Below are 67,337 nucleotides of genomic sequence, written 5' to 3' on the forward strand. Positions count from 1 at the left end.
ACCATCTCTAGGGCATTTCTCCATTCCTACGTGCAGTCACTTGTGATATGAAAGGAATACGGTAGGTATATGCTATACCATGTGACCCTTTGCTCTCTATCCCTCTTCTCGTGACACATATTTTTCCGAGGCATAAGCAAAAGCCACAGAACCAACCACTTTGCCATGGAGCCTCTGGTTGGATCTGCCCCAGCCTGTTGGAGCAGGACGTTTGAAGAAGGGGTGGCGGAAGAAGATTTGTCCTTATGAAGATCTGAGCTCAGTGTGGTGAGGCAAACAGAGGAATTAAACCTGAAAGCGACAGGTCTGCTCAAGGTGTATGTTTTGATGACACAATAATTAAAATCTGGTTTTCTCATTCTCAGCCCAGTGGGCCAGAAAACATTTTTTTTCTCTTAAAACTTGGGGATTTTAAGACAAACTTTAGTTTTTAGATTTAAATTATCGAAATTAAGGGAGGTTTTCAAGCTACTTCATCGATCAGGACTAAAGATCCTGATACCCTTTTCTTATTTATTCCTGCCAAAAAATAAAAATAAAAACCTTCTGTAGGAATATTTAGGATAGTAGTGTTATTTTTCATGAGAAACTATGAAGGATATTATTCAAAAAAAGTCAAACGGCATATTATAAATAATAAATAGTTCTGTCCATGGACCACCAGTCTCCTGAAATAGGACTTCTAAGGCTCTCCATGCACAGCCCACCTATTAAATCTAGTAACTTTCCTTGTCCCGCTCACTACTCACCCATTTGCTCTTGAAACTGCCTCCCAGCATGAACCTTCAGTCCTGATCTAAATCAGTCTCCTCATTTTCTCTGCCTACATTGTCCTTGCTTCTGTCCCCACCTCTCTGCTGATCGAACGGTCTTCTCTCAATCCCCTGAAGTCTGATCCTGCCCCTCAGATGCCAGCTTAAATCATTTTTCCTTGAAGCCTCCTGCCACCATGAGAGCCCTTCTGGATCTCTCCCTTCTGTGGATTTCTCTTGTAGATAAAATTGTCAGTGCTTAATTTGTTTCTTCACCAAATACTCTCATTTTAGTTTTCACATAAGCTTTTCATGAGTGAGCGTCCATCACAAAGCTGTCACCTCATGATATTTGCTTTGCAGTTTTAGACCTCTGGAGATTAATAGGTTGTGAAGTGCGAGTTAGTCCTGCAGATGCTGTCCAGTGCTACCAAGTGGTGGTAAACGGTGCTGCGTATTCTCGAGATTGAAGGGGACAGGAGCAGAAGAATGTGTTGTTCCTAAATTAAATGGTGAGTTTCTGCCTGATCTTATATCAAACTTAGACTTCCAAATCACAGTCCAGAAATAAACTAAAACAACTTGAAATTGAATAGCCACCTCAAGCTGATAGATCTTTAGAGCATCTTCCTAAAAATATTATATGTGTGCGTGTGCATGCCTGTGTGTGTGTGTATTCTTTGATGCATTTGGATTTCTTTCCTTGCTCATGATTTTTAAGTTATTTCTAAAACTCTATAATTTTCAAGTTTTCCTGAATTTTTACTTAAACTAAGTCCTTTTGTGGGCAGTTTGTCAAGTTTACTACCTTTTCTGGCAAGAGTTTTATGTGACTACTCCTGAGGCTCAGAAATGAAACATCTACGTGCTTCTAAACTAAACTGCAGTAACAGTGACAGGTTTTTTTCACCCTCCCTTGGGCGGCTTCTCGCATAATTTCCAACCTCTCTCTTACTGTGCTCTCCAGTCATTTCTTCATATAAAACATCCAAGACACTGTTTTAATTTATAGTCAGCAGCCAAAACTTCTTGTATATTTTCCACCAGACAGAAGATAGTATTCAGTCACTTAAGAAGATTCATCTTAATTTTATTCTCTCTCATGGCCATCCCAGGGCAGGCAGACAGTTTGGCAATTTTTATTGACTGACCTAACTTACCAATTTAACAACTGTTTTGCCAGTTTCCCTTGGCAAATTATAGTGTGTGTGTGTTATTTCAGTGGTTTGCATCATATTAAATTTAAAGTGACAGTATCTTCCAGAGGAACAGAAAAATAGCTGGTTTCATCACACTCCATTACTAAATTGTAGGTTTCTCCTTAATTTTCTCTTTCCTGCACCTCTCCCAGCTTAGCTTAGTGTTTGAGTAGTATAGTAGGAGTGAATTCAAATTCTGTTTATAATACAAAAATTAGAATATGTCAGGGTACTGACTGTTACAAAATGTTCTAGGAGTCCTCCCCTTCCATTCATTGCCATTAAATATTAACCGTAACTTTATAAATTTCCTTTGTTGGAAATGAAATTTTAAATTCCAAGACTAAGGCATAATTAGCAGTTTAACAAATTACATTTAATATCTGTTGATGAGGGTTGAAGACAATGAAACTACTTAATTTCTCCACACATTGCTCTTATACACACACGAAAAGAAAAGTGGTGCCTGTGAGAGACCGCATGTTCTTGCTGTGATCAGCGTCCTGGTTCTCTCTTTAGAATTAAGGAAGTGCCTAAAATCCAACATTCTCTTGGAGAAGAAGTGATAACACATTGATCCAACAAACTCCCAAAAATGAAAACTCTGTAACAACTCCCTGGGCTGGTCTTCCTCTCTCGTTACCCAGCCCTCTGGACCCAGAGGGAATGGAGAGGAAATGTCATAATAGAGTTGCTATATTAGTTATCTTTTGCTACAAAAGAAATTATCCCAAAACTTAGCAGCTTAAAACAACAAACATTAATTATCTAATATAGTTTCTGAGGTTCAGGAATCCAGGAGTAGTTTACTTGGTGGTTCTGGCTCAGTGTTTAAAAAACAAATGATTCTTTCTATGGCATATAAAAATATATACACAAAATTTCAAACAAGTGAGCACATTTTGTTTTACATGAATGTTACATTTAATCGGAATATATCATGTGTTTTGCTATCATTTCAGTTTATTTCTGATTTTTTTTTAAGTAGTTTCTTGGAATGTAGTACTGGCCTACATAATTCTGGGAAAGGAATTCTAGTACAATGATCTGCAGTGTCCCTACAAAAGCAGAATGTGATTTAACTATAACATACTAACTATCCTTTATGTTTTACTTTAAAATTCAACATTAATGAATTAATCAAAAATACTAGTTAACTGATAATCGTGATGTTGATAACATATTTTATTTACCCAGTATTTTTTTTAGTTAACAAATTATGTTCCTGTACTTTTTCTCATCTGATGTCACATCAGTTTTGTTTACTGTGCCTGGCAAGAAGCATTCGTCCTACCAGGAAAGCACACGAGCTCAGAGAGATGGTTCACTCCCTCAGGCAGACTAGAGTCGCCGTTCCAGTTTTTGCTCATGATTACTTACATGATAGTTTGTAGAATGTATTTGAAATTCTATATTTTCCCAAGTTTTACAAGCGGGAGGGGTCTGTAAAGAAGATGAAATGAACAGGAGCGTTTTGAGAAAACCCACTAAAGAAACACTAGAAGTGTAGAAAACAAACAAAATGAACTTAAAGATTTCAATTAAAAGGTAGGCCTCAGTTATAATCAGCAAAGTGGGGTGGGGGGAAAAGTTCTTTATCCGCAAGAGCCCAAAGAAAAGAAACAGAATGAAAAAAAATCATACCAACAATAAATATGAGACTGAGGCAACTTAATCAATATAAGGGGGAAAAAAAGCAAAAGCTAAATAAGACCTGAGTCTATAAATTAGGAAAAGATGATGTTATCAAAAGAGATGTCATGGGGGCCAGCCTGGTGGTTAAGTTCACGCTCTCCTGCTTTGGTGGCCCAAGTTCACAGGTTTGAAGCCAGGGCATGGACCTACATACCACTCATCAAGCCATTCTGTGATGCCATCCCACATACAAAGTAGAGGAAGACTGGCAACAGATGTTAGCTCAGGGCCAATCTTCCTCACAAAAAACAAAACCCCAGACGTCATGGTCATAGAGTAGCAGGATGAGAGAAAAGATTATTAAAAGCTTTTTCAGACAACACAGGTTTGCTCCTCCCAGAGAAATGCAGCAACATAGCAAATAATTAATAAAGGGAAAAAAAACAAATAAAAGCATTAGTCACAGATCATGGGGAGATCAAGCAGAGATCCATTAAAGAGAAATCAACGGTCCACAGTAGAAAGGTGAAGAAGATGATGTAATTTAAAAGGCAAGGACAGGGAATCAAAAGCTGGGGGTCCAGCCCAGTTCTCCTTGTTGTTGGGCTTTGGGTAAGACATTTACTTCTCTGTGACTTTGCTTCCTCAGCTACAAATCAAGGAGGTTGGAAGATCATGGTATCTGAGATCTCTTCCTAAAATGATGTGGCTCTAAGCATCCAAGCTCTAATTGGCAAGACGTAGAGGTATTCAAGAAAGTAAAGTCAAGAAAAAATGCACAGTTTAAGGAAATAATTTTTTTAAAAAATCCTGAAGCAAGAAAAAAACAAACCAAAATGAAACTTAGAGGTAAAGAAAGTTCAAGTTGCCTCCAACAATAATCCTCAAGAAAGACTCAGTCCCACCACTCTCCATGTCTAGTCAAGCATATATGAAAAAATACAGTCATGTGCCACATAATAATGTTTCAGTCAATGACAGACTGCGTATACAACGATGGTCCCATAAGATTAGTACCGTTCAGCTTAGGTGTGTAGTGTGCTATACCATCTAGGTTTGTGTAAGTACTGTAGGGGAGGAAGAAATTTTCCTCCACCCTTCTAGGTTTTTCTGACTGGTCTAAGAATTAAATTGACATGAGACAAATTAACAGGAGAAAAACAAACAAAAGTTTAATAACATGTATATACATGGAGAAACCCAGAAAAACTGAATAACTTGCCAAGATGGCTGAAGCTCTCACCTTAAATACCATCCTCAGCTAAAGACGAAAGAAGATGTTGCGGGTGGGAAAAGTCAGGGACTTCAAAGGGGAAGGAATGCAATTCACAAGCAGGTGAACAGGAGCAAATGTTTGGAAAACAGATGTCTGTTGGCCACACAGAAACGGAAAAACACAGAAGGGAGCCCAACAAATAGGCTTTTCTAGGTTCCTCCCTGTCTAGCATCCGGTTCATGTTAGGCTAAGGTGATGGCTCGCTTCCTGAGACAGGTTTTTTAATCTGACTTCTTTTAGGCAGTTAAGGGGGTGGTAACAAGAAAAATTTTCTGAGTCTTTTGTTTCTTAAAAATAATCAGGGGCCAGCCCTTTGGCCTAGTGGTTAAGTTCAGCATGCCCAGCTCCTGCAGCCCAGGATGGGTTCCTGGGTGTGGACTTACAGCACTCATTGGCAGTGACCCACATACAAAATAGAGGAAGATTAGCACAGATGTTGGCTCAGGGCAAATCTTCCTCAGAAAAAAAAAAGCTTAAAATAAATCCTCATGTTAAAGAGACACATTTTAGGGCGGCAAATTTTGTTCCCTTTCAGTACACTCTATGATGTTCACACAAAGATGAAATTGCCTAATGACACATTTCTCAGAACATATCCCCATCATTAAGCAATGCATGACTGTAATCTACCATAAATGAGACAATAAACAAAAATGTTATTATAATTATATATATGAAATTTGCATTTTCAAAAGATTATGATAATCAAAAAATTTAATAGCGATACACTAGATTTGAACAATACAATGAATAAAATCTAACTGCTACAAAGTCTATAAATGTTCTTCCTTTCAAATGAAAAGATTCAAATAAATCTTTTATAAGAACTACACAATAAGCACAAAGAGCATCAATTCTATGATGACTTTATATAATTTCAAATAATTTTTTAAATTACTTAACCATAAGAGAAAAAGTTAAAACATTATTTTTGAAAAAGATTCTCTTCAGAGAGGAAATACAGAATATAATAATGGAATTTTTAATTAGGTTTATTGAAGTATAGTTATACAATTAACTGCACGTATTTAAAGTGTGTAATTTGACAAGTTTTGACATATGTATACATGCATGAAACCATTGCCACAGTCCACACAATGAGCTCCCAAAGCTTCCTTGTGCCCCTTGGTAACCTCTATCTCCTGCACTGCCCTGCCTCATGCCCATCCACATGATCTACTTTCTGTCATTATAAAAATACTTCACATTTTCTAAGTTTTTTATAGGTAGAATTATGTGGTATGTATGTACTCTTTTTTGCCTGGCCTCTTACTCAGCATAACTATGATGAGATTCATCCACGTTGTAGCATGTATGAATAGTTCATTTGTTTTTATTATTCAGTAGTATTCCACTATATGGATATACCATAATTTGTTTATTTCATTCACCTGTTGATGGACATTGGGGTTGTTTCTAGTTTGAGGCTATTACAAATAAAGCTGGTATGATTATTTGTGCACAAGTCATTGTATGGACATATACTTTAATTTCTCTTGAGGAAATGCTGAGGAATAGAATGACTGGGTTATATGGTAAGTGTATGCTTAAATTTTAAGAAACTGCCAAACTGCTTTTCAAAGTGTTTGAACTATTTTTCATTCTTACCAGCAGTGTGTAAGAGTTACCATTCCTCTGCATCCTTCCCAACAGCTGGTATGGACTAAGACATCCTAATTGGGGTATAGCAGCATCTTGTTGTGGTTTTTGTATGTGTGTATGTGAGGAAGATAGGCCCTGAGCTAACGTCTGTTGCCAATCTTCCCCTTTTTGCTTGAGGAAGATGGTCTCTGAGCTAACATCTGTGCCAATCTTCCTCTTCTCTGTGTCTGGGTCACCATCACAGCATGGCTTGATGAGCTGTGTGTAGGTCCGTGCCTGGGGTCTGAACCTGCAAACCCCAGGCTGCCGAAGTGGAGCGCACAAACTTAGCCACTACACCACTGGATCAGTCCTGTCATTGTGGTTTTTAATTTGCGTTTCCCTAAATGGCTAATGATTTTTGACCATCTTTTCATATGAATATTTCACATCTGTGTATCTTCTTTGGTGAAGTGTCTTCTTTTGCCCATTTTTGTATTGGATTGTCAGTTTTTTTAAATTTTTAATAGTTTTGACAGTAGTATTTATATATCCTGGACACAAGTCCTTTATCTGATACATAACTTACAAATATTTCTCCAAGACTTTTCATTCTCTTCTAGTGTTTCTCAAAGAGCAGAAGTTCTTGATTTTGATAAAGTCAACTTTTTTCTTATGTGTATTGTACTTTTCATGTTGTTTCCAAGAAATCTTTACCCAACTCAAAGTCACAAGATTTTCTTCTATATTTTCTTCTAGAATATTTATACTTTTAGGTTTTACATTTAGGTCTATGATCTGGCTTGAATTAATTAGCGTGAGGTATGGAGCAAAGTTCATTTTCTCTTTTTTTGCATATGGATACCCAGCAGAATTTGTTGAAAAGAAGTGGAATTTCCTTTGATGTTTGTAAAAAATCAGTTGTGTATATGTGAGTGGGTCTATTTTTGGATTCTCAATTCTTTCCATTTATCTAATTGCCTATCTTGATGCCAATTCCATACTGTCTTGATTACTATAGTTTTACAATGTCTTGACGTCAGGTAGCGAAAGTTCTTCAACTTATCTCTTCTTTCTCAGAGTTATTTTTACTATTGTAGTTAATTTGTATTCCCATATTAATTTTATAATCAACCTGTGAGTTTTTATTAAAAAGCGTACTAGAATTTTGGGTGGGATTACACTGAATATATAAATCAGTTTGGAGACAGCTGGCATCTTAACAACATTGAGTTTTCCAACCCATGAATGAGATAGTTCTCTCTCTTCATTTAGTTCTTCTTTAATTTCTCTCAGAAATATTTTGTAATTTTCAGAGTATAGCTCTTGAACATATTATTTTCACATTTATCACTAAGTATTTTATATTTTTGATGCAATTATAAGTGGTCTTTAAATAATGTTTTTTAGTTTCCAATTGTTCTTTGAGAGTGTATGAAAATACAACTGAATTTTGTATATTGACCTTATATCCTACAACCTTGCTAAAGTCACTTTTAATCAGTTATCACTTCTAATATCTCTTTTGCAAATTCCATTGGATTTCCTAGATGACCATGTTATCTGCAAATAACAACAGTTTTACTCTTTCCTTTTCAATCTGGGTACATTTGTTTTTCTTGCCTGATTACACTGGCTGTACTCTCCAGTACCATGTTAAATAGCAGTGGTGAGAGTGCACATCCCTGTCTGTTCCTGGTCTTAGGAAGAAAGCATTTATGCTTTCACATTAAGTATGATTGTAACTATAAATTTTTTAGATGCCCTTTATCAGGTTGAGGAAATTCCCTCTAATCCTAATTCCAGAGAGTTTTTATCAGGAAAGGATTTTGGGTTTTGATAAAGGCTTTTTCTTCATCTATTGAGATGATCATGTGGATTTTCTTTTTTGCTTGTTTAATATGGTGAATTACAATAATTGATTTTTGAATGTTAAACCAAGCTTGCATTGCTAGAATAAACCTCACTTCAGTCATGATATATTATCCTTTTTATATGTTGTTGGATTCAATTGCTAACATTTTGTTTAGAATTTTTGGATATATGCTCATGAGTAATACTGGTATGTAGTTTTCTTTTCTTGTCTATGTCTTTGTCTGCATTTGCTATCAGGATAATGCTAGAATCATAGAATTAGTTGGGAATCCTACTCTTCAATTTTCAGAAGTAGTTTTTGTAGAATTGATATTATTTCATTTTTATGAGTTTGTAGATTTCACCAGTGAAGCAAACCATCTGGTCCTGGAATCTTTTGTGGGAAGGTTTTTGACTACAAATTGAAATTCTTTCATAAGTATAGGGTATTCGAGTTATCTATTTCTTCTTGAGTGAGCTTTCGTACTTTGTATCTTTCAAGGAATTTGTTCTAAGTTGTTGAATTTATTGGTATAGAGTTTTTCACAATATTCCATTATTATCCTTTAATATCTGTGCAATTTGTAATGATGGCATGTCTATCATTACTGATATTGCATTTTGTGTCTTCTCTCTTTTTTCTGATCCTCTAACTAGAGGCTTATCTATTTTTTATTATCTAAAAGAAGCAGCTTTTGATTTTGCAGATTTTCTCTATTGTTTTTCTAATTTTTGCTCTGATCTTTATTATTTTCTTTCTTCTGTGTACTTTGGGTTTAATTTGTTCTTCTTTTCCTACTATCCTAAAATGGAAGCTCAGCTCATTGACTTGATACCTCTTTTTCTATTCCAATATAGGCTTTTAGTGTTATAAATGTTTCATTAAGTACTGCATCTCAGACATTTTGATATGTTGTGTTTTCATTTTCATTCAGTTCAAAATACTTTCCAGTTTCCTTTTTGATTTTTTCTTTGACTGATTGGTTATTTAGAAGTCTATTATTTAGTTTCCAAATATTTAGTGTCTTTCCAGTGAATTTTTAGCAATCATTCATTTCTAGTTTAATTCAATTTTGGTCAGAGAACATACTTTGTATGATCTGAATTCTCTTTAGTTTATTGACACTTACTTTATAGCCCAGAATATAGTATATTTTGATAAATGTTCCCATGGGCACTTGAAAGAATATATATTCTACTTTTGTTGGGTGGAGTGGTCAATAAATGTCAATCAAGTGATGTTGGTTGATAGTGTTAAGTTCTTTTATATCCTTATTGATTTTCTATCTAATTTGTTCTGTCAATTATTGAGAGAGAGTTATTGAAATCCCCAACTATAATTGTGAATTTGTCTATTTATCCTTGAAATTCTATCAGTTTGCTTCATGTTTTTTAAAGTCTTGGGATTTGATGCACAGACGTTTAGGTTGGTTCTGCTTTGTTTTGTTTTGTTTTAATGAATTGACTCTGTTATCATTGTGAAATAAGCTTCTTTATTTCTGGTAATACTTTTTGCTCTTACATATACTGTCTTAGATTGATATAGCCACTCAAGCTTTCTTTGATTACTGCTAGCATGGTATATTTTTTCTATTTTTTTACTTTTCACAAATTTGTCTTTATAAAGTGTCTTTCTTATAAGCTTCATGCAGTTAGATCTTGTTTTCTCATCCAATCTGACAATCTCAGACTTTCAATTGAGGCGTTTAGACCATTTATGCTTGTGTAATTATTGTTATACTTAGGTTTAAGTCTATCATTTTGATACATGCTTTCTAATTGCCCCATATGTACTTTGTTCTCCTTTTCTTCATTTTCTTTGGATTGAGTATTTATTATGATTCCTTTTTATATCTTGTGTTGGGTATCAACTATTACTTTTCTTCTTTGTTCAGTAGTTGCTTTCCTGTTTATGGTATATTATCTGTAACTTATCACAGTCTGGCTTGAAGTGATATCATGCCTCTTCATGAGTAGCATGCAAACCTTATAATATACTTCTATTTCTTCCCTCCTGGCTTTTTTGCTATTGTTGTCATATATTTCAGTTATACATGTGTTAGAAACCCCATATTAATTGTTCTTATTTTTTCTGAAATAGTCAGTTATCTCTTAAAGATACTTAAATAAGAAAAAGGGACAAATGTTTACTCATATAGTTACCATTTCCAGTGTTTTTCATTCCTTTACTTAGATCTGTATTTCCATCTGATATACTTTCCCTTCTGTCTGAAGACTTCCTTTTGTATTTCTTTTAATCCAGGACTGCTGGTGATGAATCTCTTCATTTTTTATATGTTTGAAAAAAATCTTTATATCACCTTCATTTTTGAAAGATATATATTTGGTGGGTACAAAATTCTAGAGTGACAGAGTTTTTTCTTTCAACATTTTAAACATGCTGCTCTCTGTCATCTAACTTGCAGTGTTTCCATAGAGAAATCTGCTGCCATCTTCATCTTTGTTTCTCTGTATACAACTTGTATCTTTTCTCTGATTGCTTTTAAAATTTTTCTCTTTGTCACTTTCTTTCTGAAGGCTGATAATGATGCATCTTGGTATAGTTTTTGTACTATTTCTTGTGCTTGGGATTTGTCAAGCTTCTTGAATCTTTGAACTTATAATTTTCGTCAAATATGAAAAAAATTTGGCCATTGCTTCTTTGAATATTTTGCAGATCCCCACCCCACCCCTGCCTCTACTGGGGAGTCTGATTACATTTATATCAGGCTACTTGAAGTTGCTCCACAGATCACTGATTTTATGTTCCTTTTTTCTTAAATTATTGTTTTAATCTAAGTTTCACTTTGGATAGTTTCTGTGGCTGTGCTTGAAGTTCACTAACCTTGTCTTTGTCAATTTACAATCTTCCATTAATCACATCCAATATATTTTTCACCTCAGCTACTGTAGTATTCATCTCTATAAATTCAATTAGGTGTTTTATTTTTTTTTACATCTTTCGTATCTCTATTTAATTTTTAAACATATGAAATACAGTTATAATAAGTCTTTTAGTGTCATTGACTGCTAATTCTAACAGCTGTGTAAGTTCGGGTTCAGTTTTGATTTGTTGATTCAGTCCTCATCATGGGTCGTATTTTCCTGCTTCTTTGCATGTCTGATAATCCTTGATTGGATGCCAGACATTGTGAATTGTGCCTTGTTGGGAGGTGGCTATTTTTTATTTCTATGAATATTCTTAAGCTTTATTCTGGGATGCAGTTAAGTTACTTGGAAACACTTTGATCCTCTCAGGTCTCTCTTTTTAAATTTGTTAGGTGAATCCAGGGCCATGTTTAGTCAAAGTTTAATTATTTTTCATGACTGAGGCAAGATCTTTCTGAGTGCTCTACCCAAAGCCCCGTGAATTATGAGGCCATTCAATTTGGCTGGTAAGAACAGGCCCTCTTCCTGGCCCTGCATAAATTCCTGTAATCCTTTCAGATACCCAAATTACCCAAGCCTTGGGTAATTTCCTTAGACATATGCACTGATTGGTACTCTGCTCAATACTCAAGGGGGACCCTCTGCAGATCTTCAGTGTTCTTTCTTCTATCTCTCAGGTACTCTGTCTTCTGATGTGGAGCCATCTTGGGCTCCCCAGACTCTCAGTTGTGTCCCCTCCATTCAGGAAGTCCAGTGATTCCACCTGAGGTCCCCTCTGCCTATGCCATTGATTGGAAACTCTCTACAGACAGAAAACTGAGGAAATTACAGGGCCTACCTCATTTTTTTTTTCTCTCTCAGGGATCACCTTCCATCACTACCCAATGTACAATGTTGAAAGCTATTGTTTCAAATATTTTATCTGGTACTGTTCTTGTTGTTTCAGGTGGGAGGGTAAATCCACTTCTCATTACTCCATGTCAGCCAAAAGCTCAAGTCTACTAATCTTTTCTAAAAACTACACAATAGGGGCTGGCCCCATGGCATAGTGGTTAAGTTCAGCGCACTCCACTTTGGCAGCCCAGGTTCATGGGTTTGGATCCCGGGCACAGACCTACACCACTTGTCAGCCATGATGTGGCAGTGACCCACATGAACAAAAATAGAGATTAGCTCAGGGAGAATCTTGCTCAGCAAAAGAAACCCAAAAAACAAAAAGAAACCCTACACAATAATCTTAAATAAGTTTAAATTCTACAGAGAATTCTATATAATTTTTAAATAATTAGCATATTGTCATAGAGTACCCAATTATGTGAAGAAATAATAAAAATTATGTTAAAAATATTCTCTTCAGGGAGAAAGTCTAGAAATAATAATAGAATATTTTTAAACAATAAAAATCCTAGACAAAACATTTTTAAATCTTTGGGATAGAGCCAAAAGCAATATAAGTATTACTTGAAATGCTTACATTGATGAAAAGAGAGAAAACAGAAACCCAATTAATCAAATTTATGCTTTAGAAAAATAGGAAAGAAAACTAGGAAGGGTATAATAATAGAATTCAAGTAGTAGTATTAGAAAATGATAATTTAGTATGAATAAAAACTAAAATTTAGTTCTTTGAAGATTAAAATGCAGGTAAATGATCAGCCCAATTAATTTTTAAAAGACACAGAAAAATACGTAAATTAGGAAGGCCCAAAATGAGGAAGAAGATATTGCAATCAATAAATATATAGAGGGAAATGATGTAAGCCAAAATATTACTTACTGGTTATCATTGGAGGATGGGATTATAGGTAACTTTTATTTATCTCTTTCTCTGTGGTGTGTGTGTGTGTTTTACATTTCTGCAAAGAACATATGTTACTTTGTAATAAAAAAGTACTTGGAAAAAAATTTATGTAATAAGATTTAGAAAACTTAAAGGAAGTAAGAAGGAAAGAAAGTAAAAATTCATCCAGTTGATTCACAGAAGAAAAATTTGGAGTGGCCAATAAAGCATTGAAGAGATGCTCAACCTCACTAGTAATCAATGAAGCACAGAATAAAACAATGCAAGCCCATTTCGCATCTTTGGGTTTGCGTAAGTTAGTAAGTCTGCTAATGCCGTATGTTGGCAAGGATGTGAGGACCCAGGAATTCTCATAGTCTGCTAGCAATAGTATAAAACTGATAATTTTGTACCTTGGTTCTCTGGGAACCAGGCTGTGAGACAGAGATCTGTGTACAGAGGTTATTGGGGAGTGTGCTTGGGAACAACACCTGCAAGGAGGGAGAGGAGTAGCATTCAGCAAAGGGAGAAATTGAGTCACTATACAATTGCAGCAGAGGCCTCAACTAATCCCATGGGGGACTCTGGAGCTAGGATGGCCCCAAGGCAAGGGGGCCAGGACTTTGTATCCCTGTATGGACCAGTTGTTAGACCTGGGCCATCCCTGGGGAGGGGACATAATCCTGGGTGAGGTGGCTCCTTTCAGTCAAGGATAATTTCTGGAGAGAGCCTCAGCCATGAGCCTCAATATGAAACCCCTCCAGCAGCTGAGGGAATGAATGCCCTGGTCCTCTAGGGGTTCTGGGCAGAGCCCCACAGCACCCACACTAGGTACTGTGTTATTCTTGATAATAGCCTCCCAAATATGTCCACACCCTAATCCCTGGAACCTGTGAATATATGGCTTTATGTGTGAAAGAGAATTTGCAGGTGTGATTAAGTTAAGCATGTTGAGATGGGGAAATTATCCTGGAATTATCTGGATGAGCCCAGTGTAATCATGAGAATCCTTATAAGAGGAGGCCGGAGAATCAGGATGAGTAGTCAGAGAGGTGACGATGGAAGCAAGAGGTTGCTGTGGTACAAGGAAGGGGCCACAGGCCAAGGAATGCAGGCAACCTCTGAAAACTGAAAAAGACAGGGAAACGTGTTCTCCCCTGGAGCCTCTGGAAGGAACGCAGCCCTGCCAACACCTTGACTTTAGACTTCTGACTTCTGGTATTGTAAGAGAATAAATTTGTGTTTTAAGACTCTTAATTCATAGTAATTTGTTACAGTGGCAGTGGGAAATTAATACAAGTAGCATCACTTCAGACACCAATTTAGCAATATCTAGTAGAGCTGAAGATGTGCATATTCTATAATTAGGAATTCTTCTTTTCTCTCTCCATTTCTCTTTCCTGATCCATCCTTCAAAATGCCACAAAAATATATTTCTAAAACACATTTCACCTCTTTCGGCAAACACCTTCACTGCTTCCCCACCTCCTGCACCACACCTAGCCCAGCATTCAATTCTCTGTCATTATCTGCCACCAAGTCCCACAAGGCAGTGTGTGCTGCAGTCACATCCTGCCAGGGCTCACTCCTGGATATCACACTTCCTGTATTTCAAGTCATACTGGGGCTTCAACAACACTCTCTGGGAGGTACAGGAGGAGGAGAAAACAGGGATAGGATCTGGTAAACCCAAAGAAGCTACAGGAGCTGGTGTCCTGTGAGGGTGGCACACCAGGTGTGCTTGTCGATTGTCTTTGTTTGACATCATGGCACTTCTGGATGAGGGCGTGGCCATGTACCAGTGCTCAGTCAAGTACATCAATGTGCAGGGCCCGGATCTAGTTTCAACTGAGACCTTGAACTCAAAGCAGGAGCCTGGCTGTGACAGGAGATGCTTTTATCCCCTAGAGCCCAGGAGCATGCACTACAACCAGGGCCTGCCTCTCCGCTACCCCTCTGATCTCATCTTCTCTTTTCTCCCCTTATACCTTTTGCACCTTGCTGGCCTTCAAGCAATTCCTTAAACATGCCAAGTTTATTCTTGCCTCAAGACCCTGGCACTTTCCATGTCCTCCTCCTAAAATGCTCTTCTCCTGTATATTTTTTCAATCATGGTAAAATACACATAATATAAAATTTATCATTTAAACAATTTTTTTCTTTTTTTTTAACTTGTTTTTAAACTTTTTTTTTTTGAGGAAGATTAGCCCTGAGCTAACATCTGCTGCCAATCCTCCTCTTTTTGCTGAGGAAGACTGGTCCTGAGCTAACATCCATGCCCATCTTCCTCTACTTTATATGTGGGATGCCTGCCACAGTGTGGCTTGACAAGCAGTGCATAGGTCCACACCCGGGATCTGAACCCGCAAACCCCAGGCAGCCAAAGCAGGATGTGCGAACTTAACTGCTGCACCACTGGGCAGGCCCCACCATTTAAATAATTTTGAAGTGTATAATTCAGTGGCATTTGGTACTTTCACAATGTTGTGCAACCATCACCACTACATAGTTCCAGAACATTTTCTTTCTTTTTTTTTTTTTAAAGGTTGGCACCCGAGCTAACAACTTGCCAATCTTTTTCTTTTTTTTGCTTTTTCTCCCCAAATCCCCCCAGTAGATAGTTGTATACTTTTAGTTGTGGGTCAGAACATTTTCATTACCCAAAAAGAAGCACTTATACCCATTAAGCAGCCACTCCCTGTTCCTCTTCCCCACAGGCCCTGGCACCATAAATATACTTTTTGTGCCTATGGATTTTATTTCGTGAAAATGGAATCATATGATATATGGCCTTTTGCGACTGGCTTCTTTCACTTAACATAACATTTTCCAGGTTCATCCATGTTGTAACGTGTATTAGTACTTCGTTCCTTTTGATGGCTGAATAATATTCCATTGTATAGAGATATCACATTTTGTTTATTCATTCATCACTTGATGAATACTTGGATTGCTTCTACTTTTTGATTATTATGAATAGTGCTGCTTTGAGCAATCATATACAAGTTTTTGTGTGAACACCTATTTTCAGTTCTTTTGGGTAGATACCCAAGAGTGGAATTGCTGGATCATACAGTAATTCTATTTTTAACTTATTGAGGAACTGCCAAACTGTTTTCTACAGCAGTTGCACCATTTTAAATTCCACAAGCAATGTACAGGGATCCCACTTTACCCACATCCTTGGCCAACGCTTGTTATTTTCCATTGTTGTTTTTTTTAATTATTATTATAGCCATCTTATTATTATTATAGCCATCACACTGTGGTTTTGATTTCCATTTCCCGAATGACTAATGACGCTGAACATCTTTTCAAGTGCTTGTGGCCATTTGTATATCTTCTTTGGAGAAATGCCTATTCTGGAGTGTTTTCCAACACCATCAAGCAATTCCTCAATTCTCAGCGGACACTCGCAGGATGTCTTACAAATTTAACTCAGTTCTGACAGTATCTACTTGGAAACATTTCCTTACATTTACCAGTCTATTATAAAGGATATTATAAAGGATACAGATGAACAACCAGATGAAGAGGTACGTAAAGCGAAGTCCAGAAGGATCCTGTGCACAGGAGCTTCTGTCCCTGTGGAAGTGGGATGCACCACCCTCCAGCATATGGATGTTTTCACCAACCCAGAAGCTCATCAAATCACACTGTTCAAGAGTTTTTACAGGAGCTTAATCTGCAGATCCTTCCCCACCCTCCCACTGCTGCCCCTTCCCAGACATTGGTAGATGAGGCTGAAAGTTCCAACCCTCTAATCACTTAATCTTTCTGGTGACCAGCCCCATTTTGAGGCTATTTAGAGGCTCCACCCTCAGCCACCTCAGCAGCATAAACTCACGTGTGCTCTAAAGGAACGACTTACGAATAACAAAGACACTCCTCTTACTCAGGAGACTCCAAGGGTTTTAGGTGCTTTGTACCAGGAACCCAGGGCAAACACCAAATATATTTCATATTATACCACCCCTATTTAAGTCCTTTGCCCATTTTTTAATTGGGTTGTTTGTCTTTTTGTTGTTAAGTTGCAAGAATTTTTAAAATATATTCTAGATACTAGATCTTTATCAGATATATGATTTGCAAATATTTTCTCCCATTCTGTGAATTTTTTCACTCTCTTCATAGTGCCCTTAGGTGTACAAAAGTTTTTAATCTCGATGAAGTCTAGTTTACATATATTTTCTTGTGTTGCTTGTGCCTTTGGCGTCATATCTAAAAATCCATTGCCCAATTGAGGTCATGAAAATTTACCTGTTTTCTTCTAAAAGTTTTATAGTTTATAGTTAGGTCTTTGGTGCGTTTTGAGTTAATTTTTGTATGTGGTGTGAGCTAAGGCTTCAAATTCATATTTTGCATGTGGATATCCAGTTTTCCCAGCACCTCTTGTTGAAGAAACTATTCTTTCCCTATTGAATAGGCTTTACACCTTTTTGAAAACGAAAATCAATAGAAGTGTGAGTTACGACTAGGAATTTTATGATTAGAACAGTAGCTTCCACAATGGATGTGTGCGCCCCTGAAAGTATTCAAAATGATCTGTTGGGATACAGGAAGAAACTATTAAAACTATATATTTTTTATTTAATATATAATATACAATTTATATAATAAATTAAGCTTATGAATATTTACTTTATAGATTTGAAACTAGGGGCAAACTTGCTTTAACTATACTCAGTTGTCTGTTCGCAAACATAGTTAGATAATGCATTACTAAAACCCACCCTGTGGATAACATCTCTCACCTTTGGGTCACCACCGTCACAGGTGCTTAGGTGGTTTTTTTTTTTTTTTAAAGAGCGTAATTCTTTTTTCTTTTTTCTTTTTTTTAAGATTTTATTTTTCCTTTTTCTCCCAAAGCCTCCCGGTACACAGTTGTGTAGTTTTAGTTGTGGGTCCTTCTAGTTGTGGCATGTGGGACACTGCCTCAGCCATGGCTTGATGAGCAGTGCCATGTCTGCACCCAGGATTCGAACTGGTGAAACCCTGGGCCCCTGAAGCCGGAGCGCACGAACTTAACCACACGGCCATGGGCTGGCCTCGCTTAGATGGTTTTTAGTGGACTCCTTGTCTGGTTCAGGCTGATCAAGACCACCAACTCATCAATCGGCCTTTACAAATGCCAAATGGGTAACCCTTTGACATCAGGGGGCTGAAAACTCCACCCTCAGATGGTGCTAATGCCACCATTTTGTGAACATGCATCCTATGAAGAGCCAGGCAGCTTGACTATACTGTGCGATCATCTGTTACCTCACCCCTTACCTCCAATCATCTATCCCCACACTTCAGACCACCCTGCCCCTTTATCCCATAAATATCCCTAATCCCCATTTTTGGGGAGGTGGATTTGAGACTTGTTATCCCATCTCCTTGCTTGGCTGCTTTGTGAATAAACCCTTTCTCTGCTGCAGACTCGTCCTCTGGCCTACTGTGCGGCAGGCAAAACAAACCTGGTTCAGTAACAGATTGACACTGTGATACACTTTTTCTTTTACTTTCTGTATATTGGGTCATATTGCAGTGTATTTGCTGCAGGATGTTATGAACGTGATTAATCCATTTTTTTTTTTTTAAGAATTTTAAGGGACAGACTCTATGCAATACTTTGTATTGAGATGGGAAGACACAATGCAATTTTTTGGTGCCACACAGCGGTTTACTAGCGCTATCTTTCTCAATCTTTTCCCTCTGGAGGAACTCTTGAAGTAATTTTCAGGTCTCAGAGAACATCTGTATAAAAATTATTTTACCTACAGTACATTAGCATGATCAGTAAATTGTAGATATAACAACCCAGTAATAACTTCCAATGCTCTTTTCAGTAGAGATTGATATTTTTTTTGAGGATCTGTTTATTTTGGCTAACTGATTTAGCCTACCATTTTTGTGTGGTTCCTCCTCCTGACAAAAGATATTAACTCATAATGCCTACTTGATTTTTTACCTTATCCAAGTAGATCTGAAATTCTTACCACAGATTCCCACTAAATGAGATTCTAATGATGTTGGCATGTGTGTGTGAGAGTAGTTATTTTCTGTATTTAAAATTAAAATGTCTTTTTAACCATCTGTTCTTGAAAAAGAATCAGATAGTTGAGATTAACTTATCTTTCTTGAGATTTATCTCCTTATTGCCTTGTCATAAATATTTAAAACTCATAAGGCAAATATAATACATTTTTGCTAAATAATGGCTTAAAGACACAATGAAATTTAATTTTTTTAAAGGTGGGGGAGTAGATTTAATTTACATAAAGGTTGTACATTTATTTTAATTAACGTTATTTAAAATATGAAATTTAACATTCATTTAACATAAAAATTCAACATTAACAATGTTGAAAAGAAAGCTACTAAAACTGAAAACCAAGCAATATGACTGAAAACATGGCCTAAGATAGTTTTACTCAAGACAATGTAAAAGCATTTCCTTACTGAGTGACATGATCCGGCTCCCATATAGGCCTGGCAATTGCAAAATTATTAAAGACATGTGTCAGTTTCTTGATCTCTTTTATCAGACTATATAAACGCATTGAAAGTATTCTTTTTTAAACAAAAACTAAAGAATAAAATTTACCTTTTTTTTTCTTTTTTTAAAGTTTGGCACCTGAGCTAACAACTTGCCAATCTTTTTTTTCGCTTTTTCTCCCCAAATCACCCCAGTAGATAGTTGTATACTTTTAGTTGTGGGTCCTTCTAGTTGTGGCATGTGGGACGCTGCCTCAACATCGCCAGATGAGCGGTGCCATGTCCGCGCCCAGGATCCGAACCAGCAAAACCCTGGGCCGCTGAAGCAGAGCATGTGAACTTAACCACTCGGCCACGGGGCCCTAAAATTTACCTTTTAATTGAAACATGTGCTTGGTTTTCTGCTGGTCTAACAGAGATTTTATTTTCAACGAAAATGAGACAATTTCTGATGCTCGTTAAATAAGAAAAATGTTTACACATTTAAAAGAAGTTAAACACTTCAGCAAAATCTTCATTGTTTTCCCATTCATAGCAGGATCCTACTTTTTCATAGGAATCCAGAACTTGTCTAGAGGCAGTTCAGTAAATCTCATTTTGAATATACAATCAGACTGCAGCTCACAAAGTCCTTCTCTCAAAGTCACGTTCTCAGGTTGAGCAGACAATTCAGAGTGTCATTACCCAAGTCATTCCCTTGTGCTGACAGGGAAGGAACTTACCGTAACGTGGCTCTGCGGTTCTCCCAGGAGGTTTTCAATCAGCCGTGAGACTGGCAGAGACCCTTCCTCACCTTCAAACTCCATCAATAGTGGAACATGTCAAGGTTTCCTTTTGCGACATAATTTGTCAAAAGATTCCATTTCTTTTCAATCGGAGAACCTTGCCATTTGAAGTCAAAACATTTTCTCCGGAGTTCTGTGGTTAATCTTTTATCCCAAACTCCTGTTGAGAACTAAGGCACCAGATTTCCGTTTGTAGCAGATTTACGTCTTCAATAAAGCTGACCATTTTTGTCTCATCATCCAGACTTTTAAAATTTCTTCCTCAACAGGCTTCAGCGCCAGCATCTCTCTATGAAGAAAACAGTGTGATGCGAACAAAGTCAGGATTTTCTTTGTTCGTTAGAGGCAGAGCCCCTCTTGGAGGCAACCATTGGTGGGCCCTGTCGGGACGGATGCCTGCACTGTTCCTCCAGGTCACACTTTTTGATTCCAGATGTGAAGACAAAACATCAAATGTATCTTGGCCTTGACGTGTTTGGACAGCTCTTTGCAGTAGAAAATAAAATGCTCTCAGTTTTCACCACTATTTACGAATCTTATAAACGTTATGTTAAGACGTTTATTGGTGAAATCTGTTGACTTGTCAACCAGGATAGAAAAGCAATTGTTGTTCAGTTTATGACGCAAAACCTCTGCGGCATAATGTTATGTGTCACCAATATGTTGATTGATTGTACTCCTAGAGAGAGGAACCTTTTCATTTTCTCATACTACATCTTGTCCTAGCATTTTACTCACTCTGGTTTTACACATTGAATTATTAGGTTCTCACCAACTGGGTGCCTCTTCCTTTTCTGGACCATAAATAAACGCTACTAAATAACATGCTTCCTGAGCCTTTTCACTGATTGTGACTTTTTTTAACAACAGCTTTACTCTGTTTCAAGAGTCAAATAGCCATTTAAAATCAGCCTATTACTTATCAAATGACAGTGATTTGGAGTTAAGTGTCTTTGCGATTTAAGGGGAGCCATTGCTTAATGTGTAAGCTGTTTAACACAGACAATGTACAAAGGAATAAAACAACTTGGATTACCAGAGTCCCTTGTCTCCACGCGCAATGAAATGCCTCCAAAGGTTGAAACTCTTCACCATTAACTTGGTCAGGAGGACCCACAGACCTAGGCCTAGAAACTTTCTCTTCCATCTCACACCTTGTCTTTAAAAATCACCTTGTTGGACAAACACACGTGTTTAAAAATACAAACACTCATAAAATATAAAACAGCAGAGCATAATAAACTACATGAGAAAAATTACCAAAAAATATAAAATTTTTGTACAATTCAATTCTAACCAACACAACTTATACTTTCAGTGATTGTAGTTCAAGAATAAGTGAAACAAATGACAGAAGCATTACAAGAGATGGGAGGGAGGCATTGATAATACTCTGTTGTAAAGTACTTGTACTACCCATGAAGCACTACAGTGTTATTTGTAAGTGGACTTGGATTAGTCGTAAATGTAGATTGCAAGCTCCAGGGAAACCACTAATCTTTTTTAAAAGAAGTATAATTGATATGCTAAGAGAGGAGAGAAAATAGAATTATATAAAATGCTCAATTAAAATTAAAGAGGGCAGAAAAAGACTGGAAGACAAAAAAGAAACAAAGAATAAGGGCAACAAATAGAAAACCATTGTAAATATGGTGGATATTGATCCAACGATATCAATAATCACCTTAAATGTGAAGGGTCTGAATACAACGATTAAAAGACAGACACTGTCAGAATGGATAAAAAAGCAAGATGAACTATATGTTGTTTAAAAGAAATCTATTTGAAATATAAAGACACAGACAGATTAAAAGTAAAGAGATGGAGAACAATACACCATGTTAACACTAGTCAAAAGAAAGCTGGTGTGCCACGTGAACTTCTCACAAAGCAGACTTCACTGCAAGGAAAATGAACAGTGATAAAGAGGGGCATTACATAATTATAAAGAAGTGAATTCTCCAAGAAAACAGAACAATCTTTGATGTGTGTGTACTTAACAACAGAGCTCAAAATACAGGACGTAGAAACTGGTAGAACTATAAGGTGAAATAGATGAATTCACTAGTATACTAGGAGATTTCAACATCACGCTATCAGTAATGGACAGATCCAGCAGGCAGAAAATCAGCAATTAAGTAGTTGAACTGAACAGTACCATCAATCAACTAGATCTAACTGATATTTACAGAACATTTCATTCAGCAACAGTAGAATATACATTCTTCTCAAGCTCACATGGAACATTGGTCAAAAGAGACCACATTCTTGGTCATAAAACACACGTTAACAAATTTAAAAGAATAGAAATCATACAAACTGTGCTTTCAGGTAACAATGGAAGTAAACTAGAAATCAGTAACAGAAAGATAGCTGTAAAGTCTTAAAATCTTTGGCAATTAAATAACACACTTCTAAATAACAAATAGGTCAAAGAAGAAGTCCCAAAAGAAATTAAAAATTATTTTTAAATCAATGAAAATGAAGCCACAACTTAGCAAAACTTGTGGGATACACTGAAAGCAATGCCTAGAGGGAATTTTATACCATTAAATCCATATATTGGGGAAGAGGAAAGATCTGAAACTAATAATCTAATTACCTTGGGACACTAGAAGATCAAATTCCAAACATCATAGGCAGAAGAAGAGAAATAATAAAAATTAGAGCAGAAAACAATAAAATTGAAAATAGGAAATCAATAGAAAAAAATCAATGAAATCAAAAACTGATTCTTTGAAAAGATCAGTGAAATTGATAATCTCTAGCCAGGCTAACCAAGAAAAAAAGAGATAAGACACAAATTACCAGTCTCAGAAGTGAAAGATCAGCCATCACCGTTGATCTCATGAACATCAAAAAGAAAAAAAAAGGCATATTATGAACAATTTGATATCCACAAATTGATAGTTTAGGTGACATTGACCAATTTCTTGAAAGACACAATCTACCAAAACTCACACAAGGAGAAATAGATGATATTAATAGGCCTAAATCTATTAACAAAATTTAATCAATAATTAATAAACTTCCAAAACAGAATTTATCAGGCCTAGATTGTTTTACTGGTGAATACCACCAAACATTTAAGGAAGAAATCATACGGATTCTCTATAATCTCTTCCAGAAAATAAAAACAGAGACAATATTTCCTAACTCATTCTATGAGGCCAGCATTACTCTAACCAATTACCAAAACCAGAGAAATATATTACAAGGAAAAAGAAATGTACATACTGATCTCTCTCATGAATATAGATGCAAAAATCCTTAAAAAATATCAACAAATAGAATCCAAGCATGTACAAAAATTAGACACCGCAACCAAGCAGGATTTACTCCAGGTAGGCAAGGACAGTTCAATATTTGAAAATCAGTTAATATAATTCATCGCATCAACACATGAAAGAAGAAACTTCATGTGATCAAATGCAGAAAGAGCACTCAACAAAATTCAACACTCGCTCGTGATAAAAACTCAGCAAACTAGGAATAGAGAGGAGCCTCTTCAATTTGATAAATATCATACATAATAAGCCCACAGCTAACATCACACTTAGTGGTGGGAAACTAGATTCTTTCCCTGTAAGATCAGGAACTAGGCAAGGATGTCTCCTCTCACCACTCCTATTCAATATCATACTGGAAGTCCTTGTAAAGCAATAAGATGAGAAAAGGGAATTAAAAGTATATAGATCAAGAAGGAAGAAAAAAAGCTTTGTTCACAGATGACGTGACTGTCTATGTAGAAAATTCTCAAGAATTGACCAAAAAGACCCCACAAAACTCCTGCAACCACTAAGTAATTATAGACAGATTGCCAAATATAAGGTTAAGATACAAAAGTCAATTGCTTTGCTACATACCTAAAATAACAAATTGGAAATTGAAATTTAAAAAATTACACCATTTATATTAGCACCTCTCCAAAGAAATACCTGGGTATAAATCTAACAAAATATGAACAAGAGCTATATAAGGAAAACTACAAAACTCTTATGAAAGAATTGTGGATAGAAGACTCAATATTATTAAGATGTCAGCTCTTCATGACTTGATGTATATTTTCAAAGAAATCACAATAAAAATCCCAGAAAGTTATTTTATGGATATTGACAAAAAAGTTTATGTGGAGAGGCAAAAGACCCAGAATAGCCAACACAATATTGAGAAGAACAAAGTTGGAAGACTGACACTACAAAACTTCAAGATTTCCTCTAAAGCGACAGTAATCAAGACAGTCTGGTATCAGAAAAAGAATAGACAAATAAATCAATGGAAAAGAATAGAGAGCGCATAAATAGACCCACACAATACAGTCAACTGATCTTTGACAAAGGAGCAAAGACAATTCAATGGAGAAATAGTCTTTTCAACAAATGATGTTGGAACAAGTGGACATCCACATGGAAAAAAAAATGAATCTGGACATATACCTTACATGATTCACAAAAATTAACTCAAAATGGATCATAGGCCTAAATGTAAAATACAAAACTATAAAAATTCTAGAAGATAACATAGAAAAAAGTCTAGCTGACCTTGGATTTGACAATGATTTCCTAGATATAACACCAAAAGCATCATCTGTGAAAGAAAAAATTGATAAGTTGAACTGCATAAAAATTAAAAACTTCTGCTCTGAGGGTCTGGCCCAGTTGCATAGTGGTTAAGGTTGCATGCTCTGCTTCAGCAGCCCAGGGTTTGTGGATTTGGATCCTGTGTGTGAACCTACGTACTGCACATCAAGCCATGCCGTGGTGGCATCCCACATACAAAATAGAGGAAGACTGGCACAGATGTTAGATCAGTGACAATCTCCCTCAATCAAAAAGAGGAAGATTGGCAATAGATGTTAGTTCAGGGCCAATCTTCCTCACCAAAAAAACCCACTTTTTTTTTTTTTTAAAGATTTTTTTTTATTTTTTCCTTTTTCTCCCCAAAGCCCCCAGGTACATAGTTGTGTATTCTTCGTTGTGGGTTCCTCTAGTTGTGGCATGTGGGACGCTGCCTCAGCGTGGTCTGACAAGCAGTGCCATGTCCGCGCCCAGGATTCGAACCGACGAAACACTGGGCCGCGTGCAGCGGAGCGCGTGAACTTAACCACTCGGCCACGGGGCCAGCCCCAAGAAAACCCACTTTTTTCTCTGAAAAAGACACTGTTAATAGAATGAAAAGACAAGTCAAAGACTAGGAGAAAATATTTGCAAGATACATATCTAATAAATGACTTGTATTCAAAATATACAAAGAATCATTCAAAATATTAAAACTCAACAAAAATAAGATGAATAACCCAATTATAAAATGGCCAAAAGATCTGGACAGGTACCTCACCAAAGCCATACAGATGTCAAATGAGCATATGAAACATGCTCAACATTATATGTCATCAGGGAATTGCAAACTAAAACAATGAGATACTGCTATACACCCATTAGTTTGGCTAAAATCCAACACATTGACAACACCAAATGATGGCGAGGATATGAAACAACAGGAGCTCTCATTCATTGCTGGTGGGAATGCAAAGTGGTACAGCCACTATGGAAGACAGTTTGGCAGCTTCTTACAAAACAAAACATATTCTTACCATACAATCCAGGAATTATACTCCTTGACATTTACTTAAATGAGTTGAAAACATATTCACACTAAAACCTGCACACAAATGTTTATAGCAGCCTTATTCATAATTGCAAAAACTTGGAAGCAACCAAGATGCCCTTCAACAGGTGAATGTATAAACAAAGTGTACATCCATACAGTAGAATATTTTTCATCAACAAAAAGTAATGAGCTATGAAGCCATGAAAAGATACAGAATAAACTTAAATGCATATTGCTAAGTGAAAGAAGCCAGTCTGAAAAGTCTACATACTGTATGATTGCAAATATATGACATCCTAGAAAATGAAAAATTACAGAAACAGTAAAAAAATCAGTGGAGGCCAGGAGCTCCAGGAGAAAGAGGGAAGGATGAACAGGTGGAGCACAGGGAAATGTTAGGGCAGTGAAATTTTAGGGCAGTGAAACTACTCTGTATGATACTGTAATGGTGGATACATGACGCCATACATTTGTCAAAACCCATAAAATGTACAACACAAAGAGCGAACACTAATTTAAACTATGGCCTTTGGTTAATAATAATGTATCAATATTCATGCATCAATTGTTAACAAACTACCACAGTAATGCAAGAGGTTAGTAATAGGGGAAACCAGGGGAGTGGGGATAAAGTGGATATATGAGAGCTTGCTGTATTTTCTGCTCAATTTTTCTCTAAACCTGAAACTGCTCTGAAATTAAAGTCTATCAATTATTTGTTTAAAAACTCTATTTATTATTAGTTAATAAAAAGGTAACAAACTTTCAGTGACGTCAGCAAAATGGCGGGGTAACCTGACCCAGGACTATCTCCCCTCCAAACTACAACCAAAGAACCAGAACAACTGAATTTCAACCAATAATCCTAATACAGAGACCATCAGAGACCTACAGCAGCAAGACAATGGAGGATGGAGAGGCTGCAGCCGGCCTCGGAGGAGCAGGAAAGGGGGAAGAGAGAACTTCGCTCCCTCCCCTAGAGACTGGTATCGCTGCTGCGGGCGAGGGAAGGGGCGAGGAGGGGCCTCGCGTCCGGGGATCATCCAGGACTCCCACCACAGGTGCAGTGGAAACCTGCTGAGGAGGGGAAAGCTTCCGCATGTGGGGACCCCATCAAGCCAGGGCCCCGGGAGACCAGAGAGCGAGAGCTGATTGGAATCCAGGTGGGCCCAAGAGAGAAAGTGACCCTCCTACCCCAACCTGTGCTGCGCACCCACCACCACAGCTGAGGCGGAGGGCTCAGAACATGCGGCTCTCAACCCCCATCTAGTGGCGACAGGCTGTAACTGCAACCAAATACTACCATCGTGCGCAAAAACCGCTCCTCTACCATTCAGCAGTTTGTAAAAGCTCCAGACCAGAAGGAAAACAATAAAAACACAGACTTAAGTCCTGAGGACTTGGAAATAGGTAAACTAAGTGAAAATGAGTTCAGAGTAGCTATCATCAAAAAACTCAATGAGGTAAAGGGAAATATAGAGAAACAAGTCAATGAGTTCTGAGTTACTTCACAAAAGAGATTGAAACTATAAAGAAGAATCAATCAGAAATACTAGAGATGAAAAATACAATGGATCAGAAAAAAGAGAATACAGATTCCCTGAATGCCCATGTAGACACCATAGAGGAGAAAATTAACATAACTGAAGATAGACAGGCTGAATTGCTCCAGACAGAAGAAAAAAGAGAACTAAGGATTAAAAAGAATGAGGAAAATATCACAGAAATAGTGGATTCAATGAGGAGAATGGATTTAAGAATCATCGAAATTCCTGAGGGTGTGGAAAAGGAAAATGGAGCAGAAAGTGTGCTTAATGAAATTATAGAAGAGAACTTCCCAAATCTAGGGATTGAGGGAGAAATGTGTGTGGAGAAAGCTTTCAGATCTCCTAGATTCGTCAATGTAAAAAGACCTACTGTAGGGCATACAGTAGTAAAAATGGCAAAAATGAATGACAAAGAAAGAATACTCAGGGTAGCAAGACAGAAGAAAATAACCTACAAAAGAACTCCTATCAGACTTTCAGTGGATTTCTCTACAGAAACCTTACAAGCTAGGAGAGAATAGAGTGACATATTCATAACTTTAAAAGACAAAAATCTTCAGCCAAGAATACTCTATCAAGCAAAAATATCCTTCAGATATGAGGGAAAAATTAAATCTTTTCCAGACAAACAAAAGTTAAGGGAATTTGTAACCAAAAGTCCCCCACTACAAGAAATCCTCAAGAAGGCTCTCATACCTGAAAAAAGAAAAAAAGGGAGAAAGGGGTCACAAACCACAGAGTAGGGAGACAAATAGATAGAACCAGAATAGGATAGCAAATATTCAACTATAGCATTAGGATAAAGGGAAGGAAACCACCAAAGCAAAGAGGATCTTATCACTCTAACCACAAACTCATAACATGAGTTGGAATAAGACATGAAAATAATAATTTAGGAGGGGAAGAGCAAAGGGACTAAATCAGTCTAGGCTAAGTAAGTAAGAGACCACCAGAGAATGGACTATATTATACACGAGATTCTAAATACAAACTTCAGGGTAGCCACTAAACTAAAAAACAGAACAGAGCCACAAAACATAAATAAGGAAAAAATCTAAGAAACCCAGCATAAGAAATTGCAGAAGTCAATGGGTAGGCTAAAACACACAGGAGGAGAAACAAAGGTGATGCAGGAAAACCAGATAACGAGCAACAGAATGACAGCATTAAGCCCTCATACATCAGTAATCACCCTCAATGTAAACGGACTGAACTCTCCAATAAAAAGACACAGAGAGGCAAAATGGATTAAAGAACAAGATCCAACAATTTGTTGCCTCCGGGAAACGCACCTCAGCCCCAAGGACAAACACAGGCTCAGAGTGAAGGGGTGGAAGACAATACTCCAAGCTAATAGCAAGCAAAAGAAAGCAGGTGTCGCAATACTTATATCAGACAAAACAGATTTCAAGATAAGGCAGGTAAAGAGAGACATAGAGGGCCAATACATAATGATCAAAGGGACACTTCATCAAGAAGAAATAACACTTATAAATATCTATGCACCTAACACAGGAGCACCAAAGTTCATAAAGCAACTATTAACAGACCTAAAGGAAGATGTTAAAAACAACACAATAATAGTAGGGGACCTCAACACCCCACTCACATCAATGGACAGATCATCCAGACAGAAAATCAACAAGGAAATAGTGGAGCTAAATGAAAAACTAAAACAATTGGACTTAATAGACATATATAGAACACTTCATCCAAAAACAGCAGAATACACATTCTTCTCAAGTGCGCATGGAACATTCTCAAGGATAGACCATATGTTGGGAAACAAGGCAAGCCTCTACAAATTTAAAAAAATTGAAATAATAACAAGCATCTTCTCTGATCATAATGCTATAAGGCTAGAAATTAATTGCAAGAAAAAAGCTGAGAAAGGCACAAAGATGTGGAGACTAAACAATATGCTATTGAACAAGCAATGGATCATTGAAGAAATTAAAGAAGAAATAAAAAAATACCTGGAGACAAATGAAAATGATAACATGCCATATCAACTCATATGGGATACAGCAAAAGCTGTATTAAGAGGAAAGTTCATTGCAATATAGACACATCTTAACAAACAAGAAAAATCCCAAATAAGCAATCTTAAACTACACCTAACTGAATTAGAGAAAGAAGAACAAACAAAGCCCAAAGTCAGCAGAAGGAGAGAAATAATAAAAATCAGAGCAGAAATAAATGCTATTGAAACAAAAAAGGCGGTAGAAAGGATCAATGAAACAAAGAGCTGGTTCTTTGAGAAGATAAATAAAATTGACAAATCCCTAGCCAGACTTACAAAGAAAAAAAGGGAGAAAGTTCAAATAAACAAAATCAGAAATGAAAGAGGAAAAATAACAACAGACTCCACAGAAGTACAACAGATTATAAGAGAATACTACGAAATACTATATGCCAACAAAATGGATAACCTAGAGGAAATGGATAAATTCTTAGACTCCTACAATCTCCCAAAGCTCACTCAAGAAGAAGCAGACAATTTGAACAGACCAATCACAAGGAAAGAGATTGAAACAGCAATCAAAAACATCCCAAAGAATAAAACCCCAGGACCAGAAGGCTTTCCTGGGGAATTTTACCAAACTTTCAGAGAGGATTTAATACCTATCCTTTTCAAGCTATTCCAAAAAATTAGGGAGGATGGAACACTTCCTAACACATTCTACGAGGCCAACATCACACTGATACCAAAGCCTGACAAGGACAGCATGAAAAAAGAGAACTACAGGCCAATATCGCTGATGAGCATAGATGCAAAAATTCTGAAGAAAATTTTGGCAACCAGAATTCAGCAACTCATCAAAAGGATCATACATCATGATCAAGTGGGATTCATGCCAGGGACACAGGGATGGTTCAACATCCGCAAATCAATCAACATGATACACCACATCAACAAACAGAAGAATAAAAACCACATGATCATCTCAATAGATGCAGAGAAAGCATTTGACAACATCCAACAGCCATTTATGATAAAAACTCTGAACAAAATGAGCAAAGAAGGGAACTACCTCAACATAATAAAGGCCATATATGACAAACTCACAGCCAACATCATACTCAATGGGCAAAAACTGAGCGCCATCCCCTTGAAAACAGGAAACAGACAAGAATGCCCTCTATCACCACTCTTATTTAGCATAGTACTAGAGGTCCTGGCCAGAGCAATCAGGCAAGAAAAAGGAATAAAAGGAATCCAAGTAGGGAGGGAAGAAGTGAAACTCTCACTGTTTGCAGACGACATGATCTTATATATAGAAAACCGCAAAGAATCCACTGGAAAACTTTTAGAAGTAAGCAACAACCATAGCAAAGTTTTAGGGTGTAAAATCAATTTGCATAAATCAGTAACATTTCTATATTCTAATAATGAACTAACAGAAAAAGAACTCAAGAACACAACACCATTCACAATCGCTACAAAAAGAATAAAATACCTCAGAGTGAATTTAACTAAGGAAGTGAAAGACCTATACAATGAAAATTACAAGGCCTTTCTGAAAGAATTGGATGACAACATAAAGAGATGGAAAGACATTCCATGTACATGGATTGGAACAATAAACATAGTTAAAATGTCCATTTTACCTAAAACAATCTACAGATTCAATGCTATCCCAATCAGAATCCCAATGACATTCTTTACAGAATTAGAGCAAAGAATCCTAAAATTCATATAGGGCAACAAAAGATCCCGAATTGCTAAAGCAATCCTGAGAAGAAAGAACAAAATGGGAGGCATCACAATCCCTGACTTCAAAACACACTACAAAGCTACGGTAATCAAAACAGCATGGTACTGGTACAAAAATGGGTGTACAGATCAATGGAACAGAATTGAAAGCCCAGAAATAAAACCACACATCTATGGACAGCTTATCTTTGACAAAGGAGCTGAGGGCATACAATGGAGAAAAGAAATCCTTTCAACAAATGGTGCTGGGAAAACTGGAAAGCCATATGTAAAAGAATGAAAATTGACCATTCTTTCTCACCATTCACCAAAATAAACTCAAAATGGATCAAAGACCTAAAGGTGAGACCTGAAACCATAAGGCTTCTAGAAGAAAATGTAGGCAGTACACTCTTTGACATCAGTATTAAAAGGATCTTTTCGGATACCATGTCTTCTCAGAGAAGGGAAACAATAGAAAGAATAAACAAGTGGGACTTCATCAGACTAAAGAGCTTCTTCAAGGCAAATGAAAACAGGATTGAAACAAAAAAACAACCCACTAACTGGGAAAAAGTATTTGCAAGTCATATATCTGACAAAGGCTTTATATCCATAATACATAAAGAACTCACACAACTCAACAACAAAAAATCAAACAACTCGATCAAAAAATGGGCTGGAGACATGAACAGACATTTCTCCAAAGAAGATATATGGATGGCCAATAGGCACATGAAAAGATGTTCATCATCGCTGATCATCAGGGAAATGCAAATCAAAACTACACTAAGATAACACTTTACACCCATTAGAATGACAAAAATATCTAAAACCAATACTAACAAATGTTGGAGAGGTTGTGGAGAAAAAGGAACCCTCATACACTGCTGGTGGAATGCAAACTGGTGCAGCCACTATGGAAAACAGTATGGAGATTCCTCAAAAAATTAAAAATAGAACTACCATACAACCCAGCTATCCCACTACTGGGCATCTATCCAAAGAGCTTGAAGTCAGCAATCCCAAAAGTCCTATGCACCCCAATGTTTATTGCAGCATTATTTTCAATAGCCAAGACATGGAAGCAACCTAAGTGCCCATCAACAGATGATTGGATAAAGAAGATGTGGTATATATATACAATGGAATACTACTCAGCCATAAAACAGAACAAAATCGTCCCATTTGCAACAACATGGATGGACCTTGAGGGAATTATGTTAAATGAAATAAGCCAGTTAGAGAAGGACAATCTCTGTATGACTCCACTCATATGAGGAATTTAAAAATGTAGACAAAGAGAACAGATTAGTGGCTACCAGGGGAAAGGTGGGGTGGGGGGTGGGCACAAAGGGTGAAGTGGTGCACCTACGACACGACTGACAAACAATAACGTACAACTGAAATTTCACAAGATTGTAACCTATCATTAACTCAATAAAAATGTTTTAAAAAAACAACTTTCAAACATAATTTTCTAAGCTGTTTAAAAGTTTCAGAAGCACTCTAATGGATTTTGAACACATTTATTTAAAACATAAGTGTAGCTTATTCTGATTAGTTTGCAGGAACAACTGATTATCATTAGGGAAGACAGAAATTGAGTAGCCAAATTTCAACAAAAGTTTTTACATGACTGTTGGATGAGATTGAAAATATAAATTAGTCAGAATTAATTATCTTCATGTGGTATCTTTTTCAGCTATGATAGACATTAAAATGATACCTTCAAATCACTACAACACAAAAATGCTAAATCCAGATATAACATTTATTGTTACTATACACCAGGCACAGCACTGAGCACTTTATATGTATCAATGCATATTATTCCCATAAAAATCCAACAGATAGGCACTACTACACACCCCACTTTACAGATGAAGAAAGTGAAGCAAAAATAAAAAGTTAAGTAACTTCATCAAGATCACATACACTTTAAGTGGACTAGTTGAGATTTGAACCCTAGCAATCTGTCTCCAAAACTTATAATATATAAATTATTTTAAACATAAACGGACTAAGCAATCTCTATCAGAATCCCAGTGACATTCTTCATGGAAATAGAACAAAGAATCCTAAAATTCATATGGGGCAACCAAAGACCCCGAATAGCTAAAGCAATCCTGAGAAAAAAGAACAAAGCTAGTGGCGTCACAATCCCTGACTTCAACAAATGTGCCAAGAACATACAATGGAGAAAAGATAGTCTCTTCAATACACGGTGTTGGGAAAACTGGACAGCCACATGCAAAAGATGAAGGTAGATCATTATCTCACACTATACACAAAATAAACTCAAAATGGATCAAAGATTTGAAGGTAAGACCTGAAACCAAAAAACTTCTGGACAACAAAATAGGTAGTACATGCTTTCACATCAATCTTAAAAGGATCTTTTTGAATACCATGTCTTCTTGGACGAGGAAAACAAAAGAAAAAATAAATAAATGAGACTTCATCAGACTAAAGAGCTTCTGAAAGGCAAAGAAAACCAGGATCAAAACAAAAGGACAACCCACCAATTGGGAGAAAATATTTGCAAATCACATATCCGACAAGAGGTTAATCTCCATAACATACAAAGAACTCACACAACTGAACAACAACAAAAAAACCAGCCTGATCAAAAAATGGGCAGAGGATATGAACAGACGTTTTTCCAAAGAAGATATACAGATGGCCAACAGGCACATGAAAAGATGTTCAACATCACTAATCATCAAGGAAATGCAAATCAAAACTACACTTAGATATCACCTTATACCCATTAGAATGACTATAGTCACTAAGACTAAAAATAACAAATGTTGGAGAGGGTGTGGAGAAGAGGGAACCCTCATACACTGCTGGTGGGAATGCAAACTGGTACAGCTGCTATGGAAAACAGTATGGAGATTTCTCAAAAAACTAAAAATAGAAATACCCTATGATCCAGCTATCCCACTATTGGGTATTGGTCCAAACAACAGGAAATCAACAATCCAAAGTGACTTATGTACCTCTATGTTCACTGAAGCATTATTCACAATAGCCAAGACATGGAAGCAACTTAGCGCCCTTTGACCGATGACTGGATAAACATGTGGCATATACAGAGAATGGAATACTATTCAGCCATAAAAAAGACAAAACCATCCCATTCTCAATAACCTGGATGGACCTGGAGGGTATTATATTAAGCAAGATAAGCCAGCCTGAGAAAAACAAATACCATATAATTTCACTCATATGTGGAAGATAAACAAAAATGGACAAAGAGAACAGTTTCAGGGGAAGGGGGCTGGGGAGTGGGCACAGGAGGTGAAGGCAAGCACATATACGGTGATGGACAAGTACCAATGTACAACTGAAATTTCACAATGATGTAAACTATTATAAACTCAATTTTAAAAAAAAGGGAAAATATATAAATGGATTAAGTACTCCAATTAAAACGCAGACATTATCAGATTGGATTTAAAAATCAAGATCCAATTAAATGCTACTTACAGGAGATGTACTTTACATTTAAGTACACTTATGGGTTGAAAGTAAAGGGATGGAGAAAAATGTGCCATGGAAACATTAATAATAAGAAAGCTGGAGTGGCAATATTAATATCAGGCAAAATAGACTTCAAGACAAGGAGTATGAATAGAGATAAAGATGGACATTTTAATGATAAAAGGGTCAAATGATCAATAAGGCATAACCATTATAAATGTGCATGCACCTAGTAACAAAATTTGAAAATACTCTAAACAAAAACTACAGAACTAAAGGGAGATATAGACGAATCCACAATCATGTTTTAAGAGTTTAATATTCCTCTCAGCAATTGCTAGAACAAGCAGGTAAAAAGTCAGTAAAGACACAGAGCTTTCAACAGCACTATTCAGCAACTTTATCTAATTGACGTTAATACAACAGCACCTAACAAACACAGGAGACATGTTCTTTTAATGTGGAAATCATCATTCTAGAGAAAATCTTGCACATGTTGATTTTTTGTAATAATGAAACACTTGAATAAAACTGGAGAATTGATAAATTGTAACTTTTATACAAAGAAAAATCACACAGCAGCTAAATAATCAGAGCTAATTTCATCCATATGGGTTAATATGGATAAATCTAAAAAATCTAATAGTAAAAGAAGCAAGTTGCAGAATGATAAATACAATATGATAGGACTTTATTAAGTCTTAAAATATACAAAACAATGCTGTATATTATATTAGTTATGGATAATATGTGCTTAGTGAAAATAGAACATTAACTGTTGAGAATGACGTGTTGCCACTTCAGAACAGTGGTTACCTCAGAGGAGAAGTGGAGGGAAATGAGATCAGGCATTCAAATGTGTTAGTAATATTATATATATTTATTTATTGATTATTTTATTTATTTATTTTTTGGTGAGGAGGATTGGCCCTCAGCTAACATCCATTGCTAATCTTCCTCTTTTTGCTTGAGGAAAATTGTCCTTGAACTAACATCTGTGCCAGTCTTTCTCTATTTTGAATGTGGGACACCTCCACAGCGTGGCTTGATGAGTGGTGTGTAGGTCTGCACTGGGGATCCAATTCCATGAACCCTGGGCTGCAGGAGCCGAGCATGCGAACTTAAACACTACATCACTGGGCCAGACCAGTAATATTATATTTTTTAAGAAAAAAAGAACTAATGAAAACATGACTTTTTTGCCATTACTTAAAATATTGACAATCTAGACTAGCTTAGTGATCAACAGTAAGAGAAGCCAACATTCCACCTATACCCAGGTTTCTGAAATCTTCTGGGGCAAACCACAGCACTAGGCAGGGTGGTGTCCCCAAAATTGATGATTTCCATTTTCTGTTGGGGTCTTAGTGCCCTTCCTTCGGTCTCAGAGGGTGAGATGGCCCTCTCCCTATGCAACTCGTCTATCTCTACACATAATCTCCGTCTCCCACTCCCAGCTCCAGGATCCTATTCCATCAATCATTGCCTCCCTCCCACGCTTGTTCAATCTTTTGGTCTCTATAGCCTATAAATATGCTCAGATCTCTGTCACTTTAAAAACAAACAAACAAACAAACAAACTGACATTGGTCGTTTGATGCTGTCATCTTTCTTTTTGTCTGCAACTAAATTCTCCAAAAGGGAAGTCTAATTACCTCCATCTGTTTCCTCAACTGGCTACAATCTGGCCCTCACACCTATCACTCCCCTGAAACTGCTAGGCTGAGCTCACCAATGATCTAATTTCCAAACCAGAGGTTACTATGCAGTCCTTATCTCACCTGCCTCTCTGTAGGTATCTCTTTTTGAAATTTTCAACCCTTGGACTTCTTTTTTTTTTTTCAATTTATTTTATTGAGGTCACATTGATTTATAACATTATATAAATTTCAGGTGTACATCATTCTATTTGACTTCTGTATAGACTATATTGCATCCACCACCAAAAATCTAGTTGCCATCCATCATCATATACATGTGCCCCTTTACCCCTTTTGTCCTTCCCCCACCCCTCCCCATCTGGTAACCACAAATCTGTTCTCCACATCTATGTGTTTGTTTGTTTGTTTACCTTCCACATGTGAGTGAAATTGTATGGTTTTCATCTTTCTCCATCTGACTCATTTTGCTTAGTATAATACCCTCGAGGTCCAGCCACGTTGCCTGGAATGGCACAATCTCATCTTTTTAATGGCTGAGTAGTATTCCATTGTGTATATATATATATATATATATATATATATATATATATATATACCACATCTTCTTTATCCATTCATCTGTTGATGAGCAGTTAGGTTGTTTCCAAGTCTTGGCTATTATGAATAATGCTGCAACGAACATAGTGGTGCATCTTTGGTATTTATCCAAAGTACATGAAAACACTAATTCAAAATGATATATGCACCCCCAGACTTCTAAGACCCACATCTTTCTCGTTTAATTTGGGCCTCTCTTCTTCAGGCTTCTTCCTTGGCTTCCCTTCTCACTGCCCACCCTCTTCACCTCGGTGATTATTCTAACTAAGCTTATCTACCTTCCAGGCTCTTCTTCTACCTATGTGCTGATAAACTCCTAAATCTCTGTCTCTAGCAGGACCACTTCCAGAACTCTAGACCGACATATCCAGTTGACAAATATGTGGTCCTCTCCACCTGGACATGCCATGGTATCTCAAATTCAGCATATCCAAAATGAACTCTTTATCTCTTCTACAGTGCTATCTCCTCTTGCTCCCTTTCCCCATTCCTTATCTTAGTCAATGCATCTATTGCTAGCCTAGTTACCCAGCAGAGACCTTTAGTTAGATCTTTCCACTTCCTCATGCCTCAAATCTCAACAGACATTAAGTTCCGTTGCTGCTGCTGCTGTTGTTGAGGGCCAGCTCAGCTCTCACTGTGCTATCGCCATGGTCTTCTGCCTGGAAATCTTCTACCCTCACACTTTTCCTCAAACCATCCATTCTCCTCCCCACTGCTAGAGTTGTTTTTCTAAAATGTGAAGTTTGATAAGTTCCCTCCCTTGCTTCAAATCCCTCAGTGACTTCTCTCTGTCCACGCCACAAAGTCCAAGTTCCTCAGCATGTCTCACAGAATCCTTTATAATCTCGTCCCTGCTCACTCATTCAGACTTACCTCTAGTCTCTCCTCTGCTACACTACCACAGTGATTGAAGAAGTTAAAGTTGAAACACCTCTAAGATACCAATGCACATCTATTAAACTGCTAAAATAAGTGAAAAAAAATTTAAAAACCACTATTTAATAGCACCAAACTGAAAACTACCCAAATGTCCATCAAATGAAGATTGGATAAAGAAATTGTGGCATGCTCATTTAACGGAATAATATTCATCCATTAAAAAAGAATGAGCCACCACCATACACAACAACAACATGGATAAACTTCACAGATAGAATGATGAGGGAAAAAAGGTAGACACATAAGAGTACGACTGTATGATTCCATTTATACAAAGTTCAAGATTAAACAAAACTAATCTAGGGGGATGGAAATCTGAATAGTGGTCACTTCTGGGGGTGGTATTGACTGGGAAGGGGACAAGAGAAACTTCGGGGGAGCTGGAAGCGTTCTGAATCTTCACCTGGGGGTGACTACACGGAATCTGTCTAGCTGTCTCTCTCTCTATCTCTTTCTTTCTCTCTCTGTCTATAAATATTAATAGATATATAGTTAAGACTTACATACTTCGCTATATATATGTTACACTTTAATTTAAAAATTGCTAAATATTTAGAACGTTTGCTAAATGAGTATGGGGAGATAAGTATACTGCTGGCTTCACTGTAAATTGATAACAATCTTCTGGAAAGCACTCGGGCAATATGTAACGAGAGTTAACACTTGACATTCTTTCACGCACTGATTCCATTTTTGGTGAGAAAATTTCCTAAGAAAATAAGAGGGAAAAAATTTAGAAACCACTTGTGCAAAGAGGTTTTGAACGATATTGTACATAAAAATGAAAAATTTCTCCAAACCAAATGTCCAGTTATTGGGAAAAGTTTAAGTAAACTATGGTAAAGTAATGCAATAGAACCACATATAGTCATTTTAAACTGTTAACTTGCAATTTATCCAAATACGTGACAAATTATATCCAAGATAATAATAATTCCAAAATTAGAATGCAAATTTCATGTACCCAGTTATATCAGTAATCTACTATTTTTTTTTTTTTTTGATAGTAAGTAGGATTTCTTGATGGGCATGCGTAAGAAGAGGGCAGTGCCGAGGCTCTCATGAGTGCAGGGCTCGCCATTTGTCCAGGGGGCCACGATTAGTGATGTATTTAACTCCACAGCCATCTGGGATGAGCCGCTTGTGAGCCAGCATGTCTTCAAATCCATCTGCATTAAACTTAGTAAAGCCCCACTTGTTGGAGATGTGGATCTTCTGGCGGCTGGGGAACTTGAACCCGGCCCTGCATAGGGCTTCAATCATATGCTCCTTGTTCTGCAGCTTGGTGCAGATGGACATGATGACTTGGCAAATGTGGACCCTAGCCACTGTGCCCTGGGGCTTTACAAAGGCACCTCGCATACCAGTTTGGAGCCTACACTGGGCATGGCATCTGACACGAAATGTCTACTGGAAAAGGCTATCTCCAAGGTCCCTTAGGGCAACCCATACAAGCAACAGACTGCATACGCTACCAAGGAGGCTGCTGTTTGCAGCCACTGCACATCTGGCCTCCATGGGGAAAAGGACATGGTCGGCTTAATTGGCTGCAGACAGCAATCTATTATGCATGCAAACTACCTAAAACTTAGTGGCTTAAAACAACAATCATTTTATTTGCTCACAGTTCTGTGGGTTAACAATTTGGGCTGGGTGCAGCTGCATAGTGTTGTGGCTGGCCCAGCCTGGGGTCAGTCATGTGATTGCAGTCATCTGACAGCTTGATTGGGGCTGGATGGTCTCAGATGGCGTCAATCACATGTCTGGAGTTTGGTGCGGGGTGAAGAGTACACCTTTCTCTGTCTACGTGGTCTCTCACTGCAAGGAAGCTAGGTCCAGCTTCTTCACATGATGGTGGCAGCATCGCAAGAGGGAAAGAGCAGAAACTGCAATCTCTTGGTCAAAGCCAGTCACAAGGCCAGCAGAGATTCAAGAGGAGAGGCAATAGACTCCGTGTCTTGATGAGAGGAACATCTAGGTCACATTGCAAAGGGTGCTGTGAACAGGGATGAGTGGAATATGTGATCACAGCCAATCCCATAAGGAACTCATAAATCTTACATATGTACACTGATAAGGATTGAAGAAAGATCCAAAAAACTGTAGCAAGTTGTTTTATGTGTATGATTTTTCTTTTCTGTAAAATTGTTAGTAAAAAAAAGAAAAAAGCTAAGAAAATAAATTTACATTCCAAAGTATATTCACTTGACCACATTAAAAAGGAACACAGAAGACCATTTTGTGTACAAGCTGTGCTCATAAAAGATACCAGACCAGTCACTCTAGGATCTCAGATTCTATATTTAACGACGGAGCAGACATGGCAGGGACCAGTTTGGCTCTCCTGGAAGCTTCAAAGATTTTCCAAAAGATTTCCCAGTTTGTTATAGAAGAAAATACTACACACCTGCTTATGAGCAAAGGTTTCTATTTCCCCTAGAATTCTTAGTAATATTGCCCTATGTGACCAAAACAGGCCCCCCCCACTCCCTCATTATTTTAAATTTTCTTCCATTCAATAACCGTTTCCTCACATTATTATTTCTAAAAATTTCATATTTCACATCCATACTCATCTGATAGTCATTATTGTATTTCTTTTACCGTTTCGTTGTCCTTTCTTCTTGCCTAGAGAGATACCTAGGATTTCTTCTAGATATAAGGATGTACAGCTCCTAGAACTTAGTGTGACAAAAACTGAACTTATTTTCCCCCACAAGCTACTGCACTTTCTGCGTCCCTTGGTTAATGGTATCCTCATCATTCTAGGCACATCCAGACTAAAACTCTAGGGCCACCTTCATTCCTTCCCTCTCACTCTCCTGCTAGCATCTTGTTGGCCTCCTTAACAGCTGAGTTCACCATTCACCCCTGAAAATTCTCTTCTGGCTCCTTCCATTCTGATCCTCAGGGGACTCCAATTCAGGCCCTTGTTGACTCTTGCCTGATGGAGCTACCTCTCACCTCTCCATGATTCTTCTCTGTGCCTCATGCTGACACCTGACACCCGTATTATCTTTTTAAAATAGAACTGTCCAGATAACTTGATAAGGAAATTAACTACCATTTGTCTTCTAGGTTGTAGACAGAAGGAGATCTCTATCTCCTTCCCTGCCCTTGAACTTTGGGTGCTAAAAGCTTGGACACCAAGTCTGAGCTCTTGGAGAGACAGGAGGAGTGGCTGAGGGTTGAGATTGAGGTGTATCCCGCAGTTTGGTGCAATGCTTTGTGGATCAAAATGTCATCTGCAGACCAGCAGCCCCAGCAGCACCTGGGAGTTTTCAGAAATGCAGAATCTCAAGTGCCACCCCAGCCCTACTGAGTCACAACCTGTATTTTAGCCGTATATCCCTGTGGGATTTGTGTGCACACTAACATTTGGGAAGCATTCTAAGGGACACACTTTGTGCACTACTTTAATTCTGTTGGCCTCACTTCTTACTCCAGCAGTAGTTGCTGGCAGGGGTGGTCAGCCATGGCCAGCTCACCTACACATGCATATATTGTCTTGGCCTCTTTCACTCCCTATATCTCTCACTCTTGCTCTGGGTCAACTTCCTAAATAACTACCGCACCCAAGTCCTTGTTTCAGGTTCTACTTTCAGGAAAACCCAGGCTTAGATGATAAGAAAATCAAGGAGGGACTGAAGGAGCAAGGCCGAGTCACAGCTGGTGGTGACGTGGTGAAAGCCCAGGGCCTCTGCAATGAGCAGCAAGCTTTGGGGAAACACAGTGGAGACTCCCAGAGCTTAGCGTGGCAGAGAAGTGTATCCCACCCAGGGTTGCCGGCCCTCAAGGCAGGGCCAGCTTCATGGGTCTGAGATCTGTGCAGTCACCCCGAGTCCCACTTGCAGAAGGGCCTCACACTTGGTTTAAATACTCTGCTGTCTTCACCTCAAAATTCCTAATAATTTTTGACCAAGGGGCTCTGCATTTTCATTTCACAGTGGACTCTGCAAGTTATTTAGCCATGCTCCTCCGGGGTAGGAAGAAACAGCAAAGCTCGGGCCACAGGCTGAGAGATTTCTCTTTAGGACACCCGCAAGCTTCCAGAACTCTCATGTGATCCTAATGAAGTTGAGAGGCTGGGGAAAACACCTCCTCACGACCACCATCTCCAAAGCACCTGTTTTTTTGCCAACCCTGGCAAATGCAGGTTGAAGCAAACTTGATTGAATTTTGGAACACAAAAGAATGTAACATTTCTTGCACTTCCGTTGTCACACAGCAAATTCTTACCCCTTCCATGAAGATTTTACGATGTCAGTCTTATATTTAAAATTCCATAGTGGCTCTCCATTAACCTAGAAACTAAGGTAGAAACCTTGTAGTAAAGCATTCAAGGTTTTGTGTGATCTAATGCCACCCTAGTCCTGCTGCCCTCTGAATTCTCTCTTGGATCATAAATTCTAGTCCCAGGAGCAAGTTTTCCTTCCACCCATGTCCCAATCCACCGACTCTGCATAGCCCACCACGGATATTGCTTTCTTGTGAGTATACAGAAAGTGGAAACATCTATACAAGTAAATAATATGTACTTAGTTTCCCTTTCTGGCACAAAAGTTTTCCCTTCTTACAAAAATGTACAAGCATACTAGTCACTGTTCTAGACTTCTTTTATTTATGTTGCTCCCTTGGCTTGGGATATTTTTCTGTACCATCTCCATCGCTAAGTCGAGCAGTCTTCAACATTCCTTGCAAACTCCTCTCCCCGGAGCGTTCCCAACTCCCGCTAGCTGCAGTTAAAGGCTTGGTTCCCAGAAATTAAACAGGTACTTTATAATTAAACTGTAATTAGCTGTTTAATATCTCAGACAGTGTCTTGTTTCTTATTTGACATAAAAGATGGAGCCTATATCTTAGGGAAAACCATAGGAAATTGCCGTTCTTTGACAGTTTTGACTTAAAAATGGCATTTCATATGGGTAATCTAAGAGATTTAATTTTAATTAGGACTTTTCTCTCACCTCTTTAGTTTCCTACAGGATTCTTTCTTTTCTTACCGAGAAGCATAGATAGCATTTAGTAAACTATATTCTTTTATTCCAACACTTCTCATCAATAATATTAACCTTGTATGAATCCAAGGCTTTCTAGGTTTATAATTTTTTTTTGTTTTTTTATTTTCATATTACACATGGCTCTTTCTCGGGAGTAATGCCCTTTCTTTTACTCTCTCCACCATCCTTATCACCAGCACAACCTGTACATGTTCTCATCCACTTTACTGCCCACTCCTTTGATAAGCAAAGCATGAAGTCACTCAGACATTGTAGCCGATGTTGTTTCCAACTGTGTTTTTCCTGCCCTGCTTGCTAGTTTAGATGAGGTTATAACAACAGCAGTTGACGCGTCACATGGATCATGTTCTCTAATTAATCAATCACCTCATAACTAATTCGTATTAGGAAAACTCATGCTGAAGCCCTCCTCTTGTGGATGGACTTGCCGTGCCCACCGGGGAGCACGACCTCAGACAGATCTGGGCCCACAGCCAAAAAATTCAGTGACCAAAAGGGAAGAAAAGAAGACCAGTCCAGTTAGAAAATGTTTGGATAAGGATTCTGATTGTTCTAGCTGGGGTCATATGCCCATCCCTGGATCAGTCACCATGGCCAGAGGGATAAAATAATATTATTGCCCACCACTATAACCAAGGACCAGGTTATTTCTTTCTTTATTTTTTTAAAGATTTTATTTTTCCTTTTTCTCCCCAAAGCCCCCCGGTACATAGTTGTATATTTTTAGTTGTGGGTCCTTCTAGTTGTGGCATGTGGGATGCCACCTCAACATGGCTTGATGAGCAGTGCCATGTCCACGCCCAGGATCCCAACCCGTGAAACCCTGGGCCGCCAGAACAGATGGCATGAACTTAACCACTCAGCCATGGGGCCTGCCCCAAGGACCAGGTTATTAACAAGAGAAGCTGAGGAGGTTAGTGCAACCTGAATAGACAAGAACACTAATTACTACTCCATGTTGAACTGAAACAGATTCCGCTACCTGCACCTTCAGTCACTGGGTTTTGTTTTCCCTCTTGTCTTATATGAACTCTTGTCACGTACTTGTTACACAAAATGTTTCAGCTCTTTTTCACAAGAAAACCTTCAAATATGTTAACAGCACATGTGTCCTCCATGTTTCTTCCCTTCTCCAGCCAGTGACCCCACTGCTGGTTCCCTCCTGAGTGTCTGGCCATTCCTTCTTTTTCCCTTCCTCTGGCCCTAGCCCTACCCCAAGATGTTTGCCTTCTGCGAGTTTTTACCTTGGCCCTTTTCTCTTCTTCACTATGTACATCCTCCCTGGGTCAATTAGCCATTGTCAATGGAAATAGTCAGTATATGTCAATTCTTTGACGTATATGGTAATCAGTATGCCAGTCCATATCGCAATAGCCACAGTCAATAGCAATTAGCTGTGGCCCACTGCTCTGTCACTAGCACACCACAACAGCAGTTCCTATGCTTTCAGACTCTTTATGACTCTATGCTTTTTCAGACTTTTTCTGACTCTACGCTTGTCAAAGTTATATAAAATTTTGCAACACCCCTCCCTTTAGGAATTTTATAAATTATTTCATCATTTACATAAGCTGGGATTGTATTTGCCTATATGTAAAAGATAGCTGGTGTCTTCCTCCTTCTGGGCTGCTATAACAAAAATGCCATGGACTGGGTGGCTTAAAAACAGACATTTATTTCTCACAGTTCTGGAGGCTGGGAAGTTCAAGATTAAGGTGCAGGCAGATTTGGTACCTGGAGAGGGCCTGATTCCTGGTTCATAGAGGGCAGTCAAGGCAGAAAGGGCAAGGCAGCTGTCCGGAGTCTCTTCTATAAGGGCATGAATCTCATTCACGAGGGCTCCACCCTCATGACCTAATCACCCCCCAAAGACGCCACCTCCAAATGCCATCACATTGAGGATTAGGTTCAATGTATAAATTTGGCGGAGACACAAACATTCAGTCTATTGCAGTTGGCTATATTGATTGAAGACAGTAAGTGGTTTCTACTCGTCAAATCACAAGCAGTTAGGAGGTGGTCAGTGCAGTGCTGGTGTGGAACTCCCCAGCACCATCTGTGACCAGGCTCCTACTACAACGGATATCCTACTATTCCCCTGTGCTTCATAAAAAGTACTTTGTAAACTGTAAAGTGCTGTATAAACACGAGCTGCTGACAATTAATCCTTACATTTTCAATCTAGACCTCCTGAGTTCTTCTCTTCTACTGGCTTCGGAGCCTGACAGCCCCCTCTTAGCGCCTTCACCCTCCAGCCTTGGAATGACCTCCCTGAATCCCCTTTGATCTTGGTAAAAAATGAGGAGGCCAGTTAGCTCAGTTGGTTAGAGCGTGATAATAAAAAATATATTGATGAAAGCAATTTTACAAGATCAATAGCAAAGTACACTATTGATTGCTTTACCTTTCCTTGGGTAGCTTTTTCCTTTCTTCTATTTGTTCTATTTTTATCCATTGGTTAATGTTTCAAGCTCCCCAACTCTGAAGAAATGCATCTGCCTAGCCCTGATTATTCCAGCTGCCCACCCTAATCCCAATTTAGATGGAGAAAGCAACTCAATTTGCATTGCATGTGGATGCTTACAGATAAAAAGGGATATACTAATAATACCTGAGTTTATCACAGTCTCCTCCTGTGGCACTTGTCTTAAAGGAACAGCATGTGCACTGACAGCAAGAGCTAGAAATTGGTACAACTGCTTTGAAGGGCAATTTGGAAAATATATCAAAACATCTTTTAAACGTTTGCGTCCTTTTACAAAGCAATTCCTCTTTCAGAGAATTTCTTCTACGGAAATTATGATTGATAATAATTTGTAGAATCAGGTGGTAGAATCACAGATGGTCAGAGAAGCCTTATTTGGAATGTCAAATAATTGGAAATGTCCAAAATAAGGGGATTGATTAAATAGATGATTGGATAGCCATACAAAGATTAATGATGTTGCAGAAATGCATCAATGAAATGGAAAAAATTTTAGAGTATATTTACCAACTGAAGAAAGCAATTTATAAAAAAAGTATGTATTGTGCTATTATCCCATTTTTGTTTCTTTTAAAAATGCATAGAAAAAGTTCTGGAAGGATTTCCATTAAGGCATTAATAGATAGGTGGGGTTATGTGGCTACGATTATGACGTTCTCTTCTTGCTTGCTCACGTTTTTCTGTGTTTCTCTGAAGATCAAGAATTATTTGCAAAATCAAATGACAACAATAAACCTTGTTTTGATTGCTGGAAGAGTTATATGAAGAGTTAATAGCTCTGCCTATTCTAATAAGCTGTCACCTGATTCTGCCAGGCCAGCTAAAGTAAGAGTGTTCCACTGTGGGTCTGCTTTTCTGGCAAGGGAGATATGTCTTCAAAAAACGGGTCTTCTCGTTTACGCTCTGACCATCCCTGCTCCAACAACTGCAGAGCCATCAGGAATTACAGGTTTTACAGATGCAGGCTCTCAGGCAGACAATTTGGTCTAATCTCAACAGATTTGCCTATTTGCTAAAGAAATGAAGTCTGCAAATGTCACTCACTGTCTCCGGAATTCAGGAGTATTTTAGTAAAATTTGATACTGTTTCCTTAAAAAAAGAGCTCTCTATATTTAGCTTCTCTAAGACACATGGCAAAATATGGCAAAGCATTCCATGCATCCTATATTCTCTCAGTTATAGCCTCTGTCTACATGGTTTTAGGACTATCGTGACCTTACTATAAAATCATTATCATCATCAATCACATTATTGAGTACATACAATATGTTACACACCACAGTACGCACATTGTGTGTTCTATTCAATTTGAACTTACCAACCCACTTTGAGGCAGGGGTTATTATTATAGGATATTATTTGAGGCAAGTGCTATTATTATAATATATAATATATATAATAAAAATACATATAAGTTGAGTCAGGTGCTCTTATTAACCCCTGTGGCGGACAAGTGTAAGTGGTCAACTCAGCATTTCTCTTCCCCATTTCCTAAAAATACCCTGGAAAATGGGAATAATGAGAGTATCTACCTCATAGCATAGCTGTGAGCTTTAGACAGGTGAATATACAACTACCACAAATGAAGCTGCTATACACATTCATGTACGAATCTTTACATGAATATATACTTTCTTTTCTCTTGGGAAAATAGCTGAGGGTGGAATGGCTGCGTCATCTGGTTGGTGTAATTTTAACTTTAAAAAAACCAAACACCTGCCAAATGGTTTTTCCAAATTGGTCATACCATTTTACATTCTCATCAACAGTGTGTGAGAGTTCTAGTTTCTCTATATCATTGCCAACACTTGGAATGGTGAGTTTTAAATTTTAGTTATTCTAGTGAGTGTGTAGTGGTATCACATTGTGATTTTAATTTATATTTTCCTGATAACTAATGATGTTGAGCACCTTTTCACACATTTATTTGCCAACCGTATATCTTCTTTAATTACACGTCTATTCAAATCTTTCACCAACTTTTACATGGGTTGTTAGTTTGCTTTCAACTGAGTTTCGAGAGTTTTTTATATATTCTGGATCCAAGACTTCTATCAGATACATCATTTGAAAATATTTTCTGGGGCCGGCCTGGTGGCATAGTGGTTAAGTTTGCATGCTCCACTTTAGCAATCTGGGGTTCATGGGTTCAGATCCCGGGTGTGGACCTACACAAACCATGCTATGGTGGTGTCCCACATACAAAATAGAGGAGGATTGACACCAATGGTCGCTCAGGGACAATCCTCCTCACCAAAAATAATAATAATAATAATAATAATAATAATAATAATAAAAGAATGTAAAAATAAGAAAATATTTTCTCTCAGTCTGTGGCTACTCTTTTCATTCTCTTAACAGTGTCTTTTGAAGAACAGAAATGTTTAATTTTGACTAAGTCCAATTTATTCATTTTTATTATTTTTTTATCTGTTTTTTTTTTTGAGGAAGATTAGCCCTGAGCTAACTGCTGCCAATCCTCCTCTTTTTGCTGAGGAAGACTGGCCCTGAGCTAACATCCATGCCCATCTTCCACTACTTTATAACATGTGGGACGCCTACAACAGCATGGTGTGCCAAGTGGTGCCATGTCCGCACCCGGGATCCGAACTGGCGAACCCCGGGCCACCGAGAAGCAGAATGTGCAAACTTAACCTCTGCGCCACCAGGCTGGCCCCTAAATCCAATTAATTATTATTATTATTATTATTTTTTACAAAATGTGCTTTTGGTAGCATATCTAAGAAATCTTTATCCAACCCAAGATCACAAAGATTATCTCCTGTGTTTTCTTCTAAAAATTTTATAGTTTCAGATCTAGGATCTACTTTGAGTAAATTTTTGTATATTACACAAGGTATGGATTAAAGTAGTCTTTTTTGTTTTTGTTTTTGCTTTGCATATGGATATCCAATTTTTCCAGCACCATTTAATGACAAGACTATCCTTTCTCCAGTAAATTGTCTTGTACCTTTATAAAAATTCAGTTGTCCCTATATGTAGGTTTATTGCTGGACTCTCTATTCGGTTCCACTGATATATTTTTCTAATTTTATGCCAATACTACACTATCTTGATTACTGTAGTTTTATAATAATTTTTGAAATCAGATAATGTTAGTTCTCCATCTTTGTTCTACTTTTTCAATGATGTTTCCACTTTTTCAGGTCCTTTGCATTTCCATATGAATTTTAGAATCAGCTTGTCAATTTCTACCATAAAAAAGCCTGTTGGGATTTTGATTAAGATTGCATTGTCTATAGATCCATTTGGGGAGAAATGACACCATAACAATATTGAATCTTCTGACTCATGAACACAGTATCTCTCTCCATTTTATTAACTTCTTTAATTTTTCTCAGCAATATTTTGTAGTTTTCAGTGTACAGATCTTTCATATCATTTGTTAGAATTATCTCTAACTATTTAGTACATTTTAATGTTATTGTAAACAATCATTTTTATTTCAATTTCTGGTTGTTTGTGGCTAGTATTTAGGACAATTGATTTTTGTCTTTTGATCTTGTGTGCTATAACCTTGCCAACCTCACTTATTATAAACCTACAATGGAATTGGGAGATTCTATCAGATTTCCTACAGAGACTATCATGTCATCTCAAATAAAAACAGTTTTACTTCTCCCTTTCCAATCTGGATGCCTTTCATTTCTTTCTTACCTTATTGCAGTGGCTTGAACCTCCAGCATGCTGTTAAATCGAGAGGAAAAGCATTCAGTCTTTCACCATTAAGTGTGGTGGTATTTAGGTTTTTTGCGGATGCCCTTTATCAGGTTGAGGAATTTCCCTTCTATTTCTCATCTGCTGAGAATTTTTATCAGAAATGAATGTTAGACTTTCTCAAATGTTTCTCTTGCACTTATTGAGATAATCATGTGACTTTTCTTTTTGCGTTTATTAATATGGCAAATTATATTGACTGATTTTCAACATTAAACCAACCTGGCATTCCTGGGATAAACCCCACTTGCCCAGGATGTATTATCTTTTTTATTCATTGTTGGTTCGACCCGGTAAGATTTCCTTTAGAACTTTTGCATGTATATTTATAAGGGATATTGTTCTGGAGTTTTCTTCTGTAAAGTCTGTTTGGTTTTGATATCAGAGAAGAGTTTATATAAAAGTGATATTATTTATTTCTTAAATATTAGGTAGAATTCACCAGTGAAGTAATTCAGAGCTGGAGTTTTCTTTGTGGGAAGGTTTTTACCTACAAATTCCATTTCTTTAATAAATGTAGGGCTATTCAGCCTGTCTATTTCTTCTTGAATAAACTGATAGTTTGTGTCATTCAAGGAATTTGACCATTTCTTCTAAGTTGTTTAATTTATTGGCATAAAGATGTTTATAATATTCCTTTATTATCCTTTTAATATCTGTAGAATATGTTGTAAAAATGTCCCCTCCCACTCTTTATGCTATTATTGTCTTAAATTTTACTTGTGGTTTAATCCCCATAATGCATTTTTATTATTATTTCATCACTATTTTTACTTTAAAAGTAAGTTGTCTTTTAAAGAGATTTAAATAAGAAAAAGTCAGGCCGGCCCCCTAGCTGAGTGGTTAAGTTCGTGCGCTCTGCTTTGGTGTCCCAGGGTTTCGCGGGTTCAGATCCTGGGCTCAGACACGGCACCACTCATCAGGCCATGCTGAGGCAGCGTCCCACATGCCACAACCAGAGGCACTCACAACTAAGAGATATAACTATGTACTGGGGAGCTTTGGGGAGAAGAAGAAGCAAAAATTAAAAAAAAGAAGATTGGCAACAGACGTTAGCTCAGGTGCCAATCTTTAAAAAAAAAAAGAAAAAGTCATATAGTTACCATATAGTTACCATTTCCAGTGCTCTTCATTCCTTTGTGTAGATCTGTTTCCATCTGGTATCATTTTCCTTCTGCTTGTAGGATTTTCTTTAACATTTCTTGGAATGTAGGTTGGCTCATGATAAATTCTTTCATCTGTTGTGTGTCTGAAAAAGTCTTCATGATTTTTCTTTTTTCTTTTTTTAATTTAGTTTTTAAATATTTGAGATATAATTCACATACCATAAAATTCACTCCTTAAAAGTATATAATCCAGTGGCTTTTAGTATATTTACAAAGTTGTGCAATTACCACTATCTAACTTCAGAACATTTCATCACCCACCCACCAAATCTATACCCATCAGTAGCCACTCTTCATTCTTTCCTCCCCCAAGATCCTGGTAACCACTAATCTACTTTCTGTCTCCATGTCCTTCATTTTTGACAATATTTTTACTGGGTAAAGAATTGGTTGATAGTTGTTTTTTTAAAAAGTTCTTTAAAGTTATTTTCCATTGTTATTTCATATTATTTTCGACAAGAAAACTGTTATTTTCCTTGTATGTGTTCCTCTGTAATGTAGCTTTTCCCTCTGGCTGTTTTTAAGGTTTTCTTCATCACTGTTTTTGAGAAATTTGGTTATGATGTGTCTTGATATCATTTTCTTCATATTTCTTGTTTTGGAGGTCCATTGAGCATCTTGGATCTATGGATTCATGGTTTTCAGTAATTTGAAAAAATTTTGGCCATTATTTCTTAGAATATTTTTGAACTCCCCTAGTTCCCCTTCAACATCATCTGGGGACACCAACTTCATTTGGAAAGTTTCTAGTGCCATGTCTTCAAGTTCACTAATCTTTTTTTCAGTAATGTCTAAACTGCCATCAATTGTATCCAGTGCATTTTTATCCTAGACGTAGTTTTCATCTCTATTAGTTCAATTTTGATGGTTTCCTATCTTTGGGTCTCTACTCAACTTTCTGAACACATGGAATACAGTTATAATAACTGTTTTTAATTTAGTTGACTGCTTATTCCAACAGCTGTGTCAGTTCTAGTTCTTTTTTGCTTTTTTTTGTGAGGAAGATTGGCCCTGAGCTAATACCTGTTGCCAATTTTCCTCTTTCTGCTTGAGGAAGATTGTTGCTGAACTAACATCTGTGCCAATCTTCCTCTGTTTTGTATGGGATAGCACCACTGCGTGGCCTTATGAGTGGTGCTAGGTCCATGCCTGGGATCTGAACATGCAAACCCTGGGCCACCAAAGCGGAGTGCATGGACCCAACCACTATGCCTCCGGGCTGGCTCCTGGTTCATTTTTTTTTCTTTTTGTTGAGGAAGACTGGCCCTGAGCTAACAACTGTGCCCATCTTCCTCTACTTTATATGTGGGACGCCTGCCACAGCATGGTTTGCCAAGCTGTGCCATGTTCACACCCAGGATCCGAACTGGTGAAGCCTGGGCTGAGGAAGTGGAATGGGTGAGCTTAACCACTGCACCACCAGGCCAGCCCCCTGGTTCATTTTTGATTGATTGATTTGCCTCCTCATTATGGGACATATTTTCCTGCTTCTTAGCATGTCTGGCAATCTTTGATTGGATGCCAGACATAGTAAATTTCACCTTGTTGGGAAGTGGATTTTTTTAAAAGACTTTTATTTTTCAGAGCCATTTTAGGTTTACAACAAAATTGAGAAGTACAGAGTCTTCTCGTATACTCCCTGCCCTAACACAGGAATAGCTTCTCCCCTTTTCAACATCACTCACCAGAATGATACATTTACTGAGGATGAACCTACATCGATACATTATAGTCACCCAAAGATCATGATTTATCTTAGGGTTCACTCTTAATGCCGCAAATTCTGTGGGTTTGGATAAAAATATAATGACATATGTCCATCATTATAATATCATACAAAGTATGTTCACTGCCTTAGAAATCCTTCCTGATCTGCTTATTCATCTCCTCTCCCCAACCTCTTCACCCAGGTGTGTATTTTTGGTCCCTTGAGCTTTGGTTCTGGGATGCAGTTAAGTTACTTGGAAGCAATGTAATACTTTTGGGTCATACTTTCATGATTTGTCAGGTAAGACCAGACCTGTGCTCAGTTTGGAGTTAATTATTCACCCATTGAGGCAATACCCTTCTTTGTACACTACCCAATGCCCTGTAAATCGTGAAGTTTTTCAGGCTGGCTGGTGGAAAGAGGCACTATTCCCACCTGCGTGAATGCCAGTCACCGTTACCGCTCATCGTTATGGCTGGTTCTTTACCTGGCTTTGGGTAGTTTCCTCACACACATGTGCTGATCAATAATCTAGAGGCACACTCTGAAAATCTCCAGAGTAGTCTCTCTCTGAAACGCTGTCCTCTGTGATACTCTGTCCTGCAAACTCTAGCCCCTTTGGTCTTCACATACTCTGAGCTCCATCTCCTCAATTCAGGGAGACCGCTGCCTGGGTTCCCCCTCCCTGTGTCATCACCTTGAAACTCTCTCCATACAGCAGGTTGAGACAGGAACAGCCCATATACATACAATTGTATAACTAAATGTTTAAGGAAGTATAAGTGATTCAGAGGCATGGACTTAGCCTAGGATGGGAGTTGAGAAAAGAGGATTGTCAGCATGGGCTTAATGGATGACACTGGCTTTGAGCTAGTCTGAGTAGAAGAAGAGTGTATTCCAAGCCCTGGAGCAGCTTCAGGAGAGGCCATCTCCTAGTCGGTGATACGGATACCCTTAGCTGAGATGCCAGAGGCTGGAGAAGCGGTAAGCCAGGGATTTGAGTTTGCTTCATGGAGAGGAAAAGAGCTGAAATTTTAAGAATGGTTTTGAACTGAAAGGAGAACAGAGAAAAAGTGCTTCCAAAGAAATTGTCTGAAGAATGCTAAAGTGTGGAAAAGTAAAGGTGAATGGAAAGAGGAGGCCGGGTACAGGAGACATTTCTGGGGGAGGCTCTGAGGAACTGGGCGGTGCCCTTGATGTGGCCTATGAAGATGAATGAAAAGCCAAAGCTGACTTTGATAGTCAGAATTCTGTCCACAGTTTAAAAAGTCTTTGGGAATAGTTTTCCGTGGCTATCTAGTTCAAAACATGGCTGACACCTGTGGTAGCTAAGCAAAGAGCAGGTATGGTATGGAGGGGACACGTTTAACTTGTGCAGGGCTGGTTTGCAAACCTATACCTTAAAATCATAGTAAACATTAGCAATACATCCCCACTTGAGAATTTTCCCCCAGAGAAGGTATCTCACAGAGTAGCATGCATACGTGACCTTTAAATGAATTCTGTTTGATGTTGATAATCCCCATCTTATTAAATTTAGGGAAAAATATCCAACAATATTTTTGTCTTTGACATCATCAGTGCCAGTTTTCTATGTGGAGCACCTCCAGGTCCTTTTTTCCTTTATTTGCTTCCAGTAGAATAGTTGAGAACACAGACGTATCCAGCTGAAAGATGGAGGAAGAGAGGAAGGATGTTCTACATTGTGATAAATCCTTCTCAGACCTAGGGACAAGTTGGGTTCTCTATATACACTTGGAGGCTCCCTTTTATTCAACAACAGCAATAACTGGAATTCATAGAATGCTTGCTACTCTATGACTGTAGGCAGTCCCCCATATGCTTTTCATGGATTATTGCTTTACGCTCATACAAACCTTGTGAAATGGACGCAAATATTCCCTATGTTACAGATAACGCCCTGAGACACAGAGATTAAATAATCTATGCTTCCCCAAAAGCAAAGCCCAAGAAAAAGGCTTCTGGGTGAGTAGTTTAACTGGGAAAATGATCCCAGGGGCAGAAGTGAGGGACAAAGGGAGTGAAATGGGAAGAAAAGAAAACCAACAGAAAGATATATAGTGAGTTGACCAGCACTGCAGAAGACTGGTCGCTTGATCCCATGGGATCCTCTGAGAATTTTCCATCCAAGGAAAATAGGAGACAAATTTATCCATCAGCCACCCCCAGCCCCCACTCCATTGGTCAAAGTTTGCCCCATAGTACATTAAGTGCCATTCTTCCAAGCTGCACACGAGTGAGAGATGAGAGGCGTCCTGTAGAGATACCACAAGGCACGTCAGAAAAGCCCCAGGACTGAAATCAACAGGCATGTGGCTTAGGCACTGTCAGGCTACGCCATCTAGGCTTGCATGGCCCTGGTCACCTCATCAACAGCCAAAATAGGAGGGATCTCAAAACAAGAGCTTTTGAAGTGCACCAGAGGTAACCTGTTCAAGGTCCCACCACTAATACACAGTGAAACATGGAAGAGCTGGGATATGCCATGGCAAAGCCCTGTGGGAGCCCTTGAAACTGAAGGTGGGAGGGATGGGTGAGGGGGCAGGCAGCAGTATTGTGACTTGAATCATCTTGTAATGTACTACAAGTATACTGCATCTCCAAGGCCCTGCTAGGCATTGCATCCTGAGCTGCCAGAGCAGCAAGATCTGCAAGGCTCACACAAATCTAAAGGACCCAAGTCACCTGGGAGATGGTCAGAGACCTGCAAAGCCACCTAGGGTGGGAGGGTGGACAGCAAGCCCCGAGGTAGGGTGGGCACTTTTCCTGTGACAACTATTTTTTTCCACACAACCCTCATGATTAGGCTGCTCCCCATTAGATCCTTTCAATACGCGGAAGGTTTCTAAGTAAGCCCAGGGTCCCATGTTTTCTTCCACTTCAACTGTTCATGGACTAGTACATGGTTTCTAGTAAAGTATTCCACTTCCTTCCCCCATCCCTTTGATTATTGTCTCCTGTCTTCTATTTTGTTTTAAATATCTTCAATTTTTTGCAGCAGCATTGGCTCTGAACTCAGATAGATCTTGGTCTGAATCCCAGCTCCACTGCTTACTAGCTTTGCGACTCTGGCAAGTTACTTTTCTGACCTGTAAAATAAAAGCAGATCTTGTTCTAAAACCTGAAAACAACCCCAAGCCACGTGGGTTGTCAAAGTCCCTTACATTTATTCAACAAGTATTTGAACCAGGCATCTTTCTAGGTGCCGGAGATAGCGCCGTGAACAAGTCAGGCAACAGCTCTATCCTTTAGGAGTTTACGTTCTAGTTGTGGGATGTCAGACAATATGTAAGTAATTGAATAAATTAAAGATGGTAGTAAGTGCTATGGGACAAAGAAAACAGGGCACTATATTAAAAAGTGACTTGAGGAAGTGGCAGGGCAGGAAGAAAGTTACTCTAGCTAGGATGGCTAGGAAAGGTCTCTCTGAGGAGGTGACACTTGAGCTGAGCTATGAAGGATGAGACTGAGCCAGCCATATGTTAGTTACCTAGTGCTGCATAACAAATTACCCCCAAACTTAGCAGCATAAAACAACAAACATTTGTTACCTCTTGGTTTCTGTGAGTCAGTGATCAAGGTGTCTCTGGCTGGGTGTCTCTGGCTGAGGGTCTCCCACAAGGTTGAAATCTAGGTATTAGCTGGGTCTGTAGTCAATGCAAGGCTCTACTGGGGGAAGCTCAGCTTACAACCTCACCCACATGGCTGTTGGCAGGCCTCAGGTCTTTGCTGGCTGTTAGCATGAGACATCAGTTCCTTGCCATGTGAGCCTTTCCACTGGGAAGCTCACAGTAAGTAGTTGGCTTCCCTGGAGCGAGCCAGTGAGAGAGTAAGAGAGAGAGTGCATCCCAATAGGAACCACCTTCTTTTTGTAATCCATCTGTCTATTGCATTCTATTTGCTAAAAGCAAGTCACTAAATCCAACCCATACTCTAGGGGAGGGGATTACACAAATGTATGAATACCAGGAGGCAGGGATGATCCAGACCATCTTAGAAACTACCTACCAGGCCATGCAAAGAGCTAGGACAGAGCGTCCAAGGCAGAAGAAAGAGAAAATGCAAAGGTCCTGAGTGAGGAAAACCTTAATTGTGTTGGAGGAAGCAAGAGGAAGCTAATGGAGGTAGAATGTCCTGAATAAAATAAAAAGATGGTATGAGATGAGGTACTCAGAACGTGGACCATGAAGGGCCTGAAAAGAAGTTTTGATTTTATTCTAAGTGCAGTGGGAAGCCAATGCAAGGTTTTAAACAAGAGACTCAGTAATCCAACCACTTGACATTTTCCAGAGCTCTCTGGTGGATGGAGCCCCACCAGGACTTGACGAAGTGACTGTGGCAGCGGAAGGAAAAGAACTCTTCCGCTCCAAAAATCTCAAAGGCATCCAAATACCTATTCAACTAAGTATAAAGACCTCAGGGTCCTATAAAATATTCCCCAAGCTATCCTTCTGGCCTTATCTCCCACCACTTCCGTAAGCTCCAGTCAAAATGAAGTTCCCCCAGCATGCGCTGTGTTTTCCCATCTGAGCTCATGCTGTTTCCTCTGCCTGGAGGGCTGCCCTCACCATTCCACCTGTCAAACTTGAACTCTTTTTGTCAAGACCCTTCTTACATGCCAACTCCTATGTGAAGGCTTTCCTGATTCTTTGAATCCCTGATGTTCTTTGTTTAATCCACTTTTGGATTTTACCGTGTCTTTCCTAGCATCAGTAGTACGTGTCTAGATTGTAAGTTCCTTGAGATCAGGTTCTCTATTTTCCCTACTTTTGTAACCCATGAGGTACCTTGTGCTTGAGCATATATAATCAGCATTCAATAAATATTTATCAACTTGAATTAAACTGGGAACTAGATGATTACAGCACCTTTGGTTGACTCTGAGGGCTTCCTGAGAAATAACAATTTCCCTTTGGTTGATACGAAGGTATAATTTTCCTACTACAACTCACAAACCATACAAAGTATGTTCTTTGACCATAATGGAATTAAATTAGATATTAATAACAGAAATAATCTTAGAAAAATCTCCAAATATTTGGAAAGTAAATAATATACTTCTAAATAGCATATGGGTGAAAGAGAGCATTACAAGGGTAATTAAAACTTATTTTGAACTGATAAAAATAAAAACACAACAAATCAAAATTTGTAGGATGCTGCTAAGGCTGTTTTGGGAGGGAAATTTATAGCATCAGACACCTATATTAAAATAGAAGAAAGGTTTCAAATCAATGACCTTAAGACACTAGAAAAAGAAAAGGAAATTAAATCCAAAGTAAGCAGAAGAAAGCAAATAATAAAGACCAAAGTACAAATCAAAAAAAATAGAAAACAGAAAAACAATGGAAAAATCAAACCAAAAGCTGCTTTTCTTGAGAAATTCAATAAATTGATAAAACTCTTGCCAGACTTATTAGGAATAAAGAAAGAATACACAAATGACAAATATCAAGGACGAGAGAGGTGACATCACTTCACATTCTGCACATATTAAAAGGGCAATAAGGGATTATTATGAACAACTTTTGCCAATAAATATGACAACTTAGGTGAAATAAACAATTTCCTTGAAAGACAAAAATTACCAAAGCTCACTCAAGAAGAAATAAATCATCTGAATAACCCTATATCTATTTAGGAAAATGCATAGTTCAAAACCCTCCTCCAAAGAAACTCCAGACTGGGATGACTTCAAGGGTAAATTCTATCAAACATTTAAAGAAGAAATAATACCAATTCTACACGAACTCTTCCAAAAACATCAAAGAGAAGAGAATAGATCCCAACGCATTCTAGCAGACCAGGATTACCTTTAAAAGGAAACAAGACAAAGACATTACAAGAAAAGAACACTATGGACCTAATTCCCTCATGAACGAAAATTCTATACAAAATGTTAGCAAATTGAATTCAACAATATAGTAAAAAGATAAAACATCTTATGACTCAGTGAGGTTTATCCTGGAACCTGGAATTGAAAGATAGTTTAACATTTGAAAATAAATTAATATACCTCAACATACAAACTAAAAATAAAAATCATATGCTCATCTAAATAGATATCAAAAAAGCATTTAACAAAATCCAACATCCATTTCTGCTAAATATTTTCAGTAAACTAAAATTAGAAGGAAACTTCCTCAACCTCATAAAAGTCGTCTGAAGAAACCTACAGCTGCCATCGAACTTAATGGTACAAACCAAAATACCTTCCCTGTAAGATCAGGAACCAGATAAGAATGTCTGCTCTTACCACTTTAATTCAACACTGTACCAGTGGTTCTAGCCAGTGCAACCAGGCAAGAAAAGGAGATGAAAGGCATCTAGATTGAAAAGGAAGAATTCAGACTGATTTTATTTGCAGATGCTATAATCATCGATATAGAAAATATGATGGAATCTTTTAAAAACAGCTATTAAAACTAATAAGTGAGACCATAAGGCTGCAGGATACAAGATCAATACACAAAAATCAATTTTATTTCTCTGTTATGTTAAGTGAAATAAGCCAGCGAGAGAAAGATAATCTGTGTACGACTCCACTCATATGAGGAATTTAAAACTATGGACCAAGAACAGTTTAGTGGATACCAGGGGAAAGGTGGGGTGGGGGGTGGGCACAAAGGGTGAAGTGGTGCACCTACAACATGACTGACAAACATTAATGTACAATTGAAATTTCACAAGATTGTAACCTATCAATAACTCAATAAAAAAAGATACAAAAAAATCAATTTTATTTCTCTGTACTAGCAAAAAATAATCAGAAATTTAAATAGAAAAATATTACCACATACAATAAGATAAAAATATGAAATATATAGAGATAAACTTTGAAAAAAAAGTGAAAGACCTGTACACTAAAACTACAAAATATTCTGCAAGAAATTAAAGAAGATCTAAATAAATGGAATGATGTACTTTGTTCACAGATGAGAAGACTCAGTATCATAAAGATGTCGAGGGTCCTCAAATTAATCAATGTAGAGTCAACGCAATGCCAATCAAACTCCCAGGAGGATTTTTTTTGGTAGAAATTGACAAGCTGATTCTAAAATTCTTATGGAAATGCAAAGAATCTAGAATAGCCAAACCACTCTGAAAAAGGCAAACAAATCTTGAGGTATAACATTGCCTGATTTCAAGAATAATATAAAGCTACACTAATGAAGATGGTGTAGAATTAGCAGAAAGATAGAAAAATAGATCAATGGAACAAAATAAAGTCCAGAAATAAATCCATACATATATCTGGACATACGATTTTTGAGAAAGGCACAATGGAGTGGAGAAAGGATAGTCTTTGCAACAAATTGGGCTAGAACAATTGCATATGCATATAAAAAAAAAAAAACTAAGGCCCATATCTCACACCATATGCAAAATTTAACTCAAAATGTGTCATAGATCTAAACGTAAAAATATAAATTTATAAAACTTGTGGAATAAAACAGGACCAAATCTTTGTAACTTTGGGTTAGGCAAGGATTTCTTAGATATGACATCAATAATACAATTCATAAAAGAACAAGTTGAGGGGCCGGCCTGTGGCTGAGTGTTTAAGTTTGAGTGCTCTGCTTCGGTGGCCCAGGATTTCCCGGTTCAGATCCTGGGCGTGGACATGGCACTGCTCATCAAGCCATGTTGAGGTGGCATCCCACATGGCACAACTAGAAGGACCCACAGCTAAAAATATACAACTATGTACCGGGGGATTTTGGGGAGAAAAGGGAAAAATAAAATCTTTAAAAGGAAAAAACAAGAACAAGCTGATTAATCGAACTTGGTTAAAATTTAAAACTTCTATTCTTTAGAGGCCGGCCCCATGACCGAGTGGTTGAGTGTGTGCACGCTCTACTTTGGTGGCCCAGGGTTTCACCGGTTGGAATCCTGGGCGCGGACACGGCACTGCTCATCAAGCCATGCTGAGGTGGCGTTCCACATGCCACGGCTGGAAGGACCCACAACTAGAAATACACAACGATGTACTGGGGCTCTTGGGGAGAAAAAGGAAAAATAAAATCTTTAAAAACAAAACAACAACAAAAAACTTCTACTCTTTAAAAGACACTTCTAGGATAATGAAATGACAAGACATAGACTGGGAAAAAATCTTTGCAAAACAAATATCTAATAAAAGACTTATATCCAGAATACACAGTCTCAAAACTCAACAATAAGATAATAAACCAATAAAAAACTGAGTAAAAGATTTGAACAGACAACTTAAGATATACAGATGGCAGATAAACATAAGAAAAGATGCTCAACATCATTAGCCATTAAAAAAATTCAAATTAAAACCTCAACAGGGGGCCGGCCCCATGGCTGAGTGGTTAAGTTCCTGCGCTGAGTTGTGGTGGTCCAGGGTTTCGCTGGTTCGGATCCTGGGCGTGGACATGGCACCACTCAACAGGCCACACTGTGGCAGGCACCCCACATATAAAGTAGAGGAAGATGGGCATGGATGTTAGCTCAGGGCCAGTCTTCACGAGCAAAAAAAAAAAAAAGACAACTGGCAGCAGATGTTAGCTCATGGCTAATCTTACGGAAAAAAAACGTACAAAAAACTCTTGCACATCAGTGTGGAAAAAAGACAAACATTTTACTTCTTTTTCTAGCAACATGGCAGATTGTGTTAACACAGCCCCTATCTCACCCTTAGTAGGCTTTCTTTCTGAAAAATGCATGGAAATGCTGTGTCTATATTATTTCCTACACTTTTTATGTGTACTTTTAAATATTTCTAATTTTTTAAAAGAAAAACAAGCATCTTAATTAAAAATGGTCTAAGGACACAGGCAATTCACAAAAGAAAAATATATATGAACGATAAACATAGGTGAGGAAAGAAGTAATTTATTATTCAAAAAAAGTAATTTAAATCAAAATAGCAATGAGATACCATTTCAGCTGTAAAATTGGCAGGTATTTTTAAAAATGAAAATGCCCTTGGGGCTGGCCTCATGGCCGGGTGGTTAAGTTCACGCACTCTACTTCAGTGGCCTGGGGTTTTGCCTGTTTGGATCCTGGGCGCGGACGTGGCACCACTCCCCAGGCCATGCTGAGGGAGTGTCCCACATGGCACGACCAGAGGCACTCACAACTAGAATATACAACAATGTACTAGGGAGCTTTGGGGAGAAGAAGAAAGAAAGAAAAAAAATGAAGATTGGCAACAGATGTTAGGTAGGTGCCAATGTTAGAAAAAAGAAAGAAAATGCCCAGTATTATCAAGGGTATCAAAACTATACTTACAGTGGGATAATCAATTGGTACACACTTGCTCATTGTGTGAGAATGGTGGGACTGTGCATATTTCATATTTTCTTCTTTTTGCTAATATGTATTTTCTAAGTTTTCTAAAATAAACGTACTACTTTTGTAACAAAATATACACTTAATTGAAAGCAATATTGCTATTTTAAAGTTCTCTCTTATCCTTCTCTTCTCCATGCTAACCAACTATACTTTCTTTCCTTACAAGGCCTATTTTCCTTCTGAAATCAGATTTATCAAGGTTCTCAGGATTTTCTTCATTTTCTCTCTGTCCTTAATCCAATCGAGCATACCTTCTGGATTATCCTACCATAACAGGTCTGAACTTTTGAAAAATGCTTTTCTGGTTTCTCTTGTAAGTAATAAAGTAATATTTGCATTGCATTTCACCTAAAGCACCCATTAGCCAGACTGACGTTTTAAAACAAGTTCCTACTAACTGTATTCTTTTGTCCAAAAAAGTAGACTTATCAAGTACGTTCTATGTATTCTGGTACTGTCTCTATGTGTCACAGCAGTTATGTATGGGTATCAGTATATGTGGGTAAACACATACTGCATATCCACTTATATTAAACATGTGCCAGTCGCTGGGTTTAGTGCCTTATAAGCTTTACTTCATTAAGCACCCACAACAATCTTATGAGATTATTGTTATTATTCCTATTTTACAGATAAGGCTCAGAGAGGGGCTGTAATAAGCCAGAGAATAGATGCTAAGAGGAGGGTGCTAAGACTTGCAGATTGCATCCAAGAAGGGAAGCAGGTTATGTACAGAAATAAAACTATATACAGGCAGTCTATGAGAAATGCCACAAATGTGATAAAAAAACATAATAAAGAATTTTCTGTACCTTCACTCATTTCAATAATTCTATCCCATACAACCAGCTTCAGGGGTGTGTGAACAGAGCCATTGCACGGGACCCCATGTTCAGAAGGACCCTGCGCACTTGGAGTTTAATGCTCTGCAGCTGCCGTCTTGAAATTCTAAATAATTTTATCTTTGAATCTGTGTTTTGTAAGTTAAGTCTGATGAACACTGGAACGTGTGCCAAGGCTTGCAGCCTTCAGCTCACACGCCGGTCGGCCTGCTGTCAGCTCCCCACCTCCTGGCAGCCGGCTCTCCATCTCCTTGGCAGCCGGCTTTCCATCATCTGGTGCCTGTGCCCCTCCCAGCTTCACCCTCTCCATGTCTGCCCTTCCCACTGTGAAGGGGGGAGGGGGTGGGGGGGCAACTGGGTTGTGTCCGTGGCGTGGATGGGAGGAGATCCATGTTTTGCTGATGACCTCTGGCCCCAGTGGGGCCCTGGGCTCAGGCCCAGGAAGGGTTTTGGGTCAGCCCGTGCACCCCCAGGCAAAACATGGCAGCAGCTGTCCCTGCCAGGGGCTGGCAGCACCACAACTGTTTGAGGGGGCACTTGCCAGGGACAGGCCTCTTGTGCACCCCCAATCCGGGTATTGAGCATGTCCTGGAGCTGAGGTTGCAATTCTTCCCAGGCCCACCATCTGCTGAGGTGGTCTTGGGCTGGAAGAGGGGAGTCCAGGTGCCTGTCGGGACCTGCACTGACACTACAGCACTCCCTGCCCACAGGAGAGTCACATTAAATAGCAAATTTAAGAACACCAGGACAGATCAAGAGAGCCACGGTGGTGAACAGGATATATTCTACACAGGCATGGAAATACAATGATGTACACCTGAAAAAAAAATAGCCCCGGGGAATGAAAGGGAACACTTTAAATAGTACCTTTGACGGCACTTTCTCCCTGCTTTTTGAACAAATGGAAACACTTTTCTTTTGTGCTGGGCGCAAAGATTAGGTGGCCAGCCCTGCAGTCCCATGATCAGACCATGTGTCATTGTAGCCTCAGGTGATCAGAGGAGGAAACAGTTTAGTCCAGGAGGATAGGTGACTTCTGATTTGCTTACTCCACCCTTATTTACCTTTGTCTTCAAGGTGTTTATACAGAGTCCTACTGCTTGCTCTTCCTGGTGTTGGAGGATGACAGCACTAGGCACTCCATCTGGCTGGCTGGCCAGAGAGAAGGGCTGTTTATGACATGGACGGCAACATACAAAGCAGAGCCGCCCCAGGGTCCATTCGTTCCAACTTTATTGAAAGCCACTGCCCGCAAGTCTCTCTCTGGTGAAAAGAGGCTCCTCCCTTTGACGATTCCAGCTTGAGTGTGGAATAGTTCTCTGAATACTGCTTCCAGACATGGCTTAATGCTGCAGGTAATAGCCTTAATACCTGGAAAAAGCAACTTGGTATCTATGCTATGGTGATAGTCAATCAACAGGGTCATCCCCACACGGAAAGGACAGGACACACAGTTCTCACAATCACAGCAGGGGACGTTCCTGGAGAAGGCACTCTTGGGCAAGTCTGACTTTCTCACAGAAACAATGTGGTTAGGTAGCTACATGCCTAAGGGCTTAATATGAACTCTTCTCTTTTGATGACCATAAATGCCATATTCAAATCAGCTATGAAGTGCACAATTGTACACTGTCCAATAGTAAGCTCTCAAAATGTAAATCAGTTAGTCTGGGAATAAGGAAATAGATCATATAAATTTTCAGTTAACTTTGTTTAATTGTTTAGGAGATTCCTCAGGACAGGGGAGTGTGCAGGGATGGGAAGTGTGGGAGAAGAGGGCCAAAAAAGGGCGGACGAGCCATGAGCAGAGCAGGGAGAAGCCAAGGCGGGAGCAGGCTTCAGGGGGTGGTATTAATGCGCTGCCTGGCATCTTTTCATGACCATGTGTGTCTGACAAAGAGCTCACAGGAAAAATCTCTGAAGGGTGAGCTGCTCTAAGTCAAAGGCTACCCATATCATCCTTTTATTAGTTACTAATGAAATTAATATTTATGTCCCTGAAACGAGAAATAGCAAATATGTTTATGTGCTGGAGACAGACTTAAAATCATTCCCTTACCTGTGTTGACGCAAATAATCCATAACCAATCTATAATTCAAAATTGGAGTGAGTTTATTATGAGCCAGATCTGAGGGCTAGCCTGGGACCTTCCTTCCCCAAGGAAGGAAGGGCACCAAAGAAGTGGGGTGAACACAGTGGTTACATATTGTCAAAGAGCATGTTTCACATATGATTGGAATGTCCCTTTTATAACAGTCACAAGATTGCCTAACCCGTACAGTGATTCACACAGCAGGTAGCAGGTCTGCTATCTCGAGCTGGGTGGTGTGGGCACAGCAATCAGTTCCTGGCCTAGGGAGAGATGCTTATCCTTAAGGAAATACCAATGTGGGGGAAGTTTCATTCTTATCTTAACAGCATTTGTTCTTGTCTTTGGGACATAGCAAATGCTTAAAACAGATATACAATGCAAGCTCAAAGGCCACATCAGGCGCTTTTGGAAAAACAAGGTCAGGCCGAATGAGTTTTACACCAAATGGCTTCCTCATATACTCCAGTATATCCTATTGCTTGCCATTTATTTATCACTTGCCTCAAGTCTGTGCTTAGCTGGGCAGATCAACCAGACATAAGATGAGAAACACCCAATCTATGTACATAGGGCTTAAATTTCTAGCCATTTTTGTAACCATTTCTAGCCATTTTAACCATTATTTTTTTACCAAAATGTATTCTTGATAATGGGGTAAGAGAGCAATGTGAAGAAAATGGTGTTATTTCCTTTGCCTTCATCTGCCATTCTTCTCGCTGCCTCCTGAAGGCAAAGCAGCGAATGTGGGGATTCCTTTTCCTAGGCCCCCTATCTACCATTCTGAGGTCCCTGCAGGTCCCCCCTTGCTCCTCCGGCCCTGTGGAATTGCCTGTGTCTTGGATACAGAGAGCTCTGTAGTCAGAAAACAGACGCAGAAGATAAGAATAAATCCCGGGGCCCAGGAGTCTGCTACAGTGCAAAAGTCTCAGGGTCGTTCTCTGGGCGCACGCCTCTCCCTGGCCACACCATATGGAAAGGGCTCAAGGCTGTCTTCAGGGCCTGGCCTGGAAGGGGTATATATCACTACTCACCTCTCACTGGCCACAATTCCGTCACTTCGAAAGCACTGCAAATAAGGCTAAAAGCCATGGTCTGTCTAGGATTCCAGGGGAGAGGCAATGGTGTGGTGGACCCATGGCACTGCCTCTGCCACACTAAACAGCTGTGCCACAGAACTCAGGAAAAGTTCAGAGATTGGAAGTACGACACTTTGGAAGCCCAGGGTGGTGGGTGGGGCTGAAAACCGAGGATTTGATAAAAGTTTCATAAAGTACAGTTAGACCCTGTGCAGTCAGGCACCTGCCTCTCACCCTAGAGGAAGATGGGAGGTTTGTCTTCTGAAGTGAACAGAGAGGCCCTGGACTTAGAAAGCCCAGCACAACTATGTGAGGGAGATGAGGAACCCCACTGAAAAATGTGGTATTAAGTTCAAGCCTAATGGCTGAGACGTGATATTCCCAGCTTCCTTCTCTAACTCAGTTCCAGGATGCTGACAGCCATACTTGAACTTTCCAGGATTCCCCTCTGAAGAAAGCAAACAGCCCAGGAGAAAAGACTTATTGATCCTGCTAGTGAAATGGCTGGGCCCTGACTATTCACCCTACAGTGTGCCCCATTCACTCTCAAAGAACTTCCAATGAGCCTTTCAGTATCTCATGTTCATGAACCTATGAACAAGGACAGAGCCAAGAATTTCCAAGTAATTAAAGAGAGCCTCTCATGTGAAAGACCAAGTCCAAAATAAACAAATAGAAAATGAACCCGGGTCTAAGAGGCGATGCAAAGAGCAAAAGAAACTTTAGGGGGAAAACCGCTGTTAATGTCTTCAGAGAGATGTGAGAATGTATCGCATACATAAAACCAAAAGAACAGGATGCTATAGAAAAGGCCCATCCCTGCGACAAGAGCTTCTGCAAATTAAAAAATAAGTAAGACAAAATAAGAATTCGGTAGAAAGAGGGAAAGATGAAGTTGAAGAAATCTCCCAGAAAGTAGAACAAATGGCAAAGAGAAGAAAACTGGAGAAAGAAGAAAATCAAAATATAAAATCAATTTAGGAGTTTCAACATCTCACTAACTGGAGTTCCAGAAAAGTGAGAAAATGAACAGAGGAAATTATCAAAGAATTTCCTACAACTGAAAGTCATGAGCTGCCATATTGAAAGGGCCCACTGGCCACTCAACACAATGAAGGAAAGGAGACGTACACTCCGGCACATCATCATAAAAGTCCAGAACACCAGGACGAAAAGAAGAGTTGAAGAGCTTACAGAGAGAACAAACAAGTCATAACATAGCCAGGAGATGATGGATTGACGCCTTCAAAATTCTGAGAGAAAATGATTTCGAATTTCAAATTCTGTAGTTGGCCTAGATGAATGATATTCAACCCTGAAGGGTAACTGCAACTAACTCTCACATGATTCAGGGAAAAAATATGCATATACAATACAGAGAAAAGACGTGCTACAGCAAATATGGCAAAAATGTTAACAATGGTGAATTGGTGAAAGGTATAAAGGAGGTTTTGGTAATATTCTTGCAAGTGTTCTCTAAGTTTGAAAAAAAAAGAAGGAAGGTAGAATAAAGGGATTTTTAGATGTGTAAGGTCTCCAAAGTTTATCCCCATGTCCACTTTTTTACTGAGTCATTGTAGGATGGGATGTGTTCCACGCAAACAAGGAAGTGAAAGAACAAAGTGTAACTATGGAATCAAGAAAACAGAATCCAGGGGCCGGCCCCATGGCCAAGTGGTTAAGTTAGCATGCTCTGCTTCAGCAGCCCAGAGTTTTGCCAGTTCAGATCCTGGGCACAGACCTAGCACCGCTCATCAAGCCATGCTGAGGTAGCCTCCCATATAGCAGAACAAGAAGGACCTATAACTAGAATATACAGGTATGTACTGGGGGGCTTTCAGGAGAAGAAGAAGAAAAAAAAAAGACTGGCAACAGATGTTAGCTCAGGTGCCAATCTTAAAAAGAAAAGAAAACAGAATCCAACATAGAGGAGAAGTGAAGGGAAGTCCTGGGATGACAGCTGGGAGTGGGTCTGGAGAGTAACAGTGTAGCCTGGAGCAGGAGGACCATGGACGGAAGGTTTATTTCCAGTAAAATATAGAATTGATGGATTAGACATTTGAGTCGTTTTATAGTTCAGACAGA

The 67,337-nt window shown here is 38.5% G+C and overlaps 1 non-coding gene across 1 annotated transcript; it reads right to left on the reverse strand.

The window, feature by feature from the left end:
- Window positions 1-39,195: 39,195 nt before the first annotated feature.
- On the reverse strand, window positions 39,196-39,330 carry LOC123286777 (small nucleolar RNA SNORA70). Its single transcript, XR_006529580.1, has one exon. It is a non-coding gene; the product is annotated as a small nucleolar RNA SNORA70 (small nucleolar RNA).
- Window positions 39,331-67,337: the final 28,007 nt, after the last annotated feature.

Source organism: Equus asinus, chromosome 6, assembly GCF_041296235.1.
Source record: "Equus asinus isolate D_3611 breed Donkey chromosome 6, EquAss-T2T_v2, whole genome shotgun sequence".
NCBI lineage: Eukaryota > Metazoa > Chordata > Mammalia > Perissodactyla > Equidae > Equus > Equus asinus.